This window comes from Lygodium microphyllum, chromosome 27, assembly GCF_053477565.2.
Source record: "Lygodium microphyllum isolate KBCC chromosome 27, Lygodium_microphyllum_v1.1.10, whole genome shotgun sequence".
NCBI lineage: Eukaryota > Viridiplantae > Streptophyta > Polypodiopsida > Schizaeales > Lygodiaceae > Lygodium > Lygodium microphyllum.
The window spans coordinates 24,420,871-24,492,959 of NC_141161.1; the positions used below are offsets into that span (position 1 = coordinate 24,420,871).

At 40.9% G+C, this 72,089-nt stretch overlaps 1 protein-coding gene across 1 annotated transcript; it reads left to right on the forward strand.

The window, feature by feature from the left end:
• Window positions 1–34,519: 34,519 nt before the first annotated feature.
• On the forward strand, window positions 34,520–58,038 carry LOC148012139 (vesicle transport v-SNARE 11-like). Its single transcript, XM_087668807.1, has 5 exons — window positions 34,520–34,824; window positions 36,591–36,649; window positions 36,770–36,958; window positions 56,685–56,855; window positions 57,706–58,038. The coding sequence occupies exons 1-5, from the start codon at window positions 34,731–34,733 to the stop codon at window positions 57,856–57,858; spliced, it is 666 nt and encodes a 221-aa protein (XP_087524933.1). The 5' UTR covers window positions 34,520–34,730; the 3' UTR covers window positions 57,859–58,038.
• The last annotated feature ends 14,051 nt before the right edge of the window (window positions 58,039–72,089 follow it).

Consider the following 72,089-nt stretch of genomic DNA (forward strand, 5'->3'; position numbering starts at 1 on the left):
TGCATAGCAGCATTCATAGTAGGAATTCCAACATCCAGAGTAAACATACGTCTAACTCTACTTCCCTTTGCAAACAACCTGCACTTGTCATTGAAGTCTTCTACAAAGCAGCCCTTTACATTAAATCTAACTTGCAGCCCTTGCTCTACCATCTGACCGACTAACACCAAGTTCTTTGTAATAGATGGCACATGTAATACATTTGAAAGACTCTTTGTCTTACCATCATGCAAGGACAAGGGAACTTTTTCAATGTGTGAAATTGGGTGGCATGAATCATCACCCATTTGCACATAACCTGTATTTTGCAAATCCTGCATCTCTTCAAACCATTCTGCATGGCTGGTCATATGATTGGATGTACTTGAATCAACATACCAAATATCATCATGTGTTCCCTTTCCTGTAACAGCATTCAGCATATGCTGCATAACAAACAGACGTTCATTTTTTTCTTCATTTTGTCGTGAAGACGATACATAGTTTCCTTACTGTAACTTACCACTGCAAATATTATCTTTCTTAGCATAACATTGGGCTGGAGTATGACCTGTTTTGCCACAGTAGTGACACACAATACCAAAGTTGTTAGAACCTCTGTTCTGCCATCTACCTCTTCCTCTAAATCTCCCCCTGCCTCTAAAGTTACCATGACCTCCTAAAACCTGCATATCGCCAAATTGCTGATTCAATCTATTTTGTTGGTTGTCACTACCACGTCCTGTACCACGGCCTCTTAAAGAGGACCTGCCACGTCCCCTTCCTGAACTAGAGTAGAAAGCTTGGACCTATTCACCACTTTTTTCAGATGTCTCACTCTGCATGTTGATCTCTTCAGTGATCATAAGGGAGACCAACTCATCGAAATCTGGAAATGGCTTTCTAACATATACGGAAGTTACAAAAGACTTCCAAGCATTTTCATTGTTAAGTCCACCCAAGGTAGACGACACCAAATCATCATCGTCGGGCATTGCATCAATCGCTGCCAAGGCATCTGCAATGCTCCTTACCTTCAGTGCATACTCATTGATAGACATCTTCCCTTTCTTCAATGTATTCAATTTTTGCTTGAGTTGAATCTTTCGTGCCTTTGTATTTACAGAAAACATACTTTCAAGTATGGTCCAAGCTGCATATAAATTCTCTACATTTCTAATATGTCCCAATATATTATTGTCAATTATTGCAAACAGCCGATACATGACCTTCTTGTCTTTTGCATTCCATTCCTTCTGTGCCTTTGTCTCTTCTGCATTTGGAGGATCACTTACCTCCGGCTCCTTTTCTTCACCTGAAACAAACTCGTAGAGGCCTTTTCCAATAAGGAAGTTTGTGACACAGAATTTCCATGAAGGGTAGTTGTTGTTGTTGAGCTTTTCAATGATGGGATTTCCACTGTTCTCTGCCATTATCACAAAACTAATACCAAACAGCAAGCAAATATTTTGCAACCCTCAACCTGTAGCGCACAGCAATACACCAGACAAACTTTTTTACTGTCTACTCAACAATACATGCAATCTGCAACCAGTTTACAGATAAACCTTGTGTTTATTTGCTGGTAGACACCTTTGAACTTACAGATCTAAAATCTGTAACATGTGCACTTGTATATGGCAGACATAGCTGAAATTGCAGGATACCTCGAACTATTGTCCGCAACCTTGCGAGTCTAAAACGGGGCCTGAAATGACCTCGGATGGCCAAAATAGCAGTGGGAAAGCTGTAAAGGGCTTATCTGCAAAATACACAATGCTCTTCGCACACACCAAATCTCACTGCAATCTGAGATTTTTGCTCTACCCTGCTTCTGGTGCCTCCACAGGCACTGTCCAAGAGAAAGAGTGGAAGAATGGGAGAGCTTCTTACCCGTGGCTTGCTTGCTTGAACCTTGCTTCTTCTCCTTCACTTCAACCTTCGAAATCAACCTTTCTCAATGGCGCAAATCTGATACCATGTCAAGAATCGTGTGGTTAGGGGACTTGCTCAAGATGCTGCGCCAAACACATACAGAATGTACAAGGAGAAGCTCACTCAAGAGACAAGAAGAGAGATGGAGGCCAAAACGTTTTCTTATTGGTTTCTTCTTCTTCTTCCATACACTTTACAATGTACACAAAGTATAGATAAGATACAACATAAAGGAAAGTGGCCTACTAAGTCAAAAAATGCATAACCGACTACACTAGTTGACTGGCGCTATAACTATGCCAGCTGTAAATAGGTGTAACAACCTGAATATAATAAGTAATGAGTCAGTGGCCATGTGAGAGTCATAATAACCACCGACATGCTAAGTGTAGACGTGTGGACCCATCTAACCAGGCGGTCCATCATCAACAAGATTGATAAGCTGATGAGAGCGGGATTCATTTACAAGATTAAGCACACGGACTGGGTATCACCCATAGTCATCGTGATGAAGAAAAATGGAAAAATCAAAGTGTGCATTAATTACAAGAAGGTGAACGCTGCTACTAAGAGGGACAATTACCCATTGTCATACACCGAGCACATGCTTGAAAGAGTGGCAGGCAAGGAGGCCTACATTTTTCTAGATGGCTTCTTAGGATACAATCAGGTGCAAGTGCATCCTGCCAACATGCATAAGACTGCCTTTGCCACTGAATGGGGCGTCTTTGCTTAGATAGTCATGCCTTTCAGGTTGACTAATGCCCCTAGCACTTTCCAACGCCTCATGTGCACCATATTTAAAGACATGCTTTGCAAAGAGTTGGAAGTCTTTATCGATGATCTCTGCATTCACTCGACTTGGATGGAACACTTAGACAAACTCCAAGCAACCTTTGAGCAGTGTCGCCTATATCGTCTCTCCTTGAACCCCTTAAAATGCCAGTTTTGGGTGAAGCATGGATGCATCCTAGGCCATGTGGTGTCCAAGAACGGCATTGCCACTGACTTCTTGAAAGTTAGGGTTATTGTTGACCTTCCACCCCCAAGCAACTATAAGGGAGTCCAATGCTTCTTAGGCCATACGGGTTACTATTGGCGGTTTGTGTTGAATTACGCGTTGATGGCCAAACCTTTATACAAGCTGCTGATTGTCTTTGAATGGACTGAAGCATGCCAACGAGCATATGAAGAGTTGAAGAAGGCTCTAACCACAGCACCAATTCTACGAGCCCCAGGTTGGACCATTACCTTCCACGTCCATATCGATGCTTCTAAATTTGCTGTGGGGGCAGTGTTGTGCCAACCTGGTGAACACAACCTAGACTATCCAATGAGCTTTGCTAGCAGACAGCTCACTAGGATGGAAATGAAAGAAAGAGAGGGCTTGGCCATGGTGTTTGCTGTGAAGAAGTTCCGGCATTATCTATTGGTTACACCCTTTACCTTTTTTGTGGACCATCAAGCCTTATTATATCTAGTGAATAAACCTTGCACTACAGGACACATAGCTCAATGGTTTCTTCTGCTTTTGGTGTTTGACTTCTTCGTGGTTGTACGAAAGGGAAAACAACACTACATGGCCGACCATATGTCATGTATCCCCACAACAGGAGAAGCCGTCGGAGAAGGCATTGCCGATGAATTGCCAGACGCCCATCTCTTTAACCTTTCCAGCGATATAGATTTATTCAAGGCTGATCTAACACCATATTGGGCAGATGACATAGTCCAAGTGCTTGAGTATGGACTACCTAAGCGATTGATAGAGAAGGCAAGACTTAGGCGACTCATTCTCAAGATCCAACCCTACCAGATGATAGCAGGCCAGCTTTATCACCTAGGGTAAGATGGATTGCTGCGCAGATGCGTGTGCAAGCATGAGATGCATGACATGCTCTTAGAGGCACACATCGGAATTATTGGTGGACACTTTAGCAGAGACACGACGGCCCGCAGGGTGCTGTAGTCTCAACTATGGTGGCCAACATTGTTTCGTGATGCAGCACGATTTGTTAAGCATTGTGACGAGTGTCAGCGGACAAAGGTCCCAATTCGCAAGGATCAAATGGAGTTGGCCCCAATAATTGCACAAAAACCCTTCAAAAAATGGGTAATTGACTTCATAGGACCCATCAGCCCCACTGCACAGTATTCGCATGCCAAATACATCATTGTGGCCACAGACTACCTAACGAAATGGGCAGAGGTGAGAGCAACATGAAAGAACGATGCTCGAACGACTACCAAGTTCTTGTGGGAGCAGGTAATCTCATGATTCGGCTGCCCCATCAAACTAGTCAGTGACCAGGGCACACACTTCATTAATGAAGTGATAGCACATCTCCTATCCACCTTCCTAATTATCCTTTGAAAATCTTCTCCATACTACCCTCAAGCAAAAGGCTAGACACAATACACGAATAAGATTCTTGTTAACGCCCTAACCAAGGTATTCTCTGCCTCACGCAGCGACTGGGATAACAAGCTAATGGCAGCCTTGTGGGCTTACCACATAGCTTATAAAATGGTTGTTGGCCAGACCCCCTTTAGGTTGACCTACGAAGCTGAAGCAATTCTCCCTGTAGGATTCTTTGTGCCTAGCCTGAGAATAGTACTTCAGGAACGATGGGAAGGAAAGGAGGCATGGATGCAACTCCTAGTTGAACTCGAACATCTCTTGGAGACTCACCTTCTAGCCACTCATGCGCTCATATGTGAGAAGGCATGACACAAGAGCTGGTTTGACAAGCACGTCAAGCAGCGCGACTTCGAACAGGGCGACTTAGTGCTCCTATACTCAGTTAAGGGGCATAAGCAAAAAATGAAGTTTAGAGGTCTTGGACCTTTCAAAGTTCATGCAATCAGCCGAACGGGCAACGTCGAGCTCGAGACTCTAGGCGGCAAGGGAATAGGATTCTTCAATGGCAGTCATGTCAAGAAGTAATACCCTCCCATGAATCATTTGCATGAGCCACCAATGTTGGAACTGCCTGTCAAAGTACAAGTAACCACAATCATTGAAATCGATGATGAGGATGAGGAATCCGTAGAGCCCACATACCTGCACATCACGGTCATTGCCAAGTGAGCATGCGCCTTCAATGCCTTGATCGACGAGGGAGCTGACTTCAATGTCTTGACTCACGATCATTGGACCCAACTTGGCAAACCACCATTACAGCCCACTGATGCCAAATTAAGCTCATATGGGGGCCGCTCATACACACTTCTCGACAAGTGCAGAGCCGCCGTTTTTATCGAGTTTGAGACTGTACCACTGATCTTCTACATATTGTCAAATGCCAAAGACGCAGGCACGGAGTCGCTGCCAGGGCAAACCTTCAAAAAGCAAACTCATTGCAACATTGATTATGAGTTGCAGTGCATCCACCTCGCCATAGGCAACGTTCGCATTGTTACAACTTTCAGCAAGGGCTGCTCGACCTCATCACAATCCGCAAGGCCATCGGTAGAAGTATTAGCATCCAAATCTAAGGAGGGGGATAGTGCTCGGCCACCACCCACCAATTCTCAAGAACCACTGCTCATAGTAGCAAAAGCTAAGGACCAACAGCCTAGGTTTCATTGGAAGCCTAAACAGCTACAACCACTGCCTAGGAGTTGACGCACACATCCTCATAAGACCCGAAACTCTAAACCTAGGAAACTAAGGCGCAGTCACAGAAATCGACGCATGATCAAGCAAAGATAGGTCCCTAAATCCCTCTTGCATGTGCAAGGCTACTATGAGGGAAATGCTTGGATATGGATCCCTAAAGCCCACACGGCCAAAGGCACCACTCTACGCCACCCTCAAGCTTGATCACCCCAAGTCCCATAGAATCTCAAAACCATAAGCCACAGCGCTTTCCAGACCCACATCCATCAAGCTCATCCACGCACATGCCCAAGAGAGTTGAACAAGCCTATCGGCCCAAACGATAGACATTGACACATGAGTCGTCACCCGCTAGAGCCAATCCGACTACCATGCTCCATTCTGAAGGCAGCAGTCCATCGAATGTCGTTGGTACTTCTCCAGCCCTAATCCAAGAGGTCCAACTGCAATCTCAAGAACACCCGCAACTGCAACTATTCATTGTTAAAGGCTCTAGTGCTATCAAACCCCAACCACCAGCACGTCTTAAACCCTCCTATGAGAGAAAATCATTTTTGACATTGGCCTTAGATCTAGTGGAAGATACGGGGGATGATGTAGTTGATTACATTAGACAACTAGATGCCACTTTCAGAGAGCTAGCCCTGACCTCTTGGACTTAAGCCTATTGCCCGAACCCTTTGCAACCGAAGTTCATACGATGCCTTGTTCTTGGGAGATGTTTGAACTTGCCTTCGCAAAAGCAACTAACTTCGCTCTGTTGAATTGCTCAATAGTGAGATCTCCAAAGAGCAAGCCCTCAAATAGCACCTCATCACATCATATGATCAGCGAACCACTTCTACCACCACAGACCAAGAAATTGCAGAATTATCAAAACTTACTGATACTGAATCCCCATTCTTGAGGCACTGGTACACTCTTAGGTTGTAAAGGACAGTTGAAGGATGCCAAGTCATGACAAATGCTGAGTAGTGCCACGCAATCAAAACAGCAGAGTACGATCCCACTTACGTCGTACCACTCTTCGTGGCCGATCCATGGAAGAGCACATCAAAGGACACTCTTACCTCGATCGCCTATTGACTGAGGAAGAGTTACATATTGCTAACCGCGCCGTTTTCGATGACTTTCTAACAGATGTTCTCACTTACATCACACACGTGGACATTCAACCTTTTGATCTAGACCGCAAAGCTCAACTAGAGTACAACCCTGATTTCTACACTTGATTCCTATGCCGATAACTCCTAAACCCATTGCAGAATGCCCTTGATCTCCTAACCTTCAATCCTAAGAAGAATTCATCTCGAGCTAGAAGGGGAGGGGGGTGAGGTGAATCAAATTAAAACCAAGGAAAATCAAGCAAAGCACACAAACACGTAAACAATGAGCGAGGTAGGAAAAATGGCACGAGAACTTTGAAATAAAGGGCAAAAAGTTAAAGTCTGAAGGGAAGATTCTACATTGGATTGGATTTTAATGCTTCCATTCAATAAACATATAGAGTCTTTCTTTTCCAACAAATTATTATTTTGAAAGCACTAATGGAAACTTGGGATCATGACAAGAACAAAAGATGTCGCAACAAGACCGCGCCCACCGACTTCCGTTCACGGAGGAGGAAAGAATGCAATACCGCATCACCCTTGAAAGCCGCGTCTACAACCAGCTCAAGTTCCGAACCATTCATAACATAGAGGGTGTGGTGGCCAAGGAGGAAGCAGCCAAGAGAGTCATCGAGCAGTGCAACCTCACCAAGTACCTTGAGAAATTTGCGCAAGAGCCTGACCACACGGAGTGTGTGGAGTTTCTCAGGACATACGACCCTGACCATGAGTGCGATACCGTGACGATGGGAAGGGGAGAAAATGCTAAACACATGCAGGTTCACTTAAACCTAGCTTTGGTGGAGAAGGCGTTGGGATTAGAGCCGAAGATAGAGAAAAAGCAAAAGAAGAATGTGTATGCCATGCTGAAAATGAAAAGGGAGGATGTGCTAACTAATGATGACATCAGCATCCAGGACATTCCTGATGCGGAAGCTAGACTACAAGCGAAGCTAGTGCACACGCTCTTCTCCAGCCAGTGCTACAACTCCTTAATGCATCAAATCAGCGTGCATGTGCTGGAGAATGTAGCACACCTTGCATGAAGTCAACTGGAACGAATATGTACGCAAAACCATTGACCAAGCGGCTAAAGCACTAGCTTTAGGAAGTACACCAGCAGGTGGGGAGTCCCCAGCTTCCAAGGCCACAAAAAGAAAGAAGGCCTCACCTAACAGGTCACCCCCTCACCAGGACCAAGAGAGGTCCAGTGAGGACTGAGAGTGATAAGGAAGGGTAGGAACAAGAAGAACAATCGGGCAAAAAGTAGGCCAAGAAACCCAAGAAGAAGATGGCACAAAAGAAAAAGAAGCAGGATGAAGGCCGCAAGAAGGAGAAAGAGGATTTGGAGAAGGCAAAAAGAGAATCCCTCAAGGAGGCCGAGGAGAGGGAGAAGAAGAAGAAACAGGAAGAAGAAAAGGCAAAGGAAGAAGTCAAGAAGGCTAAAAAGGTGTCGAAACAACAGGAGGCCGAGGAGAGGAAAAGGAAAGAAAAGTAACAAAAAGAGAAATTGGAGGAAGAGTGCAGGAAAACTAGGAAAACTAAAGAAGAAAGGCAAAGAAGAGCTACTGAGGAAGAAGAGGAATTGAGGAGGGAGGAGGAGGACTTGGCCGAAGCTACACGCCGATCAATCGAGTAATAGAGCAGGACCGATGATCTGGGAGCCTTGAGCCCGTTGAGGAAAGAAGGGCCTGGTTCCAGCACACAGGTACCAAAAATCATACCACCCGCTGTCCTTGAAGGCAAAGGCAAGACCCTTATCCACCCTATCCCTACCTTCATGGTGCCTCCCACCAAACCAACCACCCTCACCCCTAGCATCCCCACCAGCGCAAACATCTCTAACTTTGTGGCATGGATGCAATATTTTATTAATAAAGAAATGGCCCAGGGAAAGAGCACGGAGACCACGGCCACGGGGCAAAAGAGACCAACCACAGATATACTGAGTCGAGACAGGACCAAAAACGTCAGAAAGTGGAGGCCTCGACCACTCCAATCCACACAACAGTGACGCCACCAGCCAATTACGATGAGTATGTCGCCGAGCTGCTCTCCCACAATTGGAGAAGGCTAAGGAGGAAAAGAAGATAGCTGTGGCTAAGTTGGTGGCGGAAAAGGAGTTGGTAGCTCCATTCCAGCTTGAAAAGACCTGCATAATAGCCATGCAGCAAAGAGAGATCTCTGATCTCAAACAGGAATTGAAGGCCAAGGAGGACATGGAGGAGAGCTATAAGCAGTGGCTGGAGGATGAATTAGGAATTGGTGCAGATGTAGAGAGTATAAGCTCCTCCTGATACAACATGGAGGATTGAAGGCAAAAACTGCTAACATCGAGCAAATGATGGAGGAATTGAATGCCAAAGAAGAAGAGAGAAAGTAGGAGATGGAGCAGCAGCAAAAGGAGATTGAGTCTATGACCGATCAGCTACACTTGGGAAAGAAAGAAAAAGAGAACATGAGCAAGGAACTAAAAGACCAAGAGCAGAAGCTCGTAACAAGTAGGGAGAGAGCATGGAAGAGATAAACAAGAGAGTAGAGGAATGGGTAGTGCAGAACAAAAAGAGGGTGAAGACACTAGCACGGCACCTCGCTCTGGTAGAGAAAGAAAAGATCCTCACAAAGAGCAAAGTAGAAGCCACCCAAACAGCCTTTAGTGCCCAGCAAAAGGCCTTCATTAACACACTAATGGACACCACCTACCCAAAAGGAGAGTCATTGGGGGTGGCACATAAAAAACTCACTATTGCATGCAGAGCTCTGCACGCATGGTTGCAAATGCCACTCCAACCTGCGGAGGTTAGGCTGAGCCTAGAAGAGCAACGAAAATACCTACTACTGGCCGGCCTAACCCCCCAGGAAATTGATGCAATGGGCTTTGCAGAAGGAGCACAACAAGGAGACCGGCAGGGGGAGGAGGCTCAGCTTGAATTCAATATGGGGAGATTCAAAGAAGAGGTGATCCCACAACCCCCCTTGCTGCATTCCCAAGAGCAACAATAGGTTGATCCATCTGCAGAGAGACAAGCTACACTCAGGGAAAGACAGAGAAAGCTAGTCGAAGAAACCAAGAAGCAACTAAGGGCCAAGCCAGTCATGTAGCCGTCCGCACCCCTCCCACCGTGCCCTGATGACATTCTCGCTGGATTCCATACAGAGCTTGTAATTTGGGAGCGGCAGGAAAGAGAAAAAGACCCATTCACCTTCAGCTTCCTCATGCCCAATAGCCTATGGAGGGTCTTATCGCTCAAGGTGATGGAGGAGGTGATCGCGACTGGTAGCCGACTAGGAAAGAAGTGGCCTGGAGGAAAGGGAGAAGACCCCCACTCTTTGGGGAAATGAAGAAGCTGAGTTTTGGAAAAACAAGGTGTTTGAAGTACCACATATCGTACAAGGATATGACTATCAACCCCTATGGAGGAGGCGAGTGTGCGACATCAACATGCTCGCCTAGATGGCTTTTTGCAACAGCCTGTCCTACGAGAGGTTTTGTTGCCACCCTCCATGGGCGTTATGATTTTCCTATCATCTACAACTCTAATGATGTCTCCTTCGAACATGCCCTCCTCTTCAACTCGGAAAGCTTGGATGACTCCATGACGTGTTTCCTCGCGGATTTCTCTTTATGCCCTGATCCAGCTTTTGTAACTACATGTAATTATCTTAGGTTACTTAAGTTATTACTTAAGCAGGACCCGACTCCACAAGAATGTGAGCTACCTCCCCTCTTCTTTGACCCTAACACCATCAACATCTATGCCATGGCGCGTCTGATAATGAGGGCTAGCCTCCTCCCCTCTTTTTGCCTAGCTCTCCTGGAAGACATGAACAACAACCAATTCACTAGATGCAATCATCCTTTCCTCTCCACCACCTCCCTCCACGTCCGCATGAATCTGAAAGAATACATGCAAAGCTATCAATTTTTTAGCAAATCCATCCGACCCCCTTTTTTGCCTAATTCAGACAATGAGAATTAGGCACTGGCTGCCATTCTACTAGTATAATAATTTTATTTTTTTTAAGAAGAAGAAGAAGAAAGAAAGAAAGAAAAAGAAAAGTATGAAAGGAAAATCAAGAAGAACATTACACACGGAATGGACAAAACAACTCACTTGCAAAAGCGCTTAGCACCACATAAAGCACGATCACTGCACCTAGGGGTCCTCAAGTTAGGCGTGCCCGGTGGCTTCGGTCGACTGGCTCCACTCCTAACCCCCTAGCCCTTTTTGCTCCCCCACTTCATGCTTAGGGCCCATCAAGGGCAGGACATACCTAGGGAGGTAACACTCGCCTATGGTTAGACATGTCACCCTAAGCTACTTGCACCGCACCTCCTCTGAAGAGGAGAGGAGGAAAGTAGAGTAAGAAGCCGAGGAGTTAAGGAGGAAGAAAGAGGAAGACATAGCCCTAGCCATCTGCCTATCAATGAAGTAGCCCTCCCAGAGAGGAGGAATTGGCTACCATGAGCCCTTGTGAAGAAGAACGCCCAAGCACAAGCTCCCAAGTGCCTAAAACCATGCCACCCCCAATAGTAGAGGGCAAGTGCAAGGTTTTAATTAACCCCATCCCACCTATCCTACTGCCCACCACCCCAATCTCTGCACCCACCCAAGACTCTTCTACCACGGTGGATGCCAACAACCTTGTTGCCTGGGTGCAGTTTCTAGTCAATAAAGAGACAACTCAAGGTGCAAGTGGAGGAACCCCAGTGATGATTGGAGCAAAAAGACAGGCAATTGCGGATGTAGAGTCTAGACAAGACCCCAAAAGGCAAAAGATAAAAGCATCTACAACCACTATCCCCACCGCATTGCCATTGTCTACAAACTACGACCACTATGTTCAGGAACTCCTTTTGCAACACCCAGAAAGAGCGAAAGAGGAAAAGAAGGTGGCAGTTGCTGAGCTAGAAGCAGAGAAAGATGCATTAGTGACTTTCCAACTCAAGAAAACCTGCCAAATAGCCAAGTATTAATGCAAAATAAGTGAGCTAAAGGCGATGCTCAGGGCTAAGGAGGAGTAGGAGGACAACTGGTGAAGAAAACTTGAAGACAAAAATCAAGAGCTGATGGGGCTTCAAAGGGAGTACAAGCTCCTAATCCTACAACAAGAAGAGTTGCAAGGAAAAATAAAGAGGGTCCAAGATGCCATGGAGGAGTTCACAACAGGAGAAGAAGAGAGAGCCCAAAGGTACTAGGAAAACATGGACAAGTTGGAGAATAGGGTGGATGTGGAGCTAGAAGAGCATAAAAGACTAGAAAGAGAAATCAAGGAGCAAGAGCGGAGAATAAGGGCCTTAGCCCAAAGACATAATGAAAGCTTGGAAGAGATGAAAAGAAGAGTAGATGAATGGGTAGGCAAGAGTGAAGGACAGATAAGACCCTTAGCGACCCAACTAGTCCTTGTAGAAGGTGACAAGGTGTTAGCAGAAACATGGCAGAGGCCATGCAAATAAGCTTGGAAGCCTAACAATGCACCTTCCTCAAGACTCTTAAACACCACACAATTAGAAGAGGAGGAGGCCGTTGAATCATTAAGGAGAAAGCTGGAGATTTCCCTTAGGACTCTAAGATACAAGCTTCACGTCCAACCACAAGCTGCCAAGTTTTGAAATGGGGCAGCAAGTCATAGTTGAGAAGAGATGAAAAGGCCAATTGATGACACAGTGCCAAGTTTTGAAATGGGGCAGCAAGACGAGGCTCCTTATAAGAATGTTATTAAGGCAAGATTCAACTCCGCAAGAATACCGCCTTCTACCACTCTTTTTCATCTCAATGCCGATATAGGTAGCTTTGCAATGACTAGGTTAATGATACGCACTACCCTCTTACCATCCTTTTGCATGGCCCTCTTATAGGACATGAACGACAACCGCTTCACTCAATATAACCACCCATTCCTATCCACCACTCCTCTTAATGATTGAATGGGCCTAAAAGGATACATCCAAGGTAAAAAAATTCTTAGCAAATCCATTAAGCCCCCAACTCCTCCCTCACATGACCATGATGACAAAAATTAGTTCTTTGTTATAATTTAAAAAAAGTGAAAAAAAATAAATGAAAAGAAAAAGAAAAAAATTTGAGAAAAATCACAAAAAAGAACAAGAGAACAAGAGAAGAAAATAACAAGAGAAAACAAATGAATAACCTCACTATATGTAGGTGCTGTAGTCATTGCACCTAGGGGTCCTCAAGTTAGGTGCATCCACTGGCTTTGGTCGGTGGCTCCGTCTCTAATCCCCTAGCCCATTTTGATGCCCCACATCATGCTTATGGCACATCAAGGGCAGAACATACCTAGGGAGGTCATCCTCACCTATGGCTAGACCTTTCTCCCTAAGCCACACTCATCACACCACCCTTATGCACGAACTGGGTCCTAAAGCATGGGACAACACCCACCAAGCCTGGTTCAATCCAACTCCCAATTCCACTAGCACGAGCACAATGCACCTTATGGCAAGGTAGACACACCCCTAGGTAGTACTTCTTTTCTTTACAGTTAACTACAAACAATGCAAGCCACCAAGTTCGGAGGCCCCATCATCATCAACTCACACAACCACCTTTCGAATCACCAAATCCTCATCAGCTCAGACCCAGAAGTGCCATGGGACTAGCACTCGTCTAGGAGGGGGTAATGTTACAGACTTATAAACATGTCATGGACATGAATCATGCAGCCAAAAAGAAGCAAAGGAAGACCAAGGAAGCCCAAGTCAAAAAGTGAAAGGAGAAGCTCATTCTACCTAGGCAAGAAAAGTGGGGGAGAAGGCAAGCTCAGAAAAAATGTGGGAGAGCACTGAATATTCTAGCAAGGTGCTCTCAAGGATGAAGGAAAACACTAAACATTCTATCAAGATGCTCTCAAGGATAAAGGAAAGCACCGAACATTCTAGCAAGGTGCTCTCTCAAGGATGAAGGAGAGCCTTTGAGGGCTCTTGCAAGGAAAGCATAGGGTGCAATGTAATTCATTTTATAAGATTGCCAATCTCCCTCCTGTGCAAGTTGTAAAGTCTAAATGGACATAGGTGAAGGAATAAGGCAACTAGAGCAGAATAGGGAAAGAGGACCTTGGCAAGATGCCCAGTCTTGTAAAAAAGGGGGCATGTGCCTAAGGGATTTAGGGCTTGTATTTAAACCTGAAAAGTGAATGAGGAGCTCATTCTTTGGTGTGTGGAAAAAGTGGTCTCTTCTTCTTCTCTTCTTCTCTCCTTCTTGCTTGCTTGTGTGTACTTGAGAGAGGGAGTGTGAGAGTGTGAGGGAGTGAGTGTGTGAGGGTGAGGGATCGTGGAGAAGAAGCTCTCCATCATCTCCTCTCTTCTTCTTATTCTTCTTCTTCTTCTCATGTATGGCTATGGAGGATGGAGCTTGGAGGTGGAGGCTTGAGCTTGCTTGATCTTGCATCTCAAATCGTGGAGCTACTGGCTTGCTTGAGGGAGGAGGCTACTCATTTAGGCATCAAGGTAAGCTCACTACACCCCGTAGAATGGAAGGTGCATCGACTAGGTGAGAGATAGCCATTTGTGCTCGCTTGAAACGCTTGAAGCAATAAGCGATACGTGGGTCTTGGCAGTTGAGTGTGTGCTCCCATTACAGTACTCAAACAAGACCTCCGAGGTGCATATTGATATATGAATCATGTATAATAGTCTCAATAGAAATGAGGATGTTAATATCCAAATACACAAGGACAATACTTGAGGAATAGCATAACTTCACAGACTAAGAGAAAACTATAATACAAAGGGAAAGATAGTACTACTACCAATGATCGTAACTCAGGATATATAAGGGTAATCAACTCTATTATTGTCCTAACACTCATGATGCTAGTCAAATATCAGGTTCATATATGACCCAACAAATGAACAATGACCCTATAGATGAGCCAAAAAGAATGAACCCCTTACTCGGGTGGACCTTTCCTTGTTTGCACCCTTTTTCTCATCAATTCACCACTAGCCACCTTGCTTTGAATACCACTAACTGGCACTACCTTTAATACCAAAGCTTCATCTAAAGCAATGTGCATCACAGCACTTTCATGAAAGGTGAAGTGGAAGGTTGAAGCACAAGAAAAAGTAAGAAGAGAGCAAAAGCTATGGAAATTCAAGCAAGAAGAGAGAGATTGGTGTGTGTGAACTCCAATAGTCACAATATTTGACCTACCTCCCCTTACTATATTACTACAAAAAGAATAAAGAATAAAGTGATAGTGATAGACACAGGCTACTTGTAGTGTACAAGTATGCAAGTATTATATACAAGCAAATGTCGGTGGCTAGGCACATGCAACCTTTAACCCCCAACAACCTCGCACTTAAAAGAAAATGTGCCTTAGAGAGGAGTAAAATAAAAAAGAGAAAAGCACAATATGTATCTAGAGTACAATAGGATGAGAAAAGGTATCACCTCATCCTACACCCATCAACATCATAAGGAAGGCATGTCATTCCTCAAGAGACATTTAGTGAACATATCTATAGAAATCATATCTATAGAGATCTTGATAAGCTCAATGGACTTTTCCTCTACTACCTCCCTAGTGAAGTGATAGCACACCTCAATGTGCTTTGTCTTTGCATGGAAGACCAAATTATGGGCCAATTGAATGGCACTTTCAAATTTGAATGTGGTATAGGAGTCATAGTCATACCAAGATCTTCAACAACCAAATGGCCTAACTATAGGGCCTTCTTGCAAGCCTCAATGGTTGTAATGTACTCACCCTCAGTAATAGATAAGGCCATGCATTTCTACATCCTAAACATCCAAAAAAGAGTACCTCCTCTAACATAGATAAAGACATACCCTGAGGCTATGGACTTTTGACTATCTACATGTCCTGTATAATCTAAGTCAATGTAGCCCACGACTCCTATATCCTAACTACCATAGCAAATGGCAAAATTGGATGAGTGACTATCATGCCATACATCAAACTATGCCCACTACAGATGCAAATGGAACCTTGGCCATCTCTCAAATCTCTTCTTGAGCTGAGTTTTTAAAGAATCCAACTTAGCATGAGCACTCCTATCTATAAGCATATTATCAATATAAAGCATCAAGATAATAAGCCTACCATCACATGCCTCCTTTTGTATATACACAAATCCATATCACTGTAGGAATAGCCCTATGTATGAATGAAAGAATTACCACTCCTTAGGTGCTTGCTTAAGCCCATGAAGATTCTTCTTCATTTTGTACACTTGATATTCCTTGCCTCTTTCCACAAAGCCTTTAGGCTACTACATATAAATCCTCATGTAACACTTCATGTAGAAAAGCTGTCTTGACATTTGTATGATAATATCAAATCCAACTGAGCAACCAAGGATAAGATCAAGTGTAACGTAGTCATCCTAATTATAGGAGAGAATATCTCATCAAAAGCAACTCCCTTTTCTTGCTTAAAGCCCTTCGCAAGCAATCTAGCCTTATATGCTAGGTTAGGGCAACCAAGAATACTCTTCAACCAGTACATCCACTTGCATGGCAATGCACGCTGTCCATCAAGTACGAAAACTAAGTCTTATGTTAATTTTTCTGCAGTGAATCAAACTCAAACTGCATAGCACTCTCCCAAGAATGAAAATCACCTCTGTGCATAGCCTTCTCATAGGTAAATGGATCAATAGAGTCTATCACCATGACATAATCCATAGAGGGCTCATAGTAGCAAAGGGGAGGATGTGATGCTCTAGCAAAGCATCTTAGAATTGGTTGTGGGGCCTATATAGAGCTTTTCCTCTCTATCCAACATCATGATTCTACATAACAAGTAGTTCCTAGTCCACTATACCATCACCAACTATAGCATGATATCTCACTAGGGCTAGTTATACTATGATAAGAGGCTCCTCTTGAAAGATCACCCTATATACCTCAATCAGCTACTTTGGTCTCATATGTATTTTATTTTCATGGAAGATAGCGTCATGGCTACAAATAATCTTCCAAGCCTATGGATCCCAAAGATGATAGCCCATCTCACCTTTAAATCCATATCCAAGGAAGATGCATTTGATAGACTTCAAATCAAACTTATTACGCTTGTCTTTGGGAATATGGCAAATAGCCTCATATCCAGCACTCGTATACAAGGGAGGTTTCCTAGATCATACCTCCTCTAAAACTCTACCACCAAGAGTAGTGTATGGAGATCTATTAATGAGATGCATAGTAGTAATTATCTCAGCCTAAAAGTGTTGCAGTAAGCTACCTAACTAAGCATACTACAAACACTTTTCTAAATAGTCCTATTCATGCACGCTGCAACACCATTCTACACAAGAAATTTTGAATAAGAGAAACTTCTCAAATTCCAATGAAATCCATCTGGGGTGGGGTGTATGGGGTGATTAATTGGCACTTATCCCTCTCATCACATAGCTACTCAAATGCCTTATAGACATATTCATCCCTACTGTCGAACCATAGGCATTTCAACCTATACCCAAATTGATTCTCAACTATGGAGGGAAAGTGTTGAAATCCAGGCAAAAGATTTCATTTCTACTTAATGGTATAGGCTCAAAACTTATGCAAAAAATCATATATGAGCCACCCAAGGACTGATAGGGCATAGAGCCACAAACATTTGAATGCACAAGAGCCAAAGGCTTACCAAGCAAGAATAGTCCAAGAGCTAGGAGATATTGCAAATGGGTTAATGCTTAAGTGTGGGGCGGCTCCTCTTTGCGATGAAGGCTCCTTCTCTCCTTCGCGAACAACAGCGACGGCAAGTCTTCTTCCTCTCCTTCTCTCACGACGGTCGCTCTCTCCCTCGCTCTCACTCTCAAAACACAAAACGCGAAAACGCGAAATAAAGCCGCACTCGGTTTCGGCCCGTTTTTTTTCCCTGTGGACCATCGCTATTTGCGTCCGTATTTGCGACGCAAATAGCGATGCCGCTACCCGCCGTCGCTATAAGCTCAAATCCTTGTAGTGTTTTGTAATTTAGGCTATTATTTGAGCTTGAAGATGAATAATATATGAAATACATGCTTTGTGGAGCGCTCACACAAGGCATGGGGGGAGATTGCACCCAATTGGTCTCTTGTTCATGTCGTGCAAGCTTTCTACATTGATTTGTGTGCAAAAAGTAGAGTTCTTTGTTCTTGGGACCTTCTGATGCTCACTACACGCGCATACGGCGACCGATCTGTGCACCACACTTGCACTGAGTGGACTTGGGGCCGAGTGTTAGTTTGGTCAAAGGGCCGAGTCGAGTAACTTGGACGGGCCAAATCGAGTATTGGGTCCGAGGGCCGAGTAGGGTTTTCAGGTCAAGGTCCGAATGGGCGGGTTCAAGGGCCGAGTCTGGGACTTAGCCTAACAAAGGCCATTTGAACGGGCCGAACGCGGCGCGACAAATACCGTGCAATGACGATTTCGATCGAATCTCCCTAGTCATGCAATCATCCCCTGCATAAACTTCCAGATCCTGGCTAAGGCACCAAGGGAAGTGATTGGCATACCTGGGGTGAGCAGTAGGCTCTCCGACGACGCGATCGAATCGAATCTTTGCGGGGGCTCTCTCTCGCTCTCTCTCTCTCTCTCTCTCTCTCTCTCTCTCTCTCTCTCTCTCTCTCTCTCTCTCTCTCTCTCTCTCTCTCTCTTTGCAATGGTTGCAAATGAGCTCTCCCTTGGCCTCCTGACCCTTAAACCCCTTCCTGGGCAGGGCTTTGACACTCTCAATCATTTACTTGCCAACATTAAGCATCCCAAGCTAGCTTTTTGCCATTTTTTGCATGTTTTATGCCCTGTTTTGCCCTATTTGCAACAATAAACCCTACTCTTTCCCAGTTCAATTTCCTAATGCTATCCTACACTAAATGCAACAAGAATCGAAAGCAACAAACTATCATGATTTCTCCCTATTTTTCAATCACTCATCAAACAAACTAACTAACCAAAAATACTTACTTGTTTCGAAGATCAAAACACCCAACCTTCCTACCTACCTCAAGCTCCGTTTTGGGGGAGAATCCCTTACTTCGATGCTTGATATGGGGCATGCAAGCGCTCAAGCTTGAATCCATGGTCCCGGCAATGGAACCAAAATGTGGGAGCTTTCGCTCAACCGCCAAGACCCACGAACTGCTTATTGTTTCAAGCGTTCCAAGCGAGCTCTAATGGCTACCTCTCACATAGCCGATGTGCCCTCGATCCTACGAGTGTAGTGAGCTTACCTTGATGCCGATATGAATTGCCTCCTCTCTTCCACACTCCGATAGCTCCACGATCTTAAATGCTAGCTCAAGCATGCTCAAGCCTCCTCCTTCTCCAAGCTCCAACCGCCATAGCCATGCGCACAAAAGAAGAAAATAGAAGAGAAGATGGTGAAGAGCTTCACCCCCTTAATCCCTCACTTCCACTCGCTCCCTCTCTCGCTCTCACAATCATTCCCTCTCTCAAGAGCACACACAAGCAAGGAGAGGAGAAGAAGAGAAGAAGAGAAGAAGAGAAGAGCTCTTGTTGGGCACACACCAAAGAATGAGCTTCCATTCACTTTTTGAACTTTATATATACAAACCCTAAAACCCCATGGGCACCCATCCTTTTTTTACGTGATCGGCCATTATGGCAAGGTCCCTTTTTTCTAATTCCCTCTTTTTGCTTCGTGCCCTAGGCCTATATTCGACTATTCTTTTACACAGGTGGCACAAGAGGGAGCCTAGCGCTCTTTTACAAGAGTTTTTGGAGTTTTTGAGATGCCTTTTATTTAAAACTACGCTTTTGGCCTAGGTGTCCTCAAATTAGGTATGTCCAATGACCTTGGTCGGTTGGCTCTGTCCCTAATCCCCTAGCCCTTTTACATATCCCTCATAATTGTTCAAGGCACATCAAGGGCAGGACATACCTAGGAAGCTCGTCTCGCCTATGGTTCCGACCTATCACCCTAAACCATTTGCACAATTCTTTTTCGCACTCCATCTCAATGCCATTGCAATCAACAATGGTAAGAAAGGCATGGAATACCATGGAAAGTACATTGCACTCTTCAATCACTACATGTAGCCACCAGCCACCAAAGCTAAGGCATCAATGAGCTTAGTTATACTACATCGTGTTGTCAAAATCACAAATGATGTCTCAAGAAGCCTTCAAGTACTTCTCCTCAACATTGACAATTTTTTCCATCCCATTGAACCCTTGCTCCATCCACCCATGGCTACGAGGAACCAAGCCAGCAGTCTGACTATGTAATATCTAAGTATGCACATGCACTCACATAATATCTCCACCACAATATATACACAGTTTGGGTCCTCAAGTGTAGGACAACACTCTCAGCTTGCTTAGAGTTTGACCTGTCTCCGAAGCTAATCAATCTATGTCTTGTGCATGATAAGAAGACTAGCACTACCCCAAGGAGAGACCACATATGAGAGGTTTTCAATTGCAGGTATTGCAGGCTCCAACAAAAGTATCGTCAGCTCTTCATCAATGCTCAACTCTAAATTCTTATCCTTTATTGTCCTACAAGCCCACCAAAGAATCATCGCCTTCCATAGCATCCCTAGAACATCAACACCTGTGCCAACCCATGAGTGCAACTCCCAACAAAAACCAGCCCTATCACCAACTTCAACAACCCTATCACCAACCAATCAGGCCAACGAAGTGCCGCCAACCACCTTCTTCCGCACCACCAAAACTCCAAGGCAAATCAAAGCAATCCCTTCCACCCACATCTTTGGTGCATGCCAAAGCCTGCTACCTACGACTGTGAGTGCCATGGAACTGGCACTCGTCTAGGAGGGGGGTAATGTTAACCCTTAGACAAACAAGGTGGAAAATCTAGATTTATCTAAATAAGAAGACAGGGCCAAGGCAAAGTGAAATGGAATACGAAGGCACGCCAAGAAGAATTTGGAAACACAATAAGTGATAAAAAGTCCTAAATCAAGGAGAAAGGCGCACAAGAAAAAGCACAAGTCAATACTCTTGTAAAAAAGCGCAAGGTGCACCATGATTTATTTTAAGAGCGTCGGGCACCCGTGCAAATTGTAAAAGTAGACGGGTGGTAGGAAGGAAGCTAGGACGATAGGAGGACAATGGGAAAAAGGGCCTAGGCTACGGCTGGCCATGTAAAAAAGGGGATAATGGGATGACCATCCAAAAGGGATTTAGGGCTTTGTATATAAAGTTGAAAAGGGAATGAGAAGCTCATTCTTCTATGTGGCCAAAAGTAGCTTTCCTCTCTTCTTCTTCTTCTTCTTCTTATTCTTGCTTGCTTGAGCATGTGCTTGAGAGAGGGAGTGTGAGAGTTTGAGGGAATGAGTGTGTGAGGGTTGAGGGACCATAGTGGAGAAGCTCTCCATCTTCTCCTCTCTTCTTCTCTTCTCTTCTCTTCTCTTGCCTTGCTCGCGGCAATGGAGCTTCGAGTGTGGAGCTTGAGGATGGAGCTTGCTTGAAGCTTGCACTTGGATCGTGGAGCTACCAAAGTGGTCGGGAGAGGAGGTAACTCTATCGGGCATAGAGGTAAGCTCACTACACCTGTAGAGATGGATGGCGCATCGTCTATGTGAGAGGTAGCCATTAGTGCTTAGCTTGGAACGCTTGAAACAATAAGCAGTCCGTGGGTCTTGGCGGTTGATCGCCTCTACATTCTTGTAATAGCTTGGCAAGACTAAAGGGCTCGTAGCCCAAGACTCCTATTTACACTAGAGTTGAGGAGATTAAGGGGAAGCTTCTACATGATGATATAAGTAACCACCTAGGCAATGCTAATGTAAGTGCTAATGTAAGCACTCTTCTAGAACCTTTCAAAGAATCTTCTAAAGCCTTCGTAGAATCTTTTAAAACTTTCTCGAATCTTCTAAAAGTTTCTAAAAGATGCTAGGATTCTTAGTGTCCATGACACATAGAGTCTCTCTCTGTGTTTGTGTCGTTTGCCCAATGCTACATATTGTGCCTTCCGATTTGTGACCCTACCATCTACTTTGTCCACCCATTGATCCCACCATCATATCACTACCCACGCTTGCCTCTTGTTTATCAATGCCATACGGTAGTCCATAGTGGATAGTCGTATTGTTGCCTGATAAGCATTGCAAGATTTCACCATAAATTTGCACAAAATTAAAGAAAATTCATAGAACCACTAATTACAAAAGAGTAGAGTTGAGAGATAAGAATGCATGCGAGACTAGTTGGGTATAATTTTTCCCCATGCATGGGTGAGTACATCCCCTATGCATGTGTTTATTTAATTTTATTATCTTGGTGCTCAAAAGATAAACACCGCTTTTCTTTCCCAATTCTTTTGTCAAAGGTAGAATATCTTTCCTAAAAATAAAGATCTAAAAATATTAATCCTAATATTTTCAAGATATACATCAATAAAATAATAATTTCAAGATTTTATAAAGTATCCCTCAAATAATTCACTATTCCTTTTGTGCATACAATCACCACCCTAAAGAACATACATTAAAAATGTAATGATTCCATACTACTCACATGCTCAATAGATAAATATCCCTTGTGCACCATAAGTACTCTTTGAAGCATAATATATTCACTTAATAATTTGCTACACCAATCATAAATCACATTGGTCTGTGCCATTTAACTACCAAGCATGAGCAACTAGTGTCACACAAGTTACAATCACATAGCAATTAAACAATGTTGAAAATCAACAAAAATAAATTAGATCATCATCTTATTTTATTTTAATTATTCTTGTAATTTTAATAATATGTGAAGGGTTAAAAAGCAACTATCTTTAGTTGAATTAAATAATCTACAAATAAATGTAACTAGTGTTGTCTCAATGTGGCGAATCTGATCTAAATTAACAAAGATAAGAAAAGATTTATGTGCTACATTAGTGTGGTGAATCTATATATATTCCCAAAGGAAAATAATATAGTCATGGATTTTCATAGGTCACTACCTCAATGTGGAATCAGTGACCTTCGAATTTTTAATGTAATTGCAAATGGTCTTCAAGTGAATGGTTTTTATAGTTGACTAAATATCGATGATATTGATTACCAGTTCATGTAGTGGTCAAATCATGATCTATTATCTTTTCAAAGACTAAAATCTCAAGTATCCTCATCTAATAAAGGAAGATCCTCAATTTATAAGACTGGCAGGAGGTGTGCCTTTAAAGGGTTTCAATAAATTGATATGAAAGGAGTTATGGATTTGCCAATGTGGAGGTATACCCAATTTGAAAACATTATCATTAACCTGGTGTGCAATACAAATGGGTTGTAATAGCGAGGAGCTGATTTGACCTTTGGATGTCTATCAATAGATTTTAAGTGGCACTTTTCTATGCACAATCATACCAAATCATTTTCATTGAATTGAATGGATTTGCATTTCTTATTAGCTTAAATAGTATGGTGTAATTGAGATTGTTGAATGTGTTAAGTCATGTCTTCTAAAAATTTCTTATGGTTAGATGCCAAAGCATCAATAATAACAGGAATATCAGAAGCTATAGTAGTTATAGAAATGGGCAATTTCTTGATATATATAATCTTGAATGGTGCTCAACTAATAGTAGAGTGGGGTGAGTTGTTATAAGAGAATTGTAAAATGGGCAAATATTAATCCCAATTATTAGGTTGATTGGTCATATAAGACAAAAGGAAAATTGTGATAGTGCTATTAGTAGACTCGATTTGACCATTGCTTTTGGGATGGAAAGCAAATGTGAAGTCCATTTTAGAACCCAAGTTCTTAAATAAGGCAACTAAAAAATGGTTATAGAAGTGATGGTTACAATCAGAGAGAAGAATTTAGAAAAATCCATGGTATAGAAATATAGTGCTAATAAAAAGCTTGGTGGCTTGGGGAGCTGTTAAAGTCTTTTTACATGGAATAAAATAGGCTTGTTTGCGAAACCTATCAATGATGGTTAAAATCATATATCATTATGGGCTGAAGTAGTGGGTAAACCAGTGATGAAATCCATGGAAATTTATTTTCCATACCGATAGGGAGGAATAAAGGCATAAGTAAACCGAATGTTTTGCCATGATGCCATTTAACCCTTTGATAAAACTGAGATATTTAGATACAAATTGAGATATATCATGTTTTAAATTAGGCCAATAAAAATAGTCATTGCAAGTAGTTAAAGTAGATTAAATACCTTTATGGCCCATATAGGGTGATATATATATTTCTTGTATAGCCATGACTCTAAATGGTGCAATTACACGCAACTTCTTTTGGAAATACAAAAATCCATTAACAATAGTATAATTATTGAAAACAATAATGTTAGAATCATGCACATGATACCATATACATCGCAAAAAATTTGGATCAAAGTGATAAGTAGAAATCATGGAATCAAAGTATTGAATTGCTATGGAATAAATATGATTTAAATAAACCTTTTTTTCTTGTCAAAATCAGGAATATTATGTGTAGAAACATGATCGTGAGGGTGATGGCTAAGGGCATTAGCTACAACATTAGCACATCCTAGTTGATATTGTATCATCGGATTATCAAAAATTCATCCAATATAAAAGGTACTTCATGGCTTGCTAATTGACTTTTACTAAAACTCCTAAACCCATAAGGTAATGTTTCTAGATATCTAGAGCATGGACAACATCTAATAATTCTTTGTCCTAAATGCTATAATTCTACTCGAAAGGTTTTAGTTTGTGGCTCTCATAGTAGACAACGAGACAATCATTTTGCATGAGTATGGCATCTATTATTGACCCGTTCAATGACAATAAAAAATAAAGGCTAATTAAAATTAGGTAAATGCAAAACAAGAGTATGACTCAACAAATACTTTAAAGAATTGAAAGATTTTTGTCGACTAGCTCCCCAATGGAAACAATATTTTTATGTACTAAGAGTGTTAGAGATATAGCAACCAAAGAAAAATTATGCACAAAATTCTTGTAAAACTAGCTAATCCAAGAAAAGAATGAACTTCATGCATATTTCTAGGCACATGCCAGTCATTAATAGTATACTTTTTTTTTGGGTCTACACCGATGCCTTGTGTGGAAACAATATGGCTGAGATATTCAATTTTATCTTGAACGATTACACTTTTGGCAAGGTTAGCATAAATGTATTCGGCTTTTAGCAAACAAAAACTTTTTCAAAATGTTTTTTACATTTTCTTTTTGATTTACTAAAAATCAAAATGTCATTAAAAAACATAGTGATAAAATGTTGGCAATCAATTAACATTTTATTCATAAGCTTATCAAAAGTAACAAGTGTATTCGTTAAACTAAGGCATAACAAAAAGTTCGTAGTGACCAAATTGTGTGCAAAAAGTAGTTTTAACAATATCAATAGTGTTTATTCTAATTTGATGGTATCTTGATTTTAAATCAAATTTACTAAAAATTGAAGCTCCCTTTAATTTATCTAACAAATCATCGACATGGGATATAGAATACATTTTTTTATAGTGACTCGATTGAGTATCCTATAGTCAATACACATGTGATATAACTTGTTTTTCTTCTCAATAATAAATATAGGGAATTCAAAGGATAACAAATTAGGATGAATGAGGCCTTTATCTAGGAGTTCAATGACTTGTCATTGAATTTCCTTTTGGTGAAGTGGATTGTACCTATAAGATGCCTTATGTAGAGGAGAAACTAAAGGAAACTATTCTATTGTGTGCTCTAGCTCTTCTTTAGATGGTGACAATTGAGGTGGATAGTCATCAGTGAAATAATTTTTGTAGGTAGTTAGAAAGTGCTTTTGTGATGGTGTAAGAAGTGTAATCTCAAGATCCTTAACCTTTGAGACATAAATCATGCAGGCTTTGCTTTGCTTTCTAAGGGCATGTGAAAACAATGAGAATAACTCTAAGTCTGTATTGCCATGCAAGGTAATATAATCTCTCTAAAAATCAAAGGATATTGAATGAATGCAATAATTAATATCAAGATTATACTAGTGGCAAAAAGGTATCTAGTATAATATCAGAAAACTATAAAGGAGCCACAAAAAAAGTTATGTCTTTCTTTATAAGAACCCATAGTTATTTCTAAACCTTTAACTTCACGAATTTTGTTATATCTTATCCCTTGGAAACCAAAATTTACATTATACAATGATGGAGTGGTTTCCAAATGCAATCTTCCTACCATGAGAACTACCATCATCATGCAAAATAACCACATTTGAATCTTGTATAATTCCTTGCATCTTTAAGAAATCATGAAGAGAGATGTGCATACCTTACTTACCTTCAACTATTGCCTCTTGTTGTAGAGAGTTGGCAATCCAATCATAAGCATAATCTAACACTTCATCTATATTGTGCAATTGAGTAGTGATATTGTTGGTGGTATTATTATTGATATTGTTGTTGTTGAACAATTTAACCCAACACGTTACTCATAGATAGCCAGGATGACCACAAGGGTAACATGTCATCTTAAACTTTTTACGTTGAACATTGAGATTTCGAATTTTGAAAATTTACCTCTTGGGTGCTCTCATTTGTTGGCTCATAGTGCCTCTAGATGTGAAATTGGGCACACGAGAAAGTGAGACATCGTTTAAATGGAATGAAATGAAAGGCTTTCATGAATTTTGATTGTTGTTGTGAAAATAGTTTTCAACTGATTATTGAGTAGGAGCATGTGTTCAATAGCTTGGAATTCTTTTTCTACATCACGTGCATAGGATATAGCAACTTATAAAGAGGAAAGCTTAAGAGAAAGAATGAAGCTTAGCTTGTATACCTAACTGGAATCCTGTCTCCATATGTTCGTTGAAGCATATCTTTTGGTGCTTCATCTACCATATACAATAATAGAAGTAATTGCCAAAACCACTTAGTGAAGGTAACGACACTATTACCCTCTTACCATGAAATATTAGCCCAATTTCTTTGAGTGTTGAGATTAAATTCAGGAGGTAAGAAATAGCCTTTTAAATTCTTTTAAAATGCATCCCATGTAGTAGGATGATTGACACTTTGGCAAAGTATATTCCATCATAAGGACACCTTGTTAGACAAATAATCTATGGCAAACTCGAGCTTGTCCTTCTCAAAGAAGGATTCTTGATCAAAATAGTCATTATATTTGCTTAGCCATGATAAGATAAGCTTGTTGTCTTTCTTACCATCAAATGTTGTAAACTGGAAAGACTTATGACGACTGATACATTTCTCCTTCTAGGTTTGTTGCATATCAAAGACTTTCTCCTTCTAGGTTTGTTGCATATCAAAGACACTACAAAGAATGCGTGCAATGTGGTCATCTTCATCTTGGATAGACATGCTTTGTTGCACTTCCCACTCTTAAAGAATGTGAGTAGCCTCAACCAAATTGTGGTCAATTTGTTGTTGCTAAAGAGTAATCTCTGGAAGAGGAGATTCAACATTCATATCTTCAATGTTAGAAGCATATGTCATCTTCAAGAAACAATGACCTTGTTATAGAAATACACTTGTGAATCCACCAAAAGAATTTTGCATTACTTCAAGAATGATAAAAGTATTCAAAATATCCTTCAAAAAATATTGTAAAGGTATAAGAGCGTTTTAACAATTTGCTAATAAAACTCTTAGCAAATTGTGGTTGAACCCAAGTGAATAGGAAAGAATATTTGCAAGAATAGGCCTTAAGATAGCCCATGGAATGAGATTCTTTGTCATGGAATAGTCATGGCTACTGGTTATTATCAACTCTTTGTTGTTTGGAAATAGGAGCTTGAATAGAACTTCCTATGTGCTGAAAAGTAATCCCATATGTTTTGTGTAGGAACTTCACCTTGGGGGTTGTAAAAATGTGATATAAGAAGTGATCATTAGGAAGGGGTCTAGTAATGGTCCCTGCCTTCCTTTTCAAAATGGCCGCCTACTAGCTTGAATTAAAGAAAGTTGAAGATTTAGATATTAAAGCTTAGTTAGACTAAGCCTTGTATAAAGCTTAGAACAACATGCTATCGCCTACTCCCAACATGTTACCAGAGCAAAATCTAGAAGGCTATTCCTGTCGTCCTATTTTGCATGTTGACATCAGTAGGAGACTAACTGAACGGGAGTAGTAAGAGATGCCAATAGTGGTTTTGGATTTTGTCAAGTAGTAGCATCAAGCTACTAATCTCATCTCTTCATCTCTCGCCTTCTTTGGTAAAACCACCTTTTGGAAGGCAAACCACTTATAGGTGGTTCTCATGTTGCATGCAGGGGTTTGAAAGAAGTAGACTTGATAAAGATAGCTTTTGAAAGGTCTCTTTCACCTTAAAAATAGTGAAAAGACCACTCCCACTCTCCAAGGCAAGGAACCTCTGTGTTGAAGCTTTGTCCAATAGTTCTTCAAGTGCTGCTTGATGGGAAAGACGGAGGAAACATGGATGGATGGATGCAATGACCTTGATGTTGACTTTGATAGTGACATACAAGCCAAATACTATGGTTTGATACCAATGTTGCAAGGATTCACCATGGCTTTGCATAGAATTGAAGAAAATTTATAAAAATACTAATTACAAGATAATAGAGTTGAGGGATAAGAATGCACGAGAGACCAATTGGGTACAATAATTTCCCCCATGCAAAATACAAAAGACGTCCCAAAATAGGCCCATACATTTCTTTTCTTGCATACCTCTTCTTTCCCAATTCCTTTCTCAAAGGTGGACTATCTTTCTTAAAAATAAGATTAAAAAATGGTAATACTAATCTATTCAAGATATACACGAGTAAAGTGACAATTCTAAGTTTTTATAAATTAGCCCTCAAATCATCCACTAGCACTTGTGCATGTACAACCATCACACTATTAAAAATATAATAATTATGTGCTACTCGTGTGCCCCAAAAAAAATCCATTGTGTACCATAAGTGATCTTTGAAGCATAATATCTTTATTTAATAATCTATTGGTATTTAACTACTAAGCATGAGCAACCAGCTGAAAGTCCATAAAAATCAATTAAATCATCATATTATTTTCCTATGATTTGCTTGTAATTTTGACAATAAAAAGGCTCATGCTATTCTGATCTATCTATGCCTGCTATTGCCCTAGTACCACATGGTCTACTCAACTTAGCTTAGCTCAAGACTCCTATTGCTCCCTTACTTGCTATTGTTGTTTGCACATACAAGTGTATGTGCAGAGAGAGAGAGAGAGAGAGAGAGAGAGAGAGAGAGAGAGAGAGAGAGAGAGAGAGAGAGAGAGAGAGAGAGAGAGAGAGAGAGAGAGAGAGAGAGAGAGAGAGAGAGAGAGAGAGAGAGAGAGAGAGAGAGAGAGAGAGGTGTTAGACATGAATGGCAAAAAGTACTTTCAAAGAGAAAATTATATATTTTTTAATATACAAATTTGCAGGTTTGGAATCATGGTGTAGGTTTGGAAGACAATTTGGAAGTTGCAAGTTTCCTTTGCCATTGTTAAAGTAAAATATAGTATAGAATATGTTATCAAATGAGCATTAGAGAGACAGTGTGTGCATCTAAGTGTACAAGATAAAAGCGACAATAAGTTCTCTCTCTCTCTCTCTCTCTCTAAAGTCCCTTTGATTATATGTTCTCAAATATGAGTAACAACCTCGTGATAGCTTTAGGAATAAACATTTTATTTATAATAATGAAGGAATTATTATATCATAGTAATGCATTTAATAATAAATATTACATATAGTGAATCACCTAAAATTATAATCAAAGAAAATGTAAAAAAAAGATTTTGAATTGTTTTTTAATTCATTGGCTGACATACTAAGAGTAGTTGCATGCTATCTTTTTTAATTACCAACATCTCATTCCATTAACCATTTGCTCATCCTTATTCTTGGCTTTACCCAATTGGAGTTTGCAAATAGCCATTCAGTTTGCGTGTTGATGTTTTAAAAACTTGACATTGTGGATATGAATTGAGATATTTTGTTACTATGTGTCACATGTTGGGCCAATAGGATTGTGATCTCAAAACTTGTAAAACCTTCCTTTCTCCAACATGACTAAAGAGCAAATGATTGTGAGGGTAATCCATGTATACTTGTTGTAATTGTGTTTGTATGTATATGCATGGTACATTGTATTATTGGCTTGAGTATTATATATTGTTCGTGTACTCCTCCTCAAAGCATTTGCTATTCTATTCATATTTCCTTTATAATGCTCGATTTGGAAGCCATATTCCTATAATGCTAGAACCCACCCTAATAAGCATCTTGGTTAGTTTCCACAACAACTTTAGGACCATGCAAATATGGGTGAAACTTAGCAAATGGCCAACCCATTGCCAATTATTTCTTTTTTGTCTTAGATTATTTTGATCCAACCTTAGTCAATCCTCTATAGATGTAACAAATAGATTGCTATCCTTGCTCTTCTTTTGATTGTAATAAAACTAATCACAATCCTTGGTTTGATGCATCAATGCGCAACAATAATGTTTTTGTAAAATTTGGGTATTGCAATAATGAAGATTGATTGATGATTTCTTTTAATTATTCAAATGCATTGTGACATTCTTCTGTCCACTAGTACTTCTCACCTTTCCTCAATGGTTTCCTTACTAGATATGTCACCAAAGTTGCACTTGTTATGAACTTGAGAGAGCTTGCCATTTATGTTAAGAATCTTTGAAGTTTCTTAACTATTTTTAGTGTTGCATAAATTTTAATTGCCAAAATCTCTTCCTTGTGTTGATATGATGCAGCCAAAAACTTTTAGTGTTGTTGCTCCCCATATGTGTTTCTTATGTTGATCTTTGAATTGTATCTTTGCTACCTCTTCAAGGATCTTCAAACAATCATACCATGTTTTTGTATGGATTAAGATGTCATCCATGTATATCACTAGTACTTTCTTTTCACTCAAGTCCTAAAACGTGCCAATGAAATATACCTAGTGGATTAGTTAATCTGAAGAGCATTAGTCTAAATTGGAAAAATCTCATTGGTGTTTGAAGAGATGTTCTGGGAGCAACTTTTTGACTTAAAGGGATTTGCTAGGAGCCCCATGCAAGATCAATGGATGTGAAATTCTTGAATTTTTCAACTCATAAAAAATATCATCCAATCTTGGTAATGGATATACATCTCAAATTGTTACTTTTTAATGGCATGTAGTCTACGAATAACCTATATTGTCCATTATCCTTTTTGACTAGATAGGGTGCTATTGCCCATTGACTTTTTGATGGTTGTATGACTCCTTTGGCTAATATATCTTTTTCTTATTTGTTGATGATTTTTGTGCTTCCCTTGGAAACCTTCTTCTCATAGGCACTTTTGATTGGATGGACTAGATATGTGTGTATTTCATGGCATATTGGGGCATTGATAACAATTTGTTTTGTCTTTGTTTAATAGTAACTTGGGAAACCTTTGTAGCAATTTTGTATATCTTATTCTCTTTATTGAATGGACCTTCATTCAATTAACTAGCTAAAAATGATTAACACGTGGAAGTGTTGTGAAATGTGTGGGTGCTCAATTTGGGAGTTCTAGGACTTCCTCCCTAAAATTTAATGATGCTTTGTGTTGCTTAAGCCAATCATATCCTAAAGTCAATAGAAATAGTTGATGGGTGAGACGATATGCTAGATGGCATAGAGTTTGTCCTCCTGATGGAAGTGGAACTATTGCTTGTGTTTGTGAGTGGCATAAGTATTGTATATCTCCAAATAGTATTAATATTGATCAAGTGTCTTGTGTATTGAGTTCCAACTTTCGTGCTAAGGTTTGTTTGATTGATGACATGGATATGCTCAAGTTTAACAAGGTGGTGACTGTGGTTTTGCCTATATTTATGGTTATTAGTGCTACTAAATGATATTTGATGTCTATGCTAATGGCTTTAGACTTGCGAATAGTGTTGCCTCAATAGTAGCCACTTGCTTAGATATGTTGTGCATCATCATCTTACTACTATATTATTTTAGCAATAGGTTCGGAAAGCCCCGAACCTCTAGAGGGCTTCCCGAACCTACCCCCTTTTCCAAACCTCCCTTTTACAATCAAAAAACCCCTCCCCTCCTCTCTTTCTCACATGCAATATCTCATTTTCTCTTCCCCTTCCCTTTTTTTATTAAAGCCTTCTCCCCCCCCCCTCCCCCTTTTTTTTAAATTAAAACCCCTTCCCCTCTCTCTCACTTATAATCTCTCTCAAAGAGAAAATAGAAATTTCTTTTTAAAAGTTAAATATTTTTAGAGAGAGAGAGAGAGAGAGAGAGAGAGAGAGAGAGACAGAGAAAATATAAAATTTAAAAGAGAGAGAATGAGAGAAGAAAAATATAAAATTTAAAAGGGAGAGAGGGAGAGAAGAAAAAAAGAAAAATTAGGAGAAATGGAAGAAGAAGAGAAGAAGAAGAAGAAGAAGAAGAAGAGAGAGAGAGAATTACAAAGAGAGAAAATATAAAATTTAAAAAGAGAGAGAGAATAAAAAATAGAGGAGAAAGAGAGAGAGAGAGAGAGAGAGAGAGAGAGAGACAGAGAGAGAGAAAATAAAAAATTTAAAAAAAGAATGAAGAGAGAGAGAGAAGAATAAGAAAAAAAGGAAAAAGAGGAGAGGGAGAGAGAAGGAAAAGAGAGGAGAGAGGGGGGAGAATAAAAGGAGAGAGAGAGAGAGAGAGAGAGAGAGAGAGAGAGAGAGAGAGAGAGAGAGAGAGAGAGAGAGAGAGAGAGAGAGAGAGAGAGAGAGAGAGAGAGAGAACCATGAGAAAATAAAAAATAAACTAAAATCAAAGGCAAAGAAAGAGAGAGAGAGAAAAAATAGACATAGGGAATTTGGGGGAGAGAGAGAGGAAAAAGAGGAGAGAGAAAGATGAGAAATGGATTGTTGAGCGAAGTTGCCATGCGATAGCATGGCGAAGTTGCCGTGCAACTTCACTGGTCGCTTTGAGACAACAAAGCTGCCGCGAAGCGGCCTAGCATTCTGTACACGCGAAGCGCGCACGGAACGCTAGTTCTTTGTCATTTAAACATTTTGTACTTGTGTTTGTTTTGCCTTTAGCTAATAGTAATACTTTTTCACATGACCATATTTATTGCAATAAAAACACATTGGTCTTCCTTGAGCATCTCAAACAGGTAAATATATTCTTTCTATTATCTATATAGTTTGGACGTCAATACCCATCACAATTACGCTATCTAACATTATATTTGTCTTTGTTTTGGTGTGTCAAACTCCAACTTTTTCCATGGCTCTTTCAACTCATTGTTCTATTTGAATAGTTTCATGCAATGTTTGCGGTCCTTGATCTTGTGCCCTTCGTGCTATGTCTAGTTTGCTGTGGCCATAAAAAGAATAATTGCATGGACTTGGACATTGTTGAATGTGCTTTTGTAATGATTTGGTTAACTTTATTGTGAATTGTGCAATTGTCTCACTAGATAATTGCTCGTAATTTCTTGACTGTTTTAAGGTAGATTTTGTAATGTTTTGATTTGCAAAATACCTAAATAGAGATTGTTTAAATCATGTCCAACATGCTTTTATGTGTTCATGTTGTTGTATGTACCATGTTGCTTAGCTAGACCTTCCAAGAGAGTTCTTACTTCTTTTGTTTTTGGTCTTTAGTCCAATTACGATAGCTTGTGACATTATCAAAATGATCTAGCCATGATAAAATATCATTCATAGATAGAGCTGCAAAGGATTGAGGGCATACTCTCATATTTGAGGTATTTGGCCTTTGCCGTTGTTAGTGTTCCAAAAATGCTAAGTGTATGATTTGTGGCATTCATTTGGTGGAGCATAGAACTAATTGCTTGCATTATTTGTTTAGTGTAGCTTGGTTGTTGATACATTAGTTCATAGTGCTCCATGGATTTTGAGTTTGTTGGACTAAGTGGAGACAATGGTGTCATCTCCACCAAAAAATGTGAAGTGTCTAAAATGTTTTAGCAAGAGCAAAGATGAGAGATGAGTCTACATGAGTTTCTAATTCACTAGCCAATAGACTAAGAGTAGTCACTTGTTATCTTCTTTAATTAGTTAGATCTTGTTCCATTAACCATTTGCTCATGGTTATTCTTGGCTTTACCCAAGTGGAGTCAATTTGGAACTCAAAAGTAGTTAGCTCGAACCCTTACACTATGATTAATATAACAACAACAACAACAACAAGAATAAAACATTACTATATTATTAATCATGTGAGATCCCCGAACCTTTAAATGTTTAGTAGATATAAGTCATGTTCAAATGATAAATTTACCCGAAACAAATGTGTGCATAAGTTTTCCTTTGAGAGCTCGTGCACATGTGCTTACGAATGATGTGGCAGAGGAATATTCTAGAATTCACAGTAAACCAGGTCTTTCCTTGAAATCATTGGGAAGTTTTGTGTTAAGCCAAGCAACCATAGTCCATCTCTGCACTGAGCTAACGTGTAGATTATTGATTTGTGCATATTGCTTTTCTATGTTAACTTTGTGGTTACTCTCATGAGATTATTATGGTTGCATTGATTGCCACGTGCGTGTGGTAGCACCTTTTTGCTTGCAATGGTAGTTTTGAAAGTCTACTACGGTGAATGCTTCGAGCCCTTGTATGTACAAGCCATAAGTGTAAATTTCGATGTATAAGTCCTTTTAGTCATGTATGTCACAACAACATCTGGTACCTACATGTGGAGTATGATTGCCCAGCAGCACTCTTGCCGTGCTCTGGTTTCCTAACGCGATACTTTGCTCGGTGAGGTAAAGATCGGATTAAGTGTATAACTTTCCCTTGCAACAATATCTCCACTCTAATTTTTGGGAGGCCCCTTGTGATTACATTGGCATTCCTAGTAATAGCGAAAACTAAAAAAGCTAATATACGAGATGAAGAATTGGGTTTTTGGAAATTTTTATTTTTTGGGGGGGGGGGGGGGTCCTCCCTTCGTCATCTTTATCAACAGGTATATGCTTACGGCTCATTACCTTCTCTCTTCTGTCATGCTTTGTTTCTTTTCCACCCACACATCTCTGCTGGATCGGTACCATATTGCATCCTCAGCCTCGAAAAGGACAAGAAGCAGAAGAAGAAGGGAGGGAGGGATCAAGGCATCTCGCTGATTCCTCCCCGTTCGGTCTCCTTGGACTCGATCTCAGAAGGTCCCGCAGCAGAGAGAGAAGCCTCTAACAATGAGCGAGATCTTCGATGGCTACGAGAGGCAGTACTGCGAGCTCTCCACCAATCTTTCGAGAAAGTGTGCCTCCTTGGCGGCTCTTACCGGAGGTAACCCTTCCTATGCACCATTTTAGTGTGTCTCTTTCTTGCATAGGCTCGATGACAGACGAATGTTAGACCGTTCGACAAAAAACGGTTCACTCTGATCGCGTCCATACTCTGTTCTTGCATCTAAACGTGAAATCCCTTCCGCACAAAGTGCAGTTTGTAAGGGCTTTTGGTGCACCTTTCCATGGATGTCATCATCCATGGTGAATGTTGCCTTAAACAATTCCATCTTTTGCAGGAATTAATCTCTTACATGACAGAAATTGAGAAAGATTCAAGTTGTACATTGAGACTCAATGCCTTTTCACTACAGGCCTTCTTGATGACTGCCATTTCGTATTTGACTAAAATCTTCTCCTTTCATGAAAATGTGCTTGAATTGGATCTCCAAATGCACGTCCTTCGTTTGAGGTGCATTTGTAACAGGCTTAATTGTCGGAAGATGCACATTGATCAGCAAACTTCTTCTAAAGGGAGTCCATGAAAATTTTGTAGGAATGAGCTTCTTTGGTTTCCTTTTCTCATGGCTTTGGTTGAGAATCACTTCACTTCTTGTTAACAAACACACAGTCCCCATGGAAAAGCCTTTTGTTGTTGTGAGCTCAAAGGCTATATGGATGGGATCCCACAAACAGGGCTCGATACTCATGATTGATATATCTTTTCATGTAGTTTCTACTGAATGGTTTTCCTTCTTATACACATGTTTAGTTTGCTTTATGTGATCATCTCAAATGCACATGCTGGTAGGGGTTCTGTAGTGGAAAATGTGCAAAGAATTCATCCAATCTGTGTAGAGATAACCAGGCTTGCTCTAAGTATGCAGTACAGAAGCAAGAAGACACAGAGTGAAGAAGAATGCAAATGATTATGTAGGAATAAAGTTCTCACTGAAATTGAGGAATGCTGAATACAAGCAGCCTCTGCATGTGTGGACTGGCCATGTCAGTGAGGGTGCTGGATTGCAAATGCAGGAGAGAGAATCTGACTGAGGAGAGAGGAGAGCATATGATGATGGCTGGTGGAAAAGGTGACTGCATGCAGCAGACCGATCCCAACCACCAGTACCAGCAGAAGGAGAAGAGAACCGATGAAGACACGACAATCTGCAAGGTGTGGAGGCCTCCATATAAATAGGGGGAGAGGACCAAAACTGGCTGACCTGCCGACCTGCAATGCTGATATCTGCCCTACTGAAAGAGAGGCTGGCGGACCTGAAAATGCGTGGTCGAGCCTGCAGTGGCCATGAAATGCAGAGGAAGATGGGTGGCCTGAACATGCCAATGGAATGGAGAGGCCTTAGATGGGTCACACAAAAGGTATCCGGTCTAGATAGATGAGCCAGCCAATCACTGTCTAGACCAGATGATGAGCAAGGAGCTAACAAAGGCATGAAAAGGACTCTCGGTAAGAATGGTCATCAACAACTGAAGGAAATGGGATGGGCATGCTAGCAGCAAGGAAGGGCGGTTTAGAGGAGGCAAAGCAGTAGGTGCATGATGTAAAGGCTTTGGGAAAATAGAAAACCTTGTGAGAGGTCCTCACAATCTTGGGAATCCTACCCTGAAATTGGTAGAAGGACTTGGGAATCCATAACCGATCACCGATATCAGTACCTCCCTCTAAAAGAGATAGAGGGTTTGAGGGAATCATTAGTGTTTTAGTGGAAGCTGTCATGGAACCATTGAAGCTGCTGCAAAATGTTTTAGTGGAAGCTGTCATGGTACCTAACCTTCGTTTCTGGTTTATGGCATCACCTTTTGCAGAACAAAAGAAACAAAAACTTACAGAGTTGAATGCAGGATTGGAGGAAGCAGAATCTCTGGTAAAGCCCATATTAGTAAAGCTTCAATGCAGATTTTGTACATAGAGTAGAAACATTTGTCTTAATGTTGAGCTCTAAGTTCTGATTGTGTGTGCATATGCTCTTTACTTGATGGGAAAGATCCGCAGGATGGACTTGGAAGCCAGAAGTCTGCAGCCAAACCAAAAGTCTGCCCTTTTGGCGAAGCTTAGAGAATACAAGTCAGACTTAAACAATGTGAAAAAGGAAGTGAAGAAATCAGTATCCACAAATAGCTACTCTGCTTCTCGAGACGAATTGTTGGAGGCAGGACTTGCTGACACCGCTGCAGTATGTTTATTACTTCTCTGTTCTCAAATCACATAGGTGGTCATTTTTCTTTGGAAATGTAGCCCTTTTTGAGTGGCATGTAGCATAGGATGTTGAAATCAGAAATTAATTGCTCTTATTAAGTATCATAAAAACATGAAAAAGATGTTGGGAATCTAAAGTGTGCGTTGCTTGGGTTTACTAGCAACTCACGTTGGATACTGAATTTTCTGGAAACTCATGCCGGATATCCCAAAGTGTACAATGGAAGAACATGAACATGGAGAAGAGAAGAGAGAGACTGATATAAACACACAAAATAGAAGGAAATAACTGCACTGATCTGAAATGTTATGCTGAATATAATGTGGATTAATCAGTCCCTGCAGGCAGTCCATGTGGATTGATTAGTGCCTGCTGGCAACCTGAAGCATTAGTGAGGGCACCGGATCAGGCTGATGGTGGAGAATACACCAGATGATGGAGAGGGTGCTAAACCTGCAAATGCTGAACAGAGGATATACAGCCAACTGTGGGGAGGGGCTGCTTTCATAGTGGAGCATCCCCAATCTGGCTGATTGCTGCCAAAATATGCCCTAAATCTGGCCAAGCAGCTTTTAATGCTGGTTCCTTGCATAATCATGCCAACTGCTGCATGGGTGGCTGCAATTAGTGTAGCTGCTAGTCCCAAACCTGATTGCTAGCTAGTCATAGTGCGAATGCACCAGTGGGCAGCATAAATTTGAAATGCATTAACTTGTTGCAAATACGAACTGCGGGCAGCATAAATTTGAAATGCACTAACTTGTTGCAAATGCGAATTGTGGTAGCGATTGCCCCCCTCCAAAGGGTGTGAGGAAGTCCTCGATGCTCTAGATTGAATGGGCCTTCTCCAGCATGGTTTGATTTGCTGGCTCCACAATACCAACCTTGGATGATGTATCTGGATGGGTATACTCCATTTGGATTCCATGCTCCTTGCAAAACCTGTTAAACACTTTGGAATAAAACTCCTCTCTGTGGTGACCCTAACCCCTTGAACCTTGAAAGAAGTTTGCTTTTCAACATATACCTTTAAGTCACAAAAGTTGGAAATGCGCCCTTGATTTGTTAGGGCCACACGTATGTGGAAAAATCATTAACCACAAGCATTAGGTATTCAGTATTCCCAAGGGAGGCTATTCTGATAGAATCGCACAAGTTGGTGTGAACCAACTTAAGTGGTGTAGAAGTCCTCCTTGTGGCTATCTTGGGATGAGGTTGCCGATGCTATTTGCATCACGAGGACATGAAATTTTGATGCTTTGCTTAGCATTTGATTAAGTGTTAATCAGACGTGCAAATGTGAGGTACACACGTGATGTGCTATTTCACAATGATGGGCCAAGGACCTTGAGAAGTAAACGAGTGCCAAAGGCAAAAGTTGTAGATAAGCTATCCTTGATAGGTAGTAGGTGGTACATCGTGTCAGATTTTGGCCTAGAAGATTTAATTAGCCATTAATATCAGTGGTGGCATTAAGAACTAGGCATTAATTAATTAGTTAATGCCAATTCAGGGCTAATAAATGCTCAAGAATATATGGATGACAAATTGGCCTAGCTAATTTAGTAGTTGGTTGGTGAATTTTTTATTGAGCAATAATTAATAATTAAATTAAATTTTAGAATTAATATTGTAAAAATTAATTTGATAAGTTTGGAAATTGTTGAAAAATGTAATTAAGAAAGTTGCCACTTGGCAAAACCTTCCCATGCAAGAGGGGAAAGAGTTGTTAGAGGCTAGTGGAATGTCATTCTAGCATTGAGAGAGTTGAAGTGAGGAGGAGAGAGGCCAAGTTGTTGCAGATGCGTGTTGTGGAGGCTGTTTCAGGCATTGGAGACTGTCTTAAGAGCTTCTCCCCCCACTAATTAGGAGGCCATTGGAGGTAGGTGACAGCCCTTATAGGTTGTCTACAAGTAGGTAACAATAATTTTGGGCCTCACAATGACAAGTGGTTGCATGTGGGGCTCCTGTTGATGGTGGGCTACTGTCAATCAGCCACTCACAGTAGGGAAGCACTAAATTTCAGCCAATTTTGGTGATGAAACTTTGAAATTTCTCTTTCTAGCTTCCTCTATTCTCTTAGCCAATTCATAGGTTCCCTCAAGAGTGTTAGAGATTAGTCATCCCTTGGACTAGCTTTCTTAGGATATAGTTGGTGCAACCGATTCTCTCACTTGAACTTACGCATTTTCCTATCAATTTGGGCATCCTTTTCAGCAAGTTCTAGTGTCTAGGCAGATTTGGTGGGCAGTTTGGTGCCGCATGGGCAGGCTGATCAGATCACATTTATTGCAGCTTCGTAGGCGGCTCAGATTTAGTGAGATTTGGGCTAGATTTGGTAGGCTGGCCAAATCTGGCAGTAGTCGGCGGCCAGCTGGACTTGCCATATTTTATCATTCTTTCTTGGCTATATATGGCACCACTTTAGCTTGCCCCTCATCACTTGTGTTTTCAGGTTTGGTGAAAGAGATCCAGCTCGAGGAGATGCATTAGTAGCACCTGTATATCTGCCCTCTTTATTTCAATATTCATTGATTGTAGATTTTTGTGTTCTTCTGTCTCTTTTCTCTCTCTACCCCTTCTCTCATGTTCATTATCTTTCAATCTTGTTCATATGCTTCTGCATTCGTTGCACTCTGAAATGGTATTAGAGTAGTGTAGAAGGGCTGATTGATTGTGGGTAGACTTGATCAGGATTACCCCATCCATTCTTTCCTCTTTCTCTCTTGCACTCGAGTTGTCATTGCTCACATCAAGCACTTGACTGTGGCTCGAGAGATATGGTTGGAGCTAGACCAAATGTACAATTAGATAACTGTGAGATAGAGACCCTTAAGTGGGAGGGGTTGGTTCCTATGGTCTTGAACCATGAGGAACAATTGAAAGGTCAGAACTCTCCTTAGTTGGAGGCTAAGAAGCAGGAGGAGGAGGAGGAGGAGGAGGAGGAGGAGGAGGAGGAGGAGGAGGAGGAGGAGGAGGAGGAGGAGGAGGAGGAGGAGGAGGAGGATTTCAAACAGGACAAAGCCAAGGAGTCTAGTTGTCACATATGTGGCAAGATAGGTCATTGAGAGAAAGATTGCCTCGATAAGGACAAAGACACTTAGGAGGAGAAGCTTGCAAAGGGCTCAAGAGCTATGGTTGCTTCTTCATTGGCTGCCTTTTTTCATTTGGAGGTGATAGAGGATGTTCCTCTGACGGCCAATGATGTAGTGACCCTCCTGACATCTACAATAAGCAATTTAGGTTATAGGTGATAATATCTTGAGTCTTTGTGGCAACAAGTGACCTCATCCTCAAGCTTTGATATTAGAGAGAGATCCATTGATGTTCTTTCAAGCTAATGCATAAAATAAATAATAACTTGGAAGTTCAATATTTTACTACTTTGGGCTTAAGTGCCTTGAAGAAATCAAGACGAGTTAAAATCTATTTGGCCCCAAAAAGGTTGGTGCCTCTAGTGATATTTTTTTAAACACTAGTTTTAAAATCTTGTCGTACAGCCAAGAGAAAAGGATTGAATGCATGGGAAGATAGAAAGGCCTTGCTACAATTCAAGAGATACATTCTCGAGTCTTCACTTCCTTTATTGAGTCAATTCTCTTATAACATTTGGAATATTTTGCTCTTCTCTATAATTAAAAAGCCTTAAAGCCAATTGGCCCATTGATTCCACAATCAAGGAAAGCCCAAATTGAATCCTTTCCATTTACATGCAAATCAGCCCTGTAGTAGTCCTCCGAAATCCTACCAAATTAGCTATCCACCAATGTAATTTGCATCCATAACCTTCATAGAACACTGAGCACCAACATAGCCATGTAAGCCCTAATTTATATTGGCTTTAGACTTTGGATCAACAATTTTCATCCACAACATGTTAGGTTCAAATTTGAGAATCAAATCTTCAATTGCAATTGCTAGATTGCACATGCATTTGTGGGAGTGTGCAATGAAAGAAGAACATGAACAGAGAGAGAGAGAAGGGAAGAGAAAGATTGATATAAACGCATAAAAGAGAGGAGAGAACTACATTGATTTGAAGAGAATGTTGAATACAAGTGGATTGATCAGTCCTTGTACATAGTCGAAAGCGTCAATGAGGGTACTAGGTAGGCTGATGACAAAGGACAACCATTGGATGATAGAGAATGTTGAAGGTTTGTAGGAAAGATAGTTGCCAAGTGAGTGGGGGTTACTATAAATAGTAGTGCAGTGTCTAAACTAGCCAACTTGGTACAAAGTTTGAAGTTCAAGGCATGTGTTGTGTCACACGGACATGAAATTTTGAGATGCTTTAAAACATTTGATTAAGTTATTAATAAAAAATGCAAGGTTTTCTATCATATGTGATGCACATGGTCAGTTATTTCATGGTAATAGGCCAAGGATCTCGAGGGTACAATGGATGCCAAAGGCAAAAGTTGTGATAAGTTATGCCAATTGGGTTTTGGTGGTTAGTTGGTGTCAATTTTGACCCTAGGATAGTTGTATGGCCAATAAGTATTAGTGGTGACACTAGGGACTAGCATTAATTAATTAATTAATGCTAGTCTAAGGGTGAATAGAGGTTGGGGATCACTCTAGGTTGCAAATGACCTAGCCAATTTAATTATTAATATATATATTTAAAATTGGGTAGGGTAACGAGTTTAAAGGTCTGAAAGCAATTTTTAGAATTATTTAATTTTGTGAGCTCACTAATTTGTACCTTCATGCACCCTATCTATGTCATCATCTCACGCAAGTTTGCCAAGTCACAAAACTATAATTCCTCTATCGCTTTTTCTTTCCTTGTAGAAGATTCCCCTTTCTTTGCTAGAATCTCAACCACTTCTTGTGAGATAGATTGATCCTTTTTGTGCATTAGCTTCTCAACGGAAGCCAACTTCTCAAAGGAATCATTTTTTCTTCAAGTGTTTTTTAGTAGCTTGGATAATCATGCGTTGCTCTTCTGTAAATTGAATGGTTGGATAAAGTTGGAAAATGGGTTTAGAAGGCTACCACTTGGCAAAAATGCCTATGCAAATTGAGAAAACGTTTTTGGGGGTTGGGTCTTAGCTATTTAGTTAGTTTGGAGCTTGAGAAAGAGAGAAAGGGTTGCTGGTTCAATTTTTTGCAGAGAACACAGCCATTGGAGGTTGAGACAGCAAATAGGAGCCATTTTGGAGTTGGCGACAACAGGACGACCTTCATTAGTAGTAGCAGGTGACAACATTCAGTAGTAGATGATAGCATTTTGGAGGCTCTAGGCAGCAGGCAACAATATTAGATGTTGATTGGTGTAGACTTTAGGCAGATTTAGGGGTTTTCTCATGTGGAAACTCCGAATTTTCTCTCTTTGGTATTTTCTCACCTATTCCAGTCCATTCTTAGGAGATCTCAACATTTCTCAGCCATATTTGGTAGATAGTAGAGAGATTTTTGCTGTAAACCCTAAATTTCTATAGAAATTAGGGTTTAGCATCCACCTTGAGACTCGTGCCAATAGTAGGCATCATATATTGAAATCAGCACTTGCAAATTGTTGTATTGTTAGGGATTTTAGATGCCTAGCTATCCAATGTAAACTTCCCATTGGTGTCCAATTAGAGCAAGTTTTGGATGAAAATCAAAGGGCAAATTGCCTAATTTGTTTACTGATTATTGGAATAGCAAAGGGCTTTTGGATTAGCCAAGAAGATTGTGGAATCTTGGCTTGTAATCAATCAATTGGCAATTGAAGTTAAATAAATACTGAAAGGGACGCTAGTTTTGGGGCCAATAAGGTGTCCAATGTCCAAGATTGTTTAGGTAAATTGTGCATTCAATTTATATTCACTTGCTGATTGCTGTGATTAAGTGCTTGATTAGGGAAATTACCACCCTCTCCAAGAAGGAAGGCTGGTTTCATGGTTCCATTGCGTGGATACCACTCAATCCCTTTGATTTGGTGGGCCCAAGGTACCTGATTGCAAGCCAAAGCTTTGTGCTAGTGCTAATTTTTGCTCTCAGTTGGGAAATTACAGTAATATGTCTTCATATAGTGAGATGGAATCAAGCAGTGATGATGCCTCTCAATATGGACACTCACATGGGGTAGAAGGAAATGCAATGCTCGATCTTGGACAGTAGGGCTCAAACCATGGACAGAAAGCTGAAAATGTTGCTGTTGGGTAGGATCCAGGACCTTATTGCATAATGAGGTTGATGACCAACAAAGTGAAGAGGAATTTGATGACCAGTTCAAGAATCGGATGAGGACAATAGCAAATCTCTTTGTTGAATTGACAAAGGATTCACAATTTTCTTGATTTTTGAATACTTCGAAGAAGGACAACAAGGGTAAGAAGACGAAGTCATCTTCCACACCTTCAGGATAGCAAGGTGCATGGAAGGTAATGCCAAAGCCTTCACTTGAAGCTCCCAAAGATACTAGTGAAGCAAAATAGTTGGTACTTACGGGGCAAGGAATGCAAATGCAAGGCCATCATAGAAGTGCCAATCTAATGGATTTTGGATAGCCGGGTGTGTATGCTATGATGGGGCCACCAAGATACTTTGGTGGTATCATGATTTTTCAATCTATGTTTGGACAAGGAATGCATATGGGAATGTATGGCACATATCCCTATGGTATGCAGTAGAAAATGCATGGTGTGCAAGGCCCAATGTATTTGGGTATAGCTGAAAATGTGCAAAATCCTATGTATGTTAGCATTGGCTTGATGCTTGGGGCATACGGTAGCATGTTTGGTAATGCACTTGCACCACCGAATGCTTACGGGGCTCAAGGAATGAGTGCTGGTTATGGAAATGCTTCGTTTGATGTTGGTTTTGATGTGAATTCAACAAATGCACCCTTTTTGCATCACCTCGTATATGACAACTTGATATCCAAAGGGGCAGCAAAAGACCATGATGAGGGTGGAAAAGCAGTGAAGTTTGAGTCCTCCAATGGTGCACAAGATAGATTGAAAGCTTTGACTTTCATTTAGCAGTTTGATAGAGTCTATTCAGGGGGGAACTTCATCGAGTCCTCAAAGTTTCGAAAGGGAGCTAATTTCTTGAAGGGGAATGCGTTGTAGTGGTGGTGCTTGCTGTTCTGCAGGTACAGCTTGTTGTATAATTGATTTAGGTTGTTCCAAGTGCACATGTTCTTACTGAATTTGTGGGATATCATGGGCAAGATCCTGCTAATTATTTACAACATCATTCCCTGCAATTTTAGGGACATTTTCAGCAGGTATTTTTTGCTGTCTAACGGGCATTCTTTGCTGTCCTATTGATACATCTTCCCAGAATACAACCCTTCGGACCTCTTTTGTTCTTTTAGACTGTTTGTGCATGCGATCTTTCCGGAAGATGATATCATTGTTGCGTACTACGTTTCTTTTCTTGGAATCCCATAATCTATAGCCCATTTCACCTTCATCACCATATCCAAGGAAAATACATTTATAGGACTTGACTCAAGTTTGCTGCGTTCTTCCTTGCGTATGTGCACAAATGCCTCGTAGCCAAACACTTTCAAGTGTGCATACGAATGTGGCTTGCCCGACCAGGCTTCTTGGGGAACTCCCTCCTAAAGACTTGTTTGGTTACCGCCTGTCCCGTTAGAGCGCCTGCTGAAGCACGTGCTGTCCCTGTTCGGTCGTGTCTCGTTTCGTCCAGTCGACTCTGGCAGTTGGACGGTTTGATTGGAGCTTTTGATCTAGTTTGACTTAAAGTTTGGTCCGATTGGACTAGAGTTGGTCCAATTGGCAATTGGGTGTCCGATTGGACACGGGGTCTCCCGTCCATCGTTTGCCTGCAACATGTCTTGTCAGTGCTGCTCGTCTGCGCTGAGCCTGTCACCTTATTGCATTGGCTTGGTTGCGTCATGGACGCTGAGCCTGGTCATGTGTGAACTGGTTAGTTGCGTGCAGGTCCCGTTTGGCTTGCGTCAACCTATCGCCTATCGATTGCCTCTCATGCACCTGCCAAACACTGACGATTGGTGTCTGAAGCTCTTGCTCGCCTGTCACGCAGCCTGTTGACCGTCATTGGCTTCGGGAAGCGTGCACAGCGTGTGCGCTCTGATACCAGTTTGTTGAGAAGGTTGTACGTGACTTGAGCTGAGAGTGAAGGTGCAGAGAGTTGAGAGCAGTAGAGTGAGAGAGTGAGCACGACACTTGATGTTTGGTATGAAGACTTGTATATCACATTTTAGGTTTTGAATATATATAAAGTACAAAAGTGAAAGGGTGGGTTTACACCCAAACACGTTAAAAGGCACAGTGAGCCTTTATTCCCAACATGTGAGACATGGAGAGAACGGGAAGGAGAGAGTCTCTGAACAAACGGGCTAGATCACCTCTGTTCTTCACGATCCGCACTATAATCTTGCTGCCGTTCGGAGGAGTATTGAGAAGGCTCCTTATCTGTACCATCAAAGCTACAAAACTGTGTTACAAATAATAGGTATGCTCTCATACCATGTCAAAATAAGTGACAGTGCAGAGAGAGTAGGGTTTGTGGGGAGTAACGGAGTGTGTACGGCAACAAACACTGAGAGAGAAGAAACTAAAAAACACAAAGAACATGGTGATGATGCACTGGTGAAAAGTTGATCCAATGGATCTAAAGCTCAAAAGATAATTGCATTGGAGTGATGCCAGATGATGGAGGGGAAGCCAAGCTACAAAAATGTAGGTCCTAGCAGCACGTATGATAGACGAGCGATGAAATCACTGAGGTTCGATGATGCAGATTGTCACCAGAGGCTAGGATGTGGACGTCAAGTTGGAGATGATGACGTTAGGCAATGAGAATGCCTTTGGACTGGAAAATGCAGGTGAAGGTGGAGCTTGAAGGAGAAGGGTGCTGACGCTAAGTAGATGATGGTGACGCCAAGTGGAAGATGCTCCGAACGCAAGGCTTGATGAAGGCACCTGAAGTGGAAGAGAAAGGGTGAAGGCAGTCATGAGCCACAAACCGCAATGTTCTCTTGAAGGGGTGTGAGGGCAGTGGAAGGGGCTGGTGAGAGAGTGGTGGTGGTGACCGAAGAAGATGGTGAAGAATGACTGAAGAGAGTGGTAAGAATGAATGAAGTGACTGCCTATTTATAGACATAAGCTGTCTAGGGTGGCGCACCATTGCATGGGCGTCCATTGAAAAAGTGACTGAAATGTGGACACTAGCCCCTTTTTGGGTGTTAGTGTGAAACCCTAAATGAAGTGTGTAAATTGAAGAAGTGGTTTCTCAACGCCCCCTCTCAGGCCCAAAAAGGGATGAAGAAAGAGAAGCGGAGAGAGACGATGAAAATGTAGAGGATCTCCGAGATTCGAGATTGCCGTATGAAAGGTAACTTGTAGTAAGGAACAATAGACAGGATGATTGTATAACTTGACTCCATCTCGGGAGAGAAGCCACTAGCTCCGTAACTCATGTTGGAAGGAATTCGAAGGCCTCGTCACCAAGTTGCGGCTGGATCTCAAAGGCCTCGATCTAGGTGGTCTTTGAAGATTTTGGGTATTAGGAGGAGAAACGACTGCTTGAGGACAGTCATCCCCAAAGAGTAAATGCAGGGTGACAAACTTTAGAATGAGTAGGTAGTCCTCCTCAAAGGGTGGTGTAAGGGCTCCCTTTGAAGCCGAAGAAGTCCCCTCCAAGGGCAAAGAGACTATATCCCTCTCTGAAGCCCCCTCTATGAGATACAGAATCTAGTCACTCATGGATCATGGACTCCGAATCATTTGATGGCAAAGAAAGTGTTGCCAGTCGTGCCAAAGAAGGTATTTGGGGTATCGAAGATATCAAAGAACTCCTAGAGGTGGCCTCTTGAACTTGACTAGTCGAGAGTGGGGAAAAGGGAGGCTTAGGCTGAGCGAAGGGTAGGCAACAATCATTGTCTCTTAGTGGAGTGGACTGTGGAGCTGAAGTAATAGAAGGTGTCGAACAACCATTGTCTCGTGAAGGAGCACACTGTTGAGGGAACTCTATCCAACCAATCACTCTCTCTCAGGGGAGCGAACTGCAGAATCGTGGGTGGTCGAGGTGGCATTCTTGAAATCCTAGAAGAAGTAGAAGCAACCTCCGTAGTGCATTGTGGTGGTCACAAGGAGGTCGTGGTACCAATCGATCTTCTTGTGGCTCGAAAGGGTTTAGTGCGCATCGGATGTATTTTATTTCCTTGAGTATAAAAATTTGAAAGTTGGTGCATAATAAACTTTGTGGCCTTGAAGGGAGAGATGACACAACGAGTGCCGAGGGGCGGACTCATATACTTTGGTGGGGTAAGGAGCAAAGGCCCATGGTGGCAAGCATCGCTGGGGCTCGGGGGTTCTAGTGATGCCAGAAGAGGAGCACCCAAGGGTCTATCCATCTGCTTGTGGAGAAGTCATAGCACTAGAGTGTCAACCTATAAAAGGGAGGGTGGGTGGAGAGGAAGAGAAAGGTATTTGTCTCCTAGTGATGTAGCGGAAATGAAGGGGAAAATCAGTAGATGATGCCAAACCCGTAACCTGTTTGTTGTGCTTTCTCTAGTGAACAGGGTCTTTAGCTCCTTGAACTCCTATGCTCTTGATACCATGAAAAGGGAAATCAATAGATGATGCTGAACCCACAACTTGTTTGTGCTTTCTCTAGTGAAGAGGGTCTTTAGCTCTTTGAGCTCTTGTGCTTTCTCTAGTGAATAGGGTCTTTAGTTGTTCGAGCTCATGTGCTCTAATACCATGTCAAAAATAACAGGTATGCTTTGATACCATGCCAAAAATAATAGGTATGCTCTCATATCATGTCAAAATAAGTGACAATGTAGAGAGACATAGGGTTTACGGGGAGTAATACAGTGTGTACGGCAAATATTGAGAGAGAAGAGAAACTTTGAAACAAGAACATGGTGATGATGCACTGAATCATGCTATGAGAAGAAAATCTGATACAACAGAGCTGAAAAAGATAATTGCATTGTCTTGTCTAAATCTAGCAACAACACTTGTGGGAAATCTGCATAGTGAAGGAAGTGAAATGTAGTCCTCCGGGCAGTGGGCTATGGAAGTAATCACTAGAATGTGTTAGACAGCTGTCAAGGGAGCGAACAACAATCCTCTAATGCTGTTGGAGATGTGGAAGATGATCACCAACTGTCGAGGGAGTGAACCGCAGTCCTCTAATACCGAGGAGTGACCTAGGCAGCGAAACGCAGATCCCAGAGTATTGGTGCTGTCAAATGTAGGGAGAGTAGTTAGATGTTGATACTAGGTGGATAATGATGACTCTAGATGATGGAGGATGAGCCGGGCTGCAAAAACACGTCCTAGTAGCCTTTGAGACAGATGAATGATGCTAGGTGATGGAGGATGAGCTGGGCTATAAAAACACGTCCTAGTAGCCTTTGAGACAGATGAGTGATGCTGGGTGATGGAGGAGAAGCCAGGCTGCAAAAACGTGTCCTAGCAGCCCCTATGATAGACGAGTGATAAAATCACCGAGGCTCGGTGATGTGGATTGTTGCCAGAGGCTAGGATGCTGATGCCAAGCTGGAGATGATGACGCCAGGCAAGGAGAATGCCTCGAGATTGAAAAACGCAGGTGAAGGTGGAGCTTGAAGGAGAAGGGTGTTGACGCAAGCAGATGATGGTGACGCTAGGTGGAAGATGCTCCAAATGCAAGGCCTATGATGGAACAAGGCACTTGAAGCAAAAGAGGAAGGGTGAAGGCAACCACGAGCCATGAACTGCAATGTCCTCCTGAAGGGGTGTGAGGGTAGTGGAAGGGGCTGGTGAGAGAAGGGAAGTGTTGGTGATCGAAGAAGGTGGTGAAGAATGATTGAGAGAGTCATAAGTTGTCTAGGGTGAGCACTACTGTGTAGGCACCCATTGAAAAAGTGGCCAAAATGTGGACACTCGCCCTTTTTTAGGCTATCAGTGTGAAACCCTAAATGAAGTGTGTAAACTAAAGAAGTGGTTTCTCAACAAAAATTCGGACAGCCCTGAAACAGGAGGAAAACGATTGGCCATGAGGTCACTATTTTGGTGTGCTAGCCACTATCAGATGTATGCATACGAGTACTGGGCAGTTCGTCTGTCGTGTTAGTCCTACTTGTGCTACTCCTGCTCGTTGCCTGATTGGTGTGCTGCCCTTCGCATGCTGCCCATGATGCCATGTAGGTTGTTCGACTTTGACTTCATGGTCCCTAGTGCCCATGCTGCTACTCAATGTGCCTGCTTGAGATGGTGCTCATCTTGGAGGTGTCCAAACTGCCAACAAAAGAAGTTGTTGCTTTGGAGGTTGAAGATTAGACTAGAGTTGGATGGTCACTCGAACTTGAGCATGAGGTGGATTTCTACCAGATTGGAGTGAGAGATTGAAGGAGAAGTTTTGAGGTCAAATTCGTAGCAAATGACCTCCATTTCTTGTTACTTGTCCAAGAGAGGCCCCAACCCTATTGGTCATTTGCATAATTAGGTCAAATCATAGATTGGGTTCACATGAACAAAGTCTCATCTTCCTTAGTGGAAAATGTTGAGTTGGTTGGTGTTGTGGCTTATTTGTGATGCATTCTAGATGAATGGATGAGACTTGCCTATTTTAGAAGCTTGGTTAGATCTTTTCTCTAGAGAGGATGTGTCGTTGTGATGATGGCCATTGGAGGTCAAGGTTCCCTGCTATTGGTGATAGCCATTTGAAGTCAAGGTTCCTTTCACTTCATTGTTGAGAACAAAGGTAGATTTACAGATAGGAGATTGACTTGGTAGAGTATGCTGGCTGCAACAAGTAGAGGATTAGGGTTGTAGCTCAAGTGGTCTTGAGGAAAGTGTAAGAGTGCAGCGATGCAGAAGCGTAGGACAAAGACTGAGAGAGAGTGAACACAGAGAGAAGAGAGAGAGAGAGAAAAGGAGACAATGTAACACAGAAAATCTGCAGTGTAGTTTGCTGTATAGGAATGCAGAAATATATACGGGTGTAGAGAAAATATCTGTGTGTCTCTGCCTTGAGGACCTCGATCTCCGTCAGCCTGGGTGCTGTCCATCTCTGCAGTCTGTCTCTGTCAGATCTCAAGATCAGAATGTGTCCAAATGCTGGACTGGACCGCTATAAGTAGCAGAGAAAATACCACCAAAAATGACTAGAAGCAGGTCGGCGGGCTGCATTTAATGCAGCCGACTGCATAGAAAACTTGGCCGACTGCTGACGTGGCATTGACTGCACTGTCCGTACTGCCTGCTGCAATACTGCTGTCCAAGGAATGACATCTCTAACAGAAAGCCCTCAAATTGGTTTGTCAATGCATTCATGGAGAGAGAATAGTGAACTTGGGAGAAGTGGCATGGGTTAAAGAGACTTGTGGACACGATAACTTCAAGGGGAGCTCAACCTTTCATACATCTAGTTATCCGTCCAAAGTCATTCCACTTAATGATTTTTCAGAGGTAGAGGGATCGTAGGACCCCACCACAAATGGGAGCTAATTGACAGCATCATTTCTTGGTATGACTATGAGATGCAGTGAGCTGAGCCATAGAATAGGGACTTCCAATTGTGACTAATGAATGTAGAAAGTCTTTTTGGTATGTGCTTTTCGATAAACCATGCTCCCAATGATCTTGATTTAGAGGGTTTCAACTTCCAGCATTCACATTGTTGCTTGCATGGAATCAGCTTCCCAACCAAACCTTACCACTACATGGATATCAGATGGTACATCTATTCTCTGGTTGCCTACTAATGACTACAGGGACTTATGGCCAGCTTGGGTAGAAACAATGGATTTTCCTCAAGGTTAAGAGTGTTGGGAATAAAGGCCTCATGCCTTTTGAATGTGCTCGGGTGTGAACACACCCTAAGCACTTGTACTTACACATATATATCTATCTAAAAACCTAAAGGTACACTCGTCATTGTACAAAAAAAAACGTGCTCAGTCTTGACTCTGTTCTTTCTCACCCTCTTTGTCTCTCAGTGCGAATAATGATTGTTTGTCTCAATCTCCGTGCCTAACCCATCACTACAAACTGGTATCAGAGCTACGGTTGAGGCATTTGTGCCTCTCAGAGTTCGCGAGCAAGTAGGCGAGACAAGTCGAAGGCAGGCTTGTGTGCAGGAGAAGCAGTCGTGATGCCAGTCAACAGATGATTGATGGGAGCTGTAGCCTGAATCAAGCGGCAAGTCGTAGGTGAGCAGAAAGTGTTGCAAGGCATGCGACAGTTTGTGACAGACGATAGCTGTGTGATAAGGCTCAGGCGAGCAGACAGTCAACAGGCGTGTTACAGTCGACTGCCGCGGAACGGGTGACAGGGGCAGCAGTTGGTGCGCTGCAAGGCGACCAAGTGACAGCTGACGAGGACCAGCGTGTAGTGGACAGCGTGTAATGGGGCTGCAGTCCGCAATGGTGGTCCATGGTGAATAGCTGCAGACGACGTCCCGTCGGCGACCTGCATGGGGTCAACGGACCTCGTCACATTTTAAAAAAATAAATCGTTTTTTAAAAGAAAAACAGGAAAAAATTCAACTTCTACCCCTTTCTTGACGGGGTTTCGCGCGCCAGTCACAAAAGGCCAAATCTGTGCAAACTTGGCCCAAAAATTTGGGGTTTTTCCCGGATTTGGGGATTGTGATGCAGAGCAAGGTCATTTGTCTCAAAATTGCAGGAATTTTGTGACATTTTGTCCCTGACATTTGGGGCTTTTTATGTACATGCGCAAATTGGGCTGAAATTTACCCAATTTCTCGACATTGATGGACATTGGACCCCGCGCAATTAGGGGCTTTTGCAGTTTGGGCAAAATCTGTGCATCATTTGGTCATTTTATGTACATGCAGGTTGAATTCCACACAATTTGGACATCAATACTTGGTAAAATTTGGGGGTTTTGCTGAAATTGCTCTATTTTGGGCAAAATTGGCCTGTTCTATGCATCCTAGAGAAAATGCAGATGTGTGGTTGATGCTTTGAGCACAAAAATTTTGGGGCTTTTGACCGTACGTGTCAAATTTTATGCCCGTGGCTACATGTACAATAGAAATTGCAGCTGAAATTTTGGGATTTCTCATGTAATGTGATGCATATGCCCTTGGAACAGCTGTAATCAGTTGGATAACGCTGTAGTACATGGTTTGGTGCTTCTGAAAATTTATTTACAGATCTGAAATCTGTGCTTCTGTGTGGTCGTTTATTGCTGATTGGTACTTGTTTGTATCTTGTTCACTTGGGTGACAGTTTTGGGCCTGCATTTGCTGTTTGTTGGTCACATTTGGGCTGCAAATCATGGCTGGCAGCAATGACAGCAGTAATCTGATGCACATAAAGAAGCTTGAAGGTGCACATAACTTTGTAGTTTGGCAAAAGTAGTGCTACAATATCCTGTTGCAAAAGAAGCAGGCAAAGCCGATCAAAACCAAAGGGGTAAAGCACGCCGACATGGAATAGGACGATTGAGATGAGTTAAATGAGCTTGCACGCTCAACCATAGAGCTATCAATTTTTGATGCCTTGCTGTTCAACATTGAAGGTTTGGATTTTGCATATGCTATATGGACTAGACTAGAAGAACTGTATGCACAAAAGAGTGCTGCAAGCAAAATGTATTGGCTGAAAAAGCTTATGGATTTGCGTATGAAAGAGGGTACAGCAATGTCTACTCACTTGAGTGAGTTTAACTCCATTTTCAGCTAGCTCGTTGCCTTGAAGTTCATGATTGATGAGGAATTTAAGGCTACTTTCTTGCTTTGCACTACGAGAGAGTTGGGATACATTCAGGATTGCTATGAGCTAATGTAATTCTTTTGTATGCTGATGTAGAGAGTGCTCTACTTATGAAAGAGATGAATCGGTAGAATGATGCATCCAGTAAGTCTTCCAGTGCTTTGCATACTAGGGGGAGACCACAACAAAAGGGAAAATATGATAGCAAGGGATGCAGTAAAGTATATGGCAAAGATGTTGAACGTCATCATTGTGGTAAGAAGGGTCACTTCAAACGTGATTGCTACAAATGGAAGAAAGAGAAAGGAAAATGCAAGAAGATAGATGATAGCAAGGAAGAAAAGAAGGATAGTCAGCCTAAGAAGAGCAGTGTAAAAATTAAAGAGGTGAATGTAGTCACTCATGACAGTGACAGTGGGAGTGATGTACTCTTAGTCTCTTCACACTTTGGTGCACATGCTTTACTTGCAGATATAGATGATGACATGTATACCTGGATTCTCGATTCAGGTGTTTCCTTTCATGCCATCCCTCATTGTGAGTGGTTCTCCACCTATACAGGGGGTTGACATAGTGTTGTCCATCTTGGGGACAACTATGCATGTGACATTTCAGGTATTGGCAATGTGCAGTTGCAGTTTCAACATGGCTTTGTCTTTACATTTCAGCATGTACGGCATGTACCTCAGCTCAAGAAGAGCTTGATTAGCACAGGGCAACTAGATGATGATGGTTTTCATACCACCTTTGGTGATGGAAAATGGAAGATTTGTAAGGGATCTAGGGTTATTGCTAGAGGTTGCAATAGTGATACTTTGTATCCACTTCATGTATCTAGTGTGCGTGACCATATTGTTGTCGTGACCAAGCAGCCAAGCGTTTCTGTGGCATGGCCGGTTGGGACACATGAGTCAAGCAGAAATGAAACTGCTTTCTCGTTTGGGTTACTTGCCTTGCCTTCGTTATGCTAATTTTGAGCATTGCGATCATTGCATTTATGGCAAAGATGCACAAACGTCTCACAAAAAGTCTCTTTCTTTGAAATCTTCTCCTTTAGAGTTAGTACATTCGGATGTATGTCAAATGCAAGTATTATCTTTAGGGGGAGAAATATTTTGTCACCTTTGTCGATGATGCTACACGGAAAGAATGGGTCTACCCTATTTGTAGCAAGGATGAAGTGCTTGAAGTTTAAAAAATTCTTGGCATTGGCTGAAAATCAGACAGATAAGACACTTAAGTGTCTTCACTTTGATAATGGCGGAGAATATCTGTCCAAGGCCTTTCAGGCATTTTGTGATAGCAAAGGGATTTAGAGAGAGCTCACTGCCCCTCATAATCTGCCCCAAAATGGAGTTGCAAAGCGTATGAATCGGACCATACAGGATAAGGTCCGTATGATGTTGTCTCATGCAGCATTATCCCATGGTTTTTGGGCACAGGTTGTTATGACAGCCATTCACTTAATTAATTGGTCGCCAAACAGGTCTTTGGGGGAGGGGGGGAGTTCCCCAAGAAGCGTGGTCGGGCAAGCCACCTTTATGTGCTCATCTGAAAGTGTTTGGCTGCGAGACTTTTGTGCACATTCGTAAAGAAAAACGCAGCAAACTTGAGCCAAAGTTGTGTAAATGCATTTTTCTAGGATATGGTGACGAGGGTGAAATGGGGTATAGATTATGGGATCCGGAGAAAAGGAAAGTAGTACACAGCAATGACGTTATCTTCCGAGAAGATCGCATGTACAAAAGAAAAGCCCAAAAAGACTGAGGAGGTCCGTAGGGTTGTATTTCGGGAAGAAATATCTTTTGGACAACGAAATGTGCTTGCTGTACAACAGCAAATACCTGTTGTAAATGAACCTGTAAATGCAGGAAATGATCAGCCAGCTATTGCTCATGAAAATGAGCAATTACACGTGGAGGAATAGCCAAGATAGCAAGCTGTTAATACTGATTTGCAGGCTGAAATGCCAGGACAATATGCTGAAAATGGAAATTTGCAGGAACAACCAGCAAACAATGACTATTGGGTTAGGAGATTGTCTAGGGCTACTAGACAACCTAACAGATTTGTTCATGGTCCAATTAATGTGGCTGATTATGTCATGTTGACAAACTGTGGTGAACCGTCTTGCTTCAAGGAAGCAATGGACAGACAGGACAACAAGAAATGGTATAAAGCCATGCTGTTAGAGATGGAATCTCTTGAAAAAAATGGCACTTGGGACTTGGTGCAGTTGCCTAAAGGCAAAAAACCCTTCCATGCAAATGGGTTTACAAGATGGTTACTTCTGGTTCCTCACTAAAGTACAAAGCAAGATTGGTTGCAAAGGGGTACAAGCAGGAGCATGGAATTGACTTTGATGAGATTTTCTCTCTTAACGACATTGAGAACCATTTTGGGCTTGGTTGTAGTTGAGGATATGGAGCTCATACAGATGGATGTAAAGACTTCGTTTTTACATGGTAATCTGCATGAAGACATATATATGCAGTAGCCTGAAGGTTTTGTTGAACAAGGGAAATAAAAAATGGTATGTAAACTCAACAAGAGATCTGCTTTGGAAAGCAGAAGGCATTTGTTGTTGGCTTTAGGAATGCAGACTATGCTGGTCATGCGGACCGCAGGAAGTCCACTTCTGGGTATGTGTTTACTTTCACAGGAGGAGCAGTCTCTTGGATCTCTAGGCTACAAAAGTGTGTTGCATTGTCTACTATAGAGGCAGAGTATGTGGCTACCATTGAGGCATACAAGGAGGCTTTATGGCTTTCACGTCTGGTGGGAGAGCTTGGCATCTCAGAGTTACTTGTTCTCCATTGTGATAGTCAGAGTGCTATCATGCTAGCACGGAATCCTGTCTTTCATGTAAAGACAAAGCACATACAGGTGAAGTACCACTTCATTAGAGATGTACTTGAGTCTTGACAGTAAGAGCATTGAGCTTGTCAAAGTGCATACATATGATAACCCTGCAGACCTTCTCACGAAGGGTCTTCCAGCAAAGCGGTTTGCTCATTGCCGGACAGATGATGGGAGTTGGATAGATATATGTATTTCAGCTTTGTACATACCTAGACTTAGCTGATTCTTTTCTCCTCTTAAGGCACATTGCCTTTAGGTGGGAGGTTGTTGGGAATAAACGCCTCGTGCCTTTTAAATGTGCTTGGGTGTGAACACACCCTTAGCACTTTACTTACATACATATATCTATCTAAAAACCTAAAGGTGCACTCTCGTCATTGTACCAAAAAAAACGTGCTCACTCTTGACTCTATTCTCTCTCACTCTCTCTATCTCTCACTGTGCATAACGACTGTTTGTCCCAATCTCCGTGCCTAACCCGTCACTACAAAGATCATGGAGAAGGCAAGCTCCAAACATTTCTAGAATGCTGGGTATAATAGTTCTTCCACCTAGACCTACAGGAAATATCAAGTCCTTTTGCTTTCTGTGAGATACAAACATTCCCGTTCCAATGGATCTTGTGATGGAAACGTGCATTGAAATATCAGGGGTTAGGTTTCCACAATTACATAGACCTACTGTTATATTTCTAGTCCTACACTGTAAGAGGTTTGTTCTGCTATTTCAAGTTTATGACTGTCACTGTGTTAGAGGTAAAATATTTTATTATCAGCTGCTTTAAAATATTTTGCAAAAATAGACAATGTGAAGCCACATGCCGCATTACTATGACCAGCTAGTAACATTTATGGACCATTGGGCTATATGGATAAAGCCTTAAAAGGTTTGTGTTAATTAAAGTTACTGTTATTAGCTTTTTACAGGAAAAGGGCATTGTAAGAATTTCTGTATCTGCCTTTTAACAAAGGAAACTTGTTTAATTCCCTTTAGTGTCACAATATTGACATACAGACTCTCTTCTATCTGAATTAAACTTCTTTGCCTTGCATCTGCAAGCCTCAGGGCTTTGAGAGCAAAGGGGTCTCTTACCTTTTGCATTTATGGAGACTATGATACCTTTGATTATATCAAGTTCACTTGGAGCAGTGAAAATTCTGTTTTTTCCAAATGCAGGCTTCCATGGACCAACGACAAAGATTGCTGGGATCAACTGAAAGACTGAACCAATCAGGTGACAGGATTAAGGACAGTAAAAGAGTGATGTTGGAAACAGAAGAGTTGGGTGTCTCTATACTTCAGGATTTGCATCAGCAACGCCAAACTCTCTTGCATGCAACAGATACGGTTCGTTGAATTGATAGTACTTCACGACTCTCAAAATTTTGGCTTTTGCCCTATAATTTAATGTCTTTAATGTTTGAAAATTTAGCTTCCTGATGTATACTGTGTCAGATGACTTTGTAAGTTATCTTTGTCAGTAAAGAATGCGGGCCAAATAGAGGTCTAGAATAGTAAGAGAAGGTGTCACTCATAAGGGACAATCTGGAATTTCCTCCATAGATTGATATAGTAGGCTCAGTTAAGAAAGACAAAACCTAGGAATTCTGCTTTAAAATCTTGAAAAAGCTCGTCTTTCATTAGTTTAAGGTTACACCAGGTCTGCATTGCAAAATGTTTTAAGTGTGCATTTCAAAAAGTTTCTTGGGTTTTATAAATATTGGACTTCTTGCTTTTCAGGCTTAGCTTCGAATTCTGTAGATCAAATTGAATGTGCTATATCACTTGATATGAGAAAGTGGATGGTGAACTCTTAAAAGTTAAATATCTTCTGATGCTGAGTGCGATTTTCTAGTTTCTGTGACAATGCGTGTGTGTAGAGAGGCAATGTCTGAAAAATGGATTTTCCTGATGTTGTCTTCTTTTACAAACTGGGCAAGGTAACTTGTAGCTGGGTGTGCCTGCATCAAATAGGCACCATTTTTGTTTTGTGCTGTTCTAGAAAGTGCTTATTTGTGTTCTGAGTTGGTCATTTTCTATGTGCGTGAGTTTTTCAATGAGGGAGTTTATGGCCTATCTGTTCGATTTGAGGTTTGTTTACTTTGATGGTAAATTCAGCAAGTCTTTTTCAACAGGTAAGTTGATTTTTACCTAGTCCTATTTGAGATTTTTCTAATCTGCTAGTTTACTGTATCAGTTGCATGGAGTGGACGACAACCTCGGAAGAAGCAAGAAAATTTTGAAGTCTATGGCTAGCAGAATGGGGCGCAACAAATGGATAATGATTGGGCTTATTGCTTTGCTTCTAGTTGTCATAGGCATTGTATTATACGTGAAGCTTCGGAATTAACTGGAATTTGGATGCCTTATACAAGTGGCCTTTTTATTTTGTGAATGAATTCTTGAAGGTTTAGGTACCTGATTTCGGTTACTTACAGGTGACATTCTTCCATACTTCTGTACACTTTACTGGTGACTGGTTTTTGCAAGTGTCAACTGGAAATAATGTATGGCAGTGAGTTTTGCTCTATACATCTCTCGAGTGTAATCTCAGAAATGTCCACTGTCACGAACAAAGGCAATAATCCTGGTGGAAAGATCTTATGCCTTCTTAGGTTCTTAGGATGTTGGATTGTCCGATTGCTTTATCATTAATATGGACCTCTGGTCAAGTAGAAAAGCAGCAACAGGGTTGCCATTGCCAGGTGTGGTCCTCTGGTCAAGTAGAGAAGAAATGAAAGGATTTCCGTTGCAAGGTGTGGTTGTAGATTTGTGCCTCAGTTGCTGATCTTCTATGAGTTGGCAATCAGACAAGGCTTGCGAACACCAGGTGCTTAGCATTGTGAGTCCTTTCCTCAATCTAGTCAGTCATGCGGTGGAGTACTTGCAAAGAGTTTCTGGCAGAGGCTTCAAAGCAGATTCAATGAGGCATGTGCTGTGAACATCTTGAACTAGAGGAAGCAAGACACTACCAATTCAACTATGCTACGTGGTGCCATATTGTGATGTACAATGGTACGATAAGTTATTTGCAATATGCTGTGTAACATGTGCACACACTTGAGAAATTTGCAGTCAATTTGTATTCTGAAAGCAGCAAATTGTTGGTATATAAAAATGTTTTGGGGCAACCAAAATAGGGCGGAGCAAGTTCTTTGAAAGCTGAGAAATGATGGCTGACACAGTAGGGGAATGTAAGAAGCAATTTCCAAAGGTACATGTAAAACAATAAAAACTAACTTTGATTTCCACATTTGGTCATCCCTAGGGATGAGTCTTACAAGCAAGGATAGATTGGAGTTGAATCCTTTGATGTCTTCAATGGCAACATCTTGTAAGACTCATCCCAAGGAAGTGGCAAGTCTTACACGCAAGGATAGATTGGAGTTGAACCCTTTGATGTCTTCAATGGCAACATCTTCATTGGCCCAATATACATAATGGTAAAGAGGTGAGCTCTTTGCTTGGTTGGTGAAATAAAAGTTGGAATGGGAGTAGTACTTCTCAATGTTTTGGAGATGTAGTAAAGGGTGCATAATGAAAACTTCTCCTTAAAGAAACTTATAGGTCTAATAGACGGCTGTGTTTTTTCACAACCAACAATGTTGAAGTTACTTAGGAAGGTGCAAACAACACAACCAAGGGAAATAAAGAGTCATTGGAGGGAGCTTAATTATCTCTTTTTTCTTGGGGGTGGGGGGTTGTGCAAGTTGCTTAGTTTGCAAAATATATTTGTTAGAGCAACTACTTGGCTTAAACCAATGGTTGTGCATTTTTCATGACTCAACATAAATAACTTGCTTAGAGGGGTTTCAATTGTAAAGTTGGAAGTAAAGTTGAAATGGAAAGAAAGGGGTTTTCTTGGGGCCAAGGGAAAGTGCGGGATTGGGAGAAGGATTGGAGTGAAAGCAAAGTATAGTTTACAACACATTTTGATTAGGAGGGCTTCTAACAAAAATCTATCTAGGACAAGTATGCAGAGCTATATGTTCCATCATTTGAACATATATAATTCTCTTATACAGAGCTATATGTTCCATCATTTGAACATATATAATTCTCTTATACATTGTGGTTCATCATGAGCACTTCAAATACAGGGGACTATAGTTGAATCACATGACCAAAGCAAGAAACAAGTGAATGCTAGGTACAATGAAAACACCCTTTAAGATAGAGTAATACAATCTCTAAAAGATAGTAGTCTTATTTGTGAGTTACAAAAATTAAACATTATCACAAACAAGATGTTTATCACAAACAAGATATTGAACCAAGTCACCTATAAACTCAAGGTGATTGTTTCTAGATGTTAAGAGGCTATCTTATCGTATAGGGATCCAAATTTACTTTCCCTTGACCAATCATAAGGAGGCTAGACAAGCCCTTTTTGCCACTATGGTGACACCCAATAGAAAAGGAATGCTCTAACTTTTGCTTCTAGCTTGAGTTGCAACTCTAGTTATTTACACTTTTTGCATGATATGTGCAATTTGGCAAGATCTATTAATATGAATGTGACTTTGAAAGAGTATAAAGAGGATAATATACATTCATGGTTTCAAATATAAACACAAACAAAATAACATTAATATGTTATGGCCAATATGAGCTCAATATACAATTTCTCTAGCTCTTAATAAGATGAGTTGGAGCTTGATTTTTGAAGGCCCAAGTTGAGTCGAAATGACGAATGAAAGATAGTAATTATGCAAGTAACAAGAATTATTCAAGTCATGGCATTGTTGCTTACTCTGAGCCAAAAGTGGCTCCATGCCACCTCACATGTGGCAACTTGCCATTTTGTTTTATAACATGTTTTTTGACTTGACACCCCTCTTCCCCTTCAATTTGGTCTCCCCAAATCCATTTGCAAAGTTATATGTTTGAGGAGGCATCCCTCTTACTCTTAATGCTAACATCTTTTTGACTTAACACATGAATTGGAAATCCTGACGACCTATTGAGCAAGGAATATGTGCACTTTAGTCCTAACAAGTCTATAGCATGTATGGCATCTCCTTTTTCTTTGTTTTTGATATTTCGTTTCATAGCATCTCTCCCATGCCAAGTAGCCATATAATTTCATATGTGCAAGTCAATACAATGAAGGAGCTTTTGGTTGCTAAGAGGAATTGCCACATTGTAAGGAACCATAAAGGGAACATCATCGAGGCTTTTCAAATGTGAAAGCAATGTTTATGTACTATCCTTAAGATTCCTAGAGGCTTGTGTGCTAATGCACATTGAGTATAGATTAACTTTGCATAAGTTAACCCATGTGAAAATAATCAAAATAAAATTTGGATGTGTCAAAATTGTTGTATAGGTGGCCTAAAATTTGTGTATATCACCGCCTTTCCTAAAACCATTAAATCTAAGCTAAGCCCAATCTTCAATCTTCAGCTCAAAGGTTTGTGCTTGAAAAGCCAAATAAACAACCTTTAATATTCCAATTCAATCTTTTCTCATTATCAACTTGATCAAATTTATGCTTTTAAACCCAAACATAATAAGCTTTAAAGTTTCTATTCAATGTTTTCACATCATCCTTTTCTTATTTCATTTGGGAAAGATTTACCATGAGTAAAACCATCCAATTGGTTACACCTCCATAAAACACAAGATACTGAGTCCAAAAATGCTACTTATACTCTTGAGTTCAAAGCAATTATGCCATGTTCTTAAAATCACAAAAACATTTTATTATCCATAAAAATGATGCTCATGCTCTTGAGTTTATAGCAATTATTCCATGTTCTTGAGTTCATAGCAATTATTCCATGTTCTTAAAGTTATGAAAACATTTTATATCTATAAAAAATTGTCAAATATAATCTTTGTTTGAAAAACCTTAGTTACATCCTTATCCAAACAATCCCAAGATGCATTAATAATATTGGATCATGGTTCTTTAGGGAATTTAGTTCTTACATTTGATGAATTAGGAAAATATAAAAACATTGCTAGCACCTTTTGTAAATAGTCATTCGATACTATGTATATCTAATTTTTGTTCATCTCATTCTACAAGTTTTCTAGCAATCAATTGTTGGGTTTCACTCAAGCCTACACTCACAAAGGAGTGTCAGCTCAATAGGACACTGGGGCACTTTTTACTCTCCGTACTAGAGGTTTTTTTTCCTAGATTTATTCTCATTATTTTATGTGCCTATGCTACACATTTTTGGGCACTTATTGTGTTGCACACACTTTGGGTGTGAACAATCTCTTACAACCCTAAGGTTTAAGGGTTATACCTTGTACTTTCATGTTATACCTTTTAGTCTATTGCATTGGGTATCGTGCTTCCACTCTCCACACTATCTACTCCACTCTTAGTTGAACTTCGATCCTCCTCACCACCTCTCACATTTGGTATCAGAGCAACCCGCTACCTAGCCCATCTCCTCAGCATTCACGCTGCAACTCCTTAGCATTCAGTCCAACTTATTCGCCATTAGCAGTCTGCTCCATCACGAGGCCTTTAGTGCTTCCAAACAGGTGCCCAGATTGCTCCTGCCCCCCCATGCCAAATGTTGCCAGCTCCCTGCGTGGTGGCAGCAGCGCTCGTTGCAACGCTCGTCTATAGCCGCAATGCCCCTTGTCCTGTTTTCTGCGCCGCCCCTTGACCTGTTTCTTGCGCCTACCACACCCCACTAGCGCCCGTCTGACTTGTCTCCTGCGCCTTGTGCCCATTGCTCGCCCGCCACATCATGTGTTACACTTGCCTATAGCATCGCCTGCACTTGTGGCCTACCACCTGAACTGTTGCCCATCCACCACTTCGGTCTAGTGCGCAGCCTGCCCACTTGCAACTTGAGCTTCACCAGCACCCGCCAAGTCTGCTTGCATTGCTTGATAGTCCAGCTCAACCTCCAACTGTGAAAATGAGGGTAAAAGAAAAATTTTTGGTCAATTTTTATTTAAGATCTCATTCACCAGAAGGGGCTTGTGCATGGGTAGCATCTCTCTACTTTTGTAAGTGTTTAGGACACATTTCACGCATAGATTTTGTGAAGTTTTGGGTCAAAATTTTGGGGCTTTTGTTGTCAGCTCAGAGATTGGCAAATGTACAACGGTTTCAATCAGAGATAGACTATTTTTGAGCATTTTGGGGCAAGCAATTTTGGGGTTTTTGCTTCTATAGTATTGCTGAGCATTGAATGCACCTTTGACTGCGTGCATTACAGACAATTTTGACATAGTGTACTTCAATTTGCTAATTGCAGCAAGCTATTTGCTGTAATTTCTAGAAATTGTGAGATTTCCAGGTTGGTCCAACAAAGCCATTGCTCTTTTGCTCTTTTTTGGGCATTGATTATCATGGCAAATCAGGGAGGTGATGTATTTACCTATGTATCCAAGGAGGACATGTTGGATGGTAGCAACTATTCACTTTGGTCCTTCATGATGAAGAATGTGATGATTGCAAAGAATCTTTGGGACTCTATATGTGGAGAAGAAGTTAGGCCTAGAGTTGTGGCTTCTGCTACTCCTCCTCTAGGAGGACGTGGACAATGGGAAACTTAGCCTGTTCAGCTTGCTCTAGTTTAGCCACTTCCCCAAAGATCAGCAGCTCAAAAGGCATGGGATACACAGAATGCACAGGCTTTGTCACTGATTGCATTGGTAGTTCAACGGTCTATTATCCCTCACATTTGGTGTGTAGCTTCTTCACAAGAAGCTTGGCTGACCTTGGAGCAGATGTTTGCTGGTAAGAATGAGACATTGAAGATGGATGAGGGTGATTCTATACAGAATCACCTAAACAAAATTCAGGATTTGCGTGAGTAGCTTATGAATATTGATGAGTATTACTCATGCAGTTTTATAAACTGGATATAAAAGACAGTGCTTCCATGACCATACACATTAACAAGTTCAAGAGCCTACAAACCCAGCTTGTAACTCTTAAAAAGAATATTGATGAAGATGAAGCAATAGCCGTATTGCTTGCAAATGTAAATAAGGATCCATATGAGAATCTTGTGTCCACCCTAAATAATGTTCCAAGTCTCTCACTTAAAAGATATTGAGCACTCTCTTCTTGATGAAGAGAACAAACAGAAGAACAAGAATGCAAAAGATGGTATCCCATCATCTAGGGAAAATCTCTTATACACCAAAGAAGCTGGTGGACCCAAACGAAGAGGTCGAGGATTCAACACCGACAAAAAAATTGGATGACATGTCATTATTGTGGTAAGATTAGTGATATAGCCATAGAATGTTTTCACAACAAAAGAGCATAGTAGATGCAGAATGATCACCACCAAAACCAATTCATGAATGATGAAGAAGAAGAAGAAGATGCTTCCACTACCATTAACAACTCTGACAGATTGTTCTAAAAGGATTTTTCATTGTATCTTTCATATGTTTTTCCCTTAGAGTTTTGCTCTGTAAAAACCCTTGCCAAAGATGTAAAGTTTCAAGCTTTAACTTGACTAGGCTGCCTATGAGCTAGTCTCCCAAGCCGTGTTATCATGAAGGGGGGGCAAAAGCCAGCAAGTGTAAAAACTCATCATTTGAGGTGGGGTGTTGAGAAATGACAAATGATGTATGCTCTAGAAAGAGATGTCCTAGATCCCATAAGCACAATGGTGCAGAATGCTACCTACCCAACTACTATAAAGCATTATACTTGACTATCACTTTCATATGGAATGAATGCAATAAACTCCACTCTCCAAGCAATGCCTAAAGTTGGATTCATCAAGATTTCAACCTAGGGCTCTTGATGGTTAGGCCCACACTCTATACCTTGCATGTACAAGTGCAACTTGTGTATTAGTACTCCACTGGTATTAGCAAATAGTTAGCTTCACACACCCGCAAAACAATGGCAACCATAGTGAATATCTAGTGTTGGCAAGTTTTGATCCCAAAATTATGGCATATGAGCTATCATTAGATTTAGGACACCTTGCTAGAGACCATGAGGATATTGCCAATATTGTTGCATGTAGTGAAAACCATGAATTAGAGGATTTGTAAATGAAAGGACACTATGCACAATAAGAGAAAGAGATAGAGACAATGTATAAAATGGAATGAACTCTAGTTGATCATTTCATTAATAGTAGTTGTATATATACATGGTAGATTAAATGAGGTAGGCGAGCTTCTTCTCTAAATATGTGAGATATTACAAGGTGGATAACTATGGGATCCTTTTGTCCGTATACTTTCATATCCTTATCTTATCCAAGCATTTATCCTAACATCCCCCCTCAAAAGGATTCCATAGGAAATCTGCAAAAAAAAAAGAGAGCGCATTCAATTCAACTAGAATATTCTCCCCTTCCCATTAGAGCATGCAAAGGATTTGCATGGCAATTTTATGCTTCAAGTGGGGAACTGGTTTGGTGAGGAAATCAACAACATTATCACATGATGGTACATATTGAAGGATGATATGGAAATTTCCAAATAATTCACGTACAAAATGATATCTCATATCAATATGGCATAGTCTAAGACTTAATTTATAGAGATACATTCTTTGTTGTCAGTGAAGATTGGAATTTGGTGAGGCTAATATCCTCCATGAGTTTCTTAAGGTAAATAACTTCCTAGGCAACCATGTTGCATGCCACATATTCGGCTTCCGTATAGTGGAAAGTGCTATTGAGTGTTGTTGTTTGGTGTTCCATGAGATAGGACCTCTTGCTAGAGTAACAATAAAACCGGTGATGAGAGATCTTCGGGTAGCAAGATCACCACCCCAATCTGCATTTGAATATGCTCTTAAAAGAAAATCATTGCTATCTTTGGTAAAACATAGCCCCACATTAGACATGGCCTTGAGGTATCTTAAAACACGTTTCATCTACTTCCAATGTTTAGAAGTGGGTTGATGCATGGCTTTGGAAAGAATATGCCACGCATAAGACAAATCTGGATGGGTACAAGTAATTAGATACTAGAGATATCTGAGTGCTTCTATATAAGGAATTGTTTCCATTTCACGAGGCTGCTCATTTGAAAGAGAGTGAGATGAGGATGGATTTACTCGAAGATTTTGGGCAAGCGGCGTGACCATGGGGTTATAGTGGAACATGGAGCAACGTGAGAGAATAAACATAATGTAGGTATGTTGATGCATTTTGATAGATGTGGGTATCTATTCAATTTCAATGCCAATACAATAATGCATAGGACCATAATCTGTTATAGAAAATTGGGAGGACATAATGGATTTGGCTTTGGACATGGCATGAGGAGAGTTGGTGAGAATTGGAATGTCATCAGCATAGAGGCCTAGGATAATAACGGTGTTGCCTTGACGAAGAATATAAATGTTATGATCAGTGTCTAGCTGTCTAAAGCCATGGTGTATCAAGTGAGAATGAATGCGAGTGTACCATTGCCTTGGTTCTTGTTTTAGGCAATAAAGGGCTTTATGCAATAAATAGACACGAGTAGGGAAATTTGGATCAACAAAGTTTGGGGGTTGGGACATATAGATTTTCTCATCTAAGTGACCATGTAAGAAGGTAGTTTTGACATCAATATGATGGAGAATAAATTTGAAATGAGCAGCCATGGAAATTAATACCCGTAAGGAGGTCAAAGATAGAAAGAGAGAATGTATTTCCATAGTGAAGGCCTTCATTTTCTTCGAAACCATGAGCTACAAGTCGGGCTTTGTACTTGTCAATAGTGCCATATGGTTTGAGCTTTTTGTGAAGTAACCATTTGCCACAACTGATTGCAGATTCTCCAGGAGGAAGCGGGACCAATGTCTAGGTATTGTTGTGAAGAAGATCTTGTATTCTTTGAGCATTTCCCCTTGCCATTGAGAGGCTTCATGATGCCTAAGTGCTTGAGTGGTGAAAGGGCAATTGGGTGGCTTGGGAATGGTGTTTGGAGGTGACTATCAAGCTTGTCCAAGGGCAATGTTGACTTGGAGATGAATGTAAGATCTTGTAACATTGGAGTTGTAGGGAGATAACTTCATCATTCTCGGAGTTAGAAGAGCTAAAGATAGTAATGGGCATATAAGGGGAAATTGGAGATGGGGGTTTGAGAGTGGTTACAATGAGAGCAATGGGAGAAGAGTTACTTGAAGTGGAGGACATTTCAGACAAATATTTGAAGGTTGGGAAGGGAGTTTGAGGGTGCTTGATTGGTGAGAATTTCAGTGGGAAGTTGTTCAGGGATGAATGGAGAAGATTTTTGAGAAGAGGAGGTATTTGTGTGTGGACTAAGAGGTATTGATTTAGATGTAGGATTTTGTGCCTTTGGAAAATGGAATGATGGGAACTTGGGATTGCTAAGATGTATATAGCTCTGAATATTCAGTTCGAGAGCTGGTACTTGGAATTGCAAAGAGAGAAGAGGCTTCAGTTGTTGATTTTTGAGGAGCTGGATGAGGAGTGAACTTGATGGATTGCTGATGTGGTGGCTATGTCTTCAAATGTGGCACCCTGTGATCTGATGAGGGCTGCTGTGTGGCTATGTGGCATGTTGAGCAGGGGGAACAATAGCTATTGCAGGTTAGATTTGCACTATTTTCACCGCAGAGAAAGGCGCCAAGTTGCCAATGTGGTCTTGTAAATGTGAGTTGGAAGGTTTATTAGATTTTGTAAGGTTAAAGTAATTAGCTTTGGTGGGATTTAGAGTTTGTCCACATGTGACAAGTGCTGCGGGAAAGTTAAAATGGGATAAGGGAGAGGAGAATACTAGAGCACATGTATGGGAGGGGACAAGAAGAGAGGATTGTGTGAGAGAAGATATAGTGGGCCCATCAGGCGTATTGTTGGACGTTGATTGGAAAGATGTGGTGGAAAATGGGGCGACTGGATAGATTGAGGTTGTGTAATGGTAGAACCTGCAGGAAAGAGATTAACTTCATGAAATATGGCACTCCTGCCATAAATGAAGACCCTATTGTGTGGATCATAAAACTGATAAGATTTGTGACCATAGGGCTCACCATATCTTGTAAAGATTAATTGTGTGGCTCTGGGAGAGAATTTGGATTTGTGATCCGTATTTACATTTACAAGAAAAGCAGTGCATCCAAAAACCTTTAAATGTGATAGGTTAGGAGGGTGACCAAACCATAATTCGTAAGGAGTGCTATTGTATAGAGAGTTTGAGTATAACCTATTTTGAAGATATATTGTTGTAGCAATTGCTTCCTCCCAATATTCTTTTCCAAGATGAGCTAGTGATAGCAGAGCTCATCTAGCATTTAGTAAAGTGCGATTTTTACATTCGGCAACTCCATTTTGCGCTGTGGATGATATGGTATGGTAAGCTCATGTTGAATGCCAAAAGCTTTGCAATAATCTTCGAGCTCATTTGATGTATCCATTGTTTGTATGAAGAGCTTTGAGTCATAAATCGAGCTTATTTCTGACTGCTTCTTTGTATTCTTGGAACTTGGAGAAGACTTGTGACTTCCTTTTGAGAAAATGCACCATAGTATATCTAGAGTAATCATCAGTGAGCACCATGAAGTATTTTGCTCTAGCGAGAGATACAGGATTGATAGGACCACAAATGTCCGAGTGTACTAATTGAAGAGGTTGAGTTGTAATAGAGTAGGATTTGGGGTAAGGAAGATTTGTGGATTTACTGAGAGCACACGCTTGATAAAATGGAAGTTGGGAGAGGGAAAGTGGAATGCCAAGGACAAGTTTTTTATGAATAAGTTGTTGGATAATATTTTGAGAGGCATGAACAAGTCGAGAGTGCCATAGGAGAGTGTGTTGTGATGTACTTGTGAGTGAGGTGGAGTTAGCAGAAGCATTTGTAGAAGATTGTAGAAGTGAATAGGCAAGTGTGTAAAGCCGACCTAGTTTTGGGCAGGTGAGAGTAGCTACAAGATGCACTGGTCTTTGTAGAAGTGAGCAAAGAGAGAGGATTGAGAAGTGAGCTCACTGATACTTAACATATTTTTCTTAAGGTTGGGAACATAATAGACTTTATGTACCTTGATTATGTGATTGGAGGGAAGCTTCACTTGAATGGTGCCATAGCCCTGAGCTTGTTGAATGTTGTTGTCCCCCATGGCAACATTGAGTGGGGTGGACATCTCTTTGAAGTTATTTCCAAGGCTAAACAAACTTATGAGACTGTACAGATAATGATTTCTTCTTCAAAGATTCTCTTGAGTTGACCAACCATTCTTTATGAAAAGTCATATGATGAGTTTCTCAAGAGTCTAGGAACCATGCATATTCTTCTTTGGAGTTTGAGGAAGGTGCCCAAACACTTGTGGCTAGGCTGATGATAGTTTCTAGTTGCTCTTCTATGTCATAATTGCCAATGCTAACAAAATGAGCTTGACCTTTTGAGTGATGTTTGTTGAATCTATTTTTTTGATGACAGTTCTTTTTGATATGACCTTGTCGTTTGCAAACATTACATATGAGATGATAATGAGGGTTTCTAGATAAGGATAGGGATTGAAATGACTTGGGCCTATATTAGGATTACCAATAATTCCTTTTAAGTTAGACCGAGGAGAAAACTTGGGCTTTTGATGAAGGGGCTTAGTTCTTTTGTGAATATGTTTTGGGTTGTAGGCATTACAGCTAGGGCCTTGGATTCTTGAGTAGAAGAAGTAGAAAGAGTATCTCTCGTGACTTGCTCCTGCTTTATTCTATTAATTATCTTGCTGAAGCTTGAGTTTATCAGTGGAGGTTTGAGTAGTAATAAAAGCTCTCTAGGATAGAGGCAAGGAGGAGAGGAGGAACATGGCTTGTAGTTCTTCAGAGATGACTAAACCAGATATTATGGTTTCATCTAGCAGGGATTGCCACTTTTCTTAGAGCTTAGTGGCAACTTGATCTTCATGCACAGTGGTAGTAGATAGTTTTTTGAACATGGTTATTTGATAAACAATATTTGTGTGTTCATAGGTATTGTTGAAGAAATCCCAAATTCCTTTTGTGGTGGGTATTGTTCCTACTAGTTGTCGATCTCCACAATGGACAAGTATTTCCATTCTTGCAGCTGCATCTCTTTGCATCCAATCTTCCTTGTCTACTCCTTCTTTTTTAGGGCAATCTTCCTTGCCATTGATAATATTCCATAGGTTCTCTTGAGATAAGTAAAGTTCCATCCTTAGCTTCCATACTTGATAGTTATTGCCATTGAGTTTGTCAATCTTGATGTGCTGGTTATAAGAGGTAGTGGCATTGATGAGAACCATTGGAAGAATGAGAGTAAAGTGTTTAAAATGTCGGATCTAGAGCATGGCTATGACAGATAGAACACAAAGACAATGTTCATGATGACATAGATTGAAGAGACCAATTGTTACTCAAGTGAATTAGGTTCCAAGATGGAAGCTTGGACTCATAAACACAATCTTGAGTATGACACTGACTATTACTAAAATAAAAAAGTACAGTTGTATTCCATACATGAATGATAAGAAGGTACATCACTTTATAGGCTCATGATGGTTCCCTTTTTCTCCACTGTGCTTATGGGATTCAGGCATCCTGCATTTCAAGCATCCTTTCTACATCAAACTACTTGTGTCTTGCCCTATTGCTCCATACAAAGAGGCTGTCACATGAGTGTGATTGCATATTTCTCAACACCCCTCCTCAATCACAACCATGAACAAGGCACTAAGTGTACAGAGGCCGTCATGAGTAGAACCTTGCTAAGTGTGGATATGCCACAAACATGATAAACACCAGAGGCTAGCGCAGAAAAGGCTAAGTGTGGATGCCAAAAAACATGATTAACATCTAGGAGCTGTTACAAGGCCTCACTAAGTGTGTAGAGGCTGTTATGCATAGGCTTACATGAGGAGTTTTACAAGGCATATGTGAGGAGCATCAATGGCAAGTACATTCAATACAGAGTTCTAGTGAAAAGTAGAGACAAGGACTGAAAAGCCCTTGTGATTTTCTTCATTAGATATGTCATGGTAGGCATAGTAGACCTTCTTTTCTTTGTCCGCTTCTTTGACTTAGTCCATTTTTCTTTCTTTGATGCTCTTTCTTTCTGGCCTGCTTAGTCTTTTTCTTCATTATGGTCTTCATTGACTTTGCTTGCATTAATCTTCATGTCCCCCTCAAGCAAAGGTATCATTATCTTTGAGGCAGCGGAAATGACTTCAAACTCTTGCACTATCTCCAAGGTAGCAGACATGTCTTCAAGTTCTTCAAATGGAAACATGGATGGGACTTGAATGCTCACAACTCCATTTTTCCCTCTAGTGAGCAACCAAGTAATTTCCCGTTCTGCAACTAATTGAAGAGGAATTTGATAGGTGAAAGTAGGATCCTCGTAAATTCCACACTCCTACTTTCACCTATCAAATTCCTCTTCAATTAGCTGCAGAACGGGAAATTACTTGGTTGCTCACTAGAGGGAAAAATGGAGTTGTGAGCATTCAAGTCCCATCCATGTTTCCATTTGAAAGGACAAAGTATAGTTGTATTCCATACATGAATGATAAGAAGGTACATTACTTTATAGGCTCATGATGGTTCCCTTTTTCTCCATTGTGCTTATGGGATTCAGGCATCCTGCATTTCAAGCATCCTTTCTACAGCAAACTGCTTGTGTCTTGCCCTATTGCTCCATACAAAGAGGCTGTCACATGAGTGTGATTGCATATTTCTCAACATAAAGGAGGACTAATAGTTTGTGACTTTGAGGAGAATGTGATAAGCTAGAGAACTAGGACCTGGAGCTCTGATACCATGTAGTGAAAACCAAGAATTAGAGGATTTGTAGATGAAAGGACACTGTGCATAGTAAGAGAGAGATAGAGACAATGTAGAAAATGGAGTGAATTGCAATTGATCATTTCATTACTAGTAGCTGTATATATACATGGTACATTAAATGAGGTAGGTGAGCTCCTTCTCTAAATATGCGAAATATTTACAAGGTAGATAACTATGGGATCCTTTTGTCCACATATTTGCCTATCTTTATCTTATCCAAAATTTTATCCTAATAGCTGCATTGTGTTGATGAGGATGGAGTAGGTATGGCAAAGGCAGATAATGATAATATAAGTGGTATAGAGATAGGAATAACAAATATATGCATTAATTGACATGTCACCATTTAAGAGTGTTTTCATGTAACATTAGTGTCATGAATCAGTGATTTAGACATGTAATCAACCTTTGATACTCCACTCACGATGGAAGGACCAAATTCAAATATAGATAGGAGTTCCAATTTTGATCTTGAAATAGAAATTAACATAAACTTGAAAGGCAAATACAAAACTCGTAATCCATTTAAGGAGAAAGCATCTCAAGAAAACTCAAGAGAACCTTGATTTTGAAAGTAAATGTAAAAAAAAAAACCTTAAGATCTCTTGAAGAGATTCAAAAAAGGAGACCCAGTCATTATCATGCTCGGTGTTAAGAGAGAAGGAGAATCTAATGAACCCATTGAGGGTCCAACAAAGGTGAAACTTGCTTAATTATTCCCAATACCCATGGCTAAGATGTTGATGCAAGTGTTGCTCCCAAATTCTATGAGTATTAAGGCATACAAGCAAGTCATTATTTGAAATGCACTAAATGCGTTTTGTGGAACTTAGTAATATTAATGTTGAAATAATAAGCTCAACACACG

Bases quoted from the DNA above. Each gene is read 5' to 3' on its own strand.
- LOC148012139 (XM_087668807.1), top strand. From the start codon at position 34,731: ATGAGCGAGATCTTCGATGGCTACGAGAGGCAGTACTGCGAGCTCTCC. The intron at 34,825-36,590 runs GTAACCCTTCCT...CACCTTTTGCAG, and splicing joins CTTGGCGGCTCTTACCGGAG to AACAAAAGAAACAAAAACTT. The intron at 36,959-56,684 runs GTATGTTTATTA...TTCCAAATGCAG, and splicing joins GACTTGCTGACACCGCTGCA to GCTTCCATGGACCAACGACA.